The sequence below is a fragment of the Enhydra lutris genome, unplaced genomic scaffold (assembly GCF_002288905.1).
Source record: "Enhydra lutris kenyoni isolate GAN:26980312 unplaced genomic scaffold, ASM228890v2 scaffoldscaffold4, whole genome shotgun sequence".
NCBI lineage: Eukaryota > Metazoa > Chordata > Mammalia > Carnivora > Mustelidae > Enhydra > Enhydra lutris.
This window is the reverse complement of record NW_019154088.1, coordinates 40,316,500-40,388,588: the sequence shown is the minus strand read 5'-3', so window position 1 is coordinate 40,388,588 and position 72,089 is coordinate 40,316,500.

Below are 72,089 nucleotides of genomic sequence, written 5' to 3'. Positions count from 1 at the left end.
ATTATTTATCCCACTGTGAAATGTGTTCCTGGTCAAATAGTGAAACATGATGAAAATAATCCACAGTTATGCTGTGAATTTCAAGTACATTCAACTACAAGTGGGTATTTTTAATGAATAAGGAAAAATAAGGGCTCCTGTATATAGGTCTACATCATTTTCACTGAAAAATATGGGAAATAAAATCCTAATGTAAATGTAATTCTTAAAGCAAAGAATAAACAGTAAAATGAGAAAACGATGTTCCTAAGCTCTAGTCTTAGAGCTGGAATGTTTGTTTAAAGGAAAATAATGTTTTGCAGTTAAAATAATAAAGCTTACTGTATAAACATAAACTTAAGAATGACTCTGTGAATAAAGTCAAGGCTTGGATGAACAGTAGAAATGTTCAGGCTTTGAGATTAGTTGTTTTGCTCTCATATCGTTTTTTTTTTAAATTCAATACCAATTAAAATACTTCTCTACACTATGGCCATATTTAGAGTTTACAATGAAATGATTATACCTCTTTTTTTGTCTTTTTAAGGTATTTTACTAAACTTATTTTAAAAGTTGGGATGGGGAGCCTGGGTGTCTCAGTTGGTTAAGCATCTGCCTTTGGTTCAGGTCATATGATCCCTGGGTCCTGGGATCAAGCCCCACGTTGGGCTTTCTGCTCAGTGGGGAGCCTGCTTCTCTCTCTCTCTCTGCCTCTCTCTCTCTCCACCTCTCTCTCTCTCCCAAATAAACACATAAAATCTTAAAAAAAAATAAAAGTTAGGATAAGAAAGAGGGGTTTTCTCCCATTCATTGTAGGTAATGGGAAGGGTATGAGTACCTAGAGAGAATTAAAGAAGAAGAATGAATTGAGTGAATATTTGAATAAATCCCACAATGGGATTGGAATAAAGAAATCAATGAGTGAACCTTGAAATGTGTAGTAAGGAAACCAATGATAAGAATAATTAAGGAAAGTTTCTTTTATTGCAATAACTAGTCTTATGAATAAATGTTTAAACATATTGGAAATAGACACACGAGGGATATATTTGAATCAATATTGGAACATATATGGAATCTTACCTTAAAGGACTTCCTAACACACTACATTTTTTTGGTTTCTAATACTGTGCAAGTGGCTGAAGATTGGTGAAATTTATAATCAGACATAGGCAGTCATTTGTTCTAGCACTGGCATGGTCCCAACCTTAAAGGGACAGGTTATTTTTCTCTCCTTTTGCTATTATGTGTTTAGTCTGTAACATTTATCAAAACTTTATTGAGTATGATAGGGATGAAGTCAGTGGAAGATTTTGATCCATAGATGTTTTTGGCTCCTCCAGGAAAATTCCATTACAAATGCTACATAACTACCCCCTTAGCCAAAGTCTTCCTGGGTCAAAAAGAATCCTAAAATTAAAAGGGGTTAAAAAGTAAACAGTTTACTGTTCCCATAGTTACTATTCAATTGAGACCATAACCAGAGCGATGAGCTGACTGAGTTGGGAGTCATGTACTCTCCTATACCTGAAAGGGATCTAAAAAGAATGATATAACTCTGATCAGATGTAGGAATGGGATCAATCCTAGTACCATAGGACAGCAATTAAAATGTCACCTGTAATAAAGAGAAAGACTCCATTACTCATGTTTGAGTTCTTAGAGTTTTCAAGTTCCCACATCTGTGCAATCTGAAAAGAAGGCCCATTTTCCTTTCTCCCCTTGGTATCTCTCAAATTTTCAAATCACATGACACTCAGGTAACAATCATGCTCTACCCCTAAACATAATTAAAACTGCAAAACCATCCACCTCCCTCTAACTTCATTACCCTGTCTACACCTCATTCCTTCTCTTGTTTCACTCTTGACTGGATCTGAGCCCTTCTTGGGGAATCCTTTTGGTACTTACTATGTCAACAAGAAGTTTACTTTTACATCTGTTGGTACCTGGTGTTGTTCATAAACATTGATAAATTCTTAAACGAAGATGGGGAAAAAAATTGCCTAGAAGCTAACAGAGGAGGCTAGATGCCCAATAAGGCACTGCTTCACCAAATAAATGATGGATAGTCAGATGAGGTAGAAGGTCTATCTCTCTGTACACAAGAATAAAGGGAAAAGGACAGCAGAAATGAGAAACCTTTTATTTATATAAGTCTATTATAGCCTACTTAATTCATAATTGTTTTAGTGTTGCTTTGGCTCACCTTTCTCAAAACCCTACCACAAATAGCTCTTATGATAAACAATATTATTGTGAAGTTCATCTTTCAGAACATACCTTTAAAAGTCTGTTAATTAATTCAATTTTTTGCACACACACCATTTAGGCAATTGAGGTCTGTTGTCAGGGTGAAATTACTGTTTATAGGAAATCCATATTAACCCACAATAATAGATTTATGTTGAGTCTCTAGCAGGTCATTTGGAAGTCAAGGGTTGATAATAAAGAAATTACATGAAAAGGAAAGAATTGGTGGAATATCTAACATACCTATAAATATCACATACAAATGTGTAATATATATGTATACACACACACACACACATATATATACAATGTCAGATGTTTAATATAAATATAAATACATATATAAAAAGTTTGACATTATAACATGTGAGTCTAGTTTGCTCCTTCACAGAACAACCACAATGAAAACAGAAAGCAGAAAAATCATCATGTCAAAACTAATGGATAAAGTTAGATTTTAATATGGCTAGACTTCTTAAAGATTTATTTATTTTATTTTAGAGAGAGCATGAGCATGAGAGCAGGGGGAGGGGCAGAGGAAGAGAATCTTCAAGCAGACTCCTTGCTGAGCATGGGACCAGAGGCGGGTCCCTCTCATAACCCATGAGATTATCAACCTGAGCTGAAACCAAGAATCCGATGCTTAACCCACTGAGCCACCCAGGCCCCATGATTAGACTTTCTATTATTTTTAATTTGTGTATATTTTGCTTATCCATCTAGATCATTTCTAGAACTTTAAATGCTTTCTTCTTAAAATATTGTTTAAAGCAATAGTAAATCTGCAAAATGTTTTGGGAGGTCTGGGAGTTCATTTTTCTTTGTTTTGTACTGGGGAGGAAAAATGCTCAGCAAAACAATTGTTGACGGCATTATAAAAATCTTTGTTCTTTGTGTTTTGTTTTTTTTTTCCCATTACTGGCCCTAGATACTAGTAACCATACAGTGCAGAAAACCCAATGGTTTTAAAGTTCTCCCTTACCCTCCCCCACACAAAACTAGTATGACTCTGTTAGGGCATTATGTACTTCAGTATTTTAAAACTCTTAAAACCTAAGAAGAAAAAAAAAACCTGCAAAAACATGTTTCTCAAGCTTAGAAGTGTTTGGGTGTGATAGTACTTTTTTTCTTTGGACATCACAGTAACTATAATGACTGAATTCAGTATAACAGTTGATTTTCCCCAGGCATTCCACTTTTGAATTCATTATATAGTGTTGTGCAGCATAAATAAAACCCAGCATTTAGAAACAAGTAAACAGAAGAAGCTGGGCTTGTAATAAAAATTTAAACAGAAATTGTCAACAAATTATTTACAGATGTATTTTCTACCCCCAATTTGACATGGATTGAAGTATAAAAATAGTTGCCCACTAATTTTGACTTTTTGCCACAACTGCAATTGATTTTGATTTCTTTCTGCAACTTTAGTTGTATAAATGCAAATACAGATATGAATAATGAATATGGATTTAGTATAAAGGTGGAAGATTAGATATAAATAGATATAAAGAAATGATGGAAGTAGAGACAGAGAGACAGAAATATGTGTTCTTGCCCGTTTGCTAGAGGATCTTTGATCATGTACTCAGATCAATCAATGATTGATGGTACTCTGGCTCAGCATTTCAAGGATGTAGATAGTTCAGGAAAGAACAAACTTCTGGGACTGATTTTTTAATTCTACCTTTTTAAAAAAGATTTTTTTATTCACAGAGAGAGAGATGGTGAGAGAGAAAGAGAGAGAGCACAAGCAGGGGGAGTGGCAGGCAGGCAGGCAGGCAGAAGGAGGGAGAGAGAGAAGCAGGCTCCCTCCAGAGCAAGGAGCTTGATGCGGGACTGGATCCCTGGACCCCAGGATCATGACCCAAGCCAAAGGCAGCTGCTTTACCAACTGAGCCACCCAAGTGCCCCTCTACTTTTTTATTTTACTGTAAATAATAGGTTTTAGCAAAGTGTAAATAGGAAAATGTTATCATTACTTTAAATTATTTTTACTAGCACCATAGCTTTTCAAGGAGCTTATGCCAAATAGTACATAATATTTTGCACATTTAGCTAGCCATAAAAAAATGTAACCCCTAAAACCAAGTCAACCCATCATTACTCAATTATTAAATAGTAAAAACAAATGAGTTTATATAAAACATTATCCTTTCAGATTTTAAGCATATCTGATATTGACATCAAGGATATCTTAAAATGCTAAACATCTTAAACATTTAAAAATGGCCAAAAAATTTGGTTATATATTACCACGTAGATTTTTTAGATTAATTTTTTAAATATCAATTTTATGGAGTTAAAATACAGATAAATAGATGTTTGCCTATGTTTTGGATTTCTCCCTTTGGACTGTAATAAAGTTCCCTTACAACTACATTTTATAATTTTTTTCCTAAATACGTAAATTTTTAACAGTACCCAGAAAATGTGCAGATCTACTCACACTAAATGGGTTACAACATATTTTACTGGATATGTAAGGGAGAAAACACTAAATTTTCTAAGTAAATTCTAGAAAGGATAAAATGAAAAGGGTATATGGTTGGAAAGAGAAAGAGAAAGCAGCCAGTAAGAGGAAGGGAGTTAGAAATATAATGTGGAGTAGGGTATACAGTTAAATTATTTGCATCCTGAACTATAATCTTCTCACTGACTCCCTAGCTTCAGTGAATCATGGATTACTTGTTCTCAACTGTTCTGCAACCCTCCACAGAGGAAGATAATATTATCCAATTTTACTGAACTCAGGTATGGTCATGTGACCTGGTTTATTTTAGACAATGCAATATGAGCAAAATGGTGCATCATTTCTGACTAGACATTATACAAATCAGTATGTGCTTCATTCAGGTCTATTCTCTTCTGCCATTTGGAATATTCTTTAGGAACTATAGGTAGGAGTAATTCTGACAGCTCATGTCCAGGAAAAAAAAAAAAATAAGATCTGTAATAGAAGAACAGCTGACCTGAGATGGGCATTCAGCATGAATTATAAATGATTTTGTTATCAACCACTGACATTGTAGGGTCACTTGTTCCTGAACATAACCTATGGTATAGAACACAAAGATCTTATATATATTTTGTTTATTAGTGTGTATGCTTGCTTATTTCATTAGTTGAGATCAACTAAAGAGGCTGAGTACCAATTTTCTGGCAAAAATGATAGGCAAGATGTGTATAGCATAAGCAGGAAGAGGAAACGATCTATAAACCAAATTTGTAGAAGAGCTGAGAATCCAAAGTAATCCTTACAGCATAAGTTCCTCCATGACTGACAAAATTAGAAAGGAATGGGAAGTTTCACAACTCACGGAATAACAACTGGAATCATTCTTAGTAGTGAAGGCTCTGATATTACGGCTATGTATATTATTAATCTATTACTTTAGAAAATTATTTCAGCTCTATTCAGATGCAAATATTTCTGGCAAATCTCAAAAAAAACCTTCACAACTGCAATTTTATATCAGTCATTTTCCTCTGGTGTCTGATATGATTGTCTGATTATCTAAACATCCATTAGTAAACCAACTTTCCTTGTTTGTAAAATTATAGGTTTCTAACACTGAAAGCATTTGTTTATTCATTCTGGCAGAATATTTGTAACTGACTGAGCATCAATAAATATGTTAAGTTTAAGGTGTTCTTTCAGAATTACAGGTAAGCTTGCTAAAATCTTTTAGTATCAACGATGTTATAATCCTTAGAGAAGATGCAAAATGTAAAAAACAAAAATAAAAAACCTTTGTTCTCTTTAGGAAGAAATTGTATAATTTGTTTTCACTTTTTTAACCTTACAAAAAAGATTTTGTAAACATATAAAAATTATATAAATCCAGAGAATTTTAAATATTAGTAGAGAAGTTTCCAGTTATCATTATTTATATTTATTTTTTCATTGGTCTTGTGAATAAAATTAAATTACATCTTAAACATCAAATTAAAGTATATACATTCCCTATAGTGCTCTTTGAAGCATCAAGAAGGATATTAAAGAAAATTTTTAAAAAAATCTATAGCCAATCACAAAGTTTAACTAAAATTAGATATAGTTGGTGATAGGATGAGTTTTTCTACATATATTGTTTACAGCAAATTATAACTACTAAGCATACTCTGTACTATACCATGTTCTGGTAGCAGTTACATCAAAAATATGTAGCCCTAGAAGAGATCTCATAGATCAAGGAAGAAAGTGGACGAAGAGTAGTCTGCGATAACTTCATGAGTTTTGCTGCCCATTGTGGAGGAGTCCATTATGCAATGACCAATTTGTCTCAGGATTGAATGAAATTTAGAAATACTAGGAAAAGAACGCTTCATGGTGAAGTAGATATAAATCTTCCAGAAAACAGAAATGTTGTAAAACAAGATTCAGATTTACATGTAACCATATTCAAGTTGAGGTGAAGACAATATAAGCAGAGACTTTAGGAGACAAGTGAAAAGCCAGGCTTGAAATACAGGAAATCTTTGAAGGAATGGAATGTTCCATTTGATCACCATAAAATCATCTTTGGTGGGGATCCAGAGAGAGTCAATGTATATCTGTGGGGTAATGTGCCTGATAAGGAGTAAATTTTCAACTGGCTTTGTAAAATACATTTCTATTTAACTCTGAGCATCCTCCTCTTCCTTAGATTTCCAAACTTGTTTAAAAACCTCACCATCATCATTTCAATTGCTTCTCCAATTCTAAAAATTTGCCTTTCCAAATAGAATGCTACTGACAGTAGCATATAGTTTCCAAGTTTTGTTACAAAATGTGGCTCTGCCCAAATTTGACAGTGGCTGAAAATAGGACTTATATTTGGTAGTTCTATGTGCTGTCTAGAATAGTTTTGATTATAGAAAGGATCAATACCCATTCACCTGGAGAACATGTAAATTAAAATTAGCAAATATATTGACATATAATTAATAATATGAAAATGCCTTTAGCAATATTGCTTCCTAAAATAATCCTTATGCTATTTTAAAATTTAAATAATTGCTATAAGAAGTTGGGTGATTTCTTTTATATTGCTTATTCAATCTGTTAAATGATAAATGTTAAATTTCAATGAAATTTCATATTGGAGATTTAAATATAAATGTTAGCTAAAATTTCTTTTAAATCTCTTGTGCCATACAAGGTATATACTATAATTCTCAAATTAAAATTATTTCTATAGTAACATTTCACATGTTTTCTGCATAATGATAATATGTTTTAGAACTACCAAGCCAATAAAATTATGCTATAAATTCCTGATAAAATAGTCTATTTGTCCAAATACATACCTTTTATGTTTGACCATTTCTCTTTTGGAAAGTACAGTGTTTGAGGTGACAGGGAATTTATTGATGTTACTCAGGTTTTGTTATTGTTGGGCTATGCCAAGATTTTACTCTCCAATAAGCACCAAGCTCACAAATTTTCATACCTTCTCACATATCTGATCTCAACTTGGATTTCCTATGAATTTTCTTGTAGTCTAATCATTGATAAAAAAAAAAAAAACCTTATCAGCCAGAATATTTGCAAGTTTCCTAAAGTATAAATTTAAGTGCAACTTAAAAAGTTCCACAAAGATAATATTTCTTAAACTCATGAAGCATTTTGGAAATAAATTGGGGGAAAAGTTCTTTTTCCCTGAGCATTTCCCCCTCTATATTCATATATACATATATGAATATACATATACATATATATATCCTTGTATATTTAATTTTGTTGCGTTTCTTTGTTTTACTTCTTCTTTTTTCCTATCCTCCTCATTTTAAGTTTCCATTCATAATCTTAAAATTCTCTCTAAAGACTAGGAAAAAAAATCTGCCAAATCCTATAATTGTGTCATCTTATTGATTTCTTTATTTAGCGCTCCTTAACTAGGAACAGCTGAAAAGGAATGAAAGCAGCTATAGTGAGCACATGTTTTACTTCTGCTAAAAATCATATTATCCTAGGTGGATTTAACCTTATTCTGATTGTTTTTATTGTTGCAATGGATATTTTGGAATAAGAGTAAAAAAACTGTTTGTGTTTCCAATTGTTAAGCACAATATTGGTGCAATTAGCTTCTGGCAAAGTCTTCAGTTCTTCAATAATTGCTTTCTCTACTTTGTCCCAAATTCAAAACAGTTAATGGCAGGGCCATGTCTTTTGTGTATACATGGATAAAGTGAGTGCCAAAAGGCAGGTGACTCTCATAATGGACAAGCTTATATATCATTGAGTCCTGTTAAGAACACCAATTTTGTCTCCTTATACTATAGAAATACTTTAACAAGGACAAAGTTATCTACTAGAGCCTGAGTGGGGGGATTAGATGGGGCAGGGTGCTGGGTAATAATGACCAGAAATCTGTGGGACAAAATCTCTTGCTCAAGACCATTTATATTGGTCTCTGCCCATGCATTTCTATGTTTTCTTTACTTTGACAATATCCATAATTGATCATTCTTCTTGATCTCAGAGACAAGATGCTTGTTAAGATTCTAATCATCTCTTACATGAAATTATATACAATTGCATTAACTAATCCATCTTCTTGTCCTAAATATTTCCTCTTCAATATTTGTAAAGAATTCTCTCTTATTTATAGGTGAACTGGATTCAATATTTACTCCCAAGTTTAATGACAATGAGTATTTGTAAAACCATAATGGGTCATTTGTGCTAGTTAGAGAATGTGGATATTGCAAAATATAACGTAGTGTATTTGTCATATATTACAAATATATAAATATAAATTCACAGATCAATTAAAACATCATATTTATGTAACATTATATCCCTATATCCCTGAAGAGTTATATAAGTGTATATGTGTATGTGTGTGTGTATGCGTGTGTGTGTGTGTATACATATATATACATATAATAATATGAAGAAAAGTAAATTGTGTAACATTTTATTATAATTTTGGCATTTTGTCTTCACACATTTTAGCAATTCTGCTTTTTATCATAGGCAATGGTTGTATTTTTCCTAAACAGGAATATGTTATTTTATTTAAAACTAAATCCAACTTGACATTTCTATGCACAACCATTCATATGTTTATGAGATGTTCTGATCTCATTATGTCTGGGGCAGCTGTCACCAAACAGTATCAGCAGCAGAAGTATATGGATCCCTGACTGCTAAGCCCGGGACTCTGCCCGTCTAAATGTACTGTACCTGATGTCCAGAAGCCACCATCTGGGCAGCAAGGGCACGCCTCCAGATTCTTACTACTGCAGACATTAACAGCCTCTTGAACTATAAGGTGACCCGGCAGCAGGAAAATTAGCCCCTGGGAATAGAGGCAGGTGGCAACCATTTCCCCCAAGCCATGTTGATGGAAGAAGTGCCTACATTCAAGGAATTCCTGAACCTGAGCCAAGCAATGCCCGTTCCTTTTGCCAGCTAACCATTCACTATTCAGTCTCCTCACCTGCTTCATTCTCTTGAGAGCTATACAAGCAGTACTCGCCAGCTGCCCTGCTGGAGATGGCTCTGCTGTGACACCAGAGAAAAGCTAGGCTAAGAAAGCAGCGAGTGCTAACAACCAAGTAAATCAGTGTAAAAGTAAACAAAGGCCTTTTCCCTATTTTGTTTTTGTTTTTGTTTTGTTTTGTTTTGTTTAGGTTAGCCTTGTATTCTGATTAAAAGAAAGATATGTAGCGATGGGCATGAGCAAAAGTCCATTAGAACAGAACCTGTTTTTCAGGAGGTTTTTTTTTTTTTTTTTTAATTTTTAAATTTATTTTCAGCATAACAGTATTCATTGTTTTTGCACCACACCCAGTGCTCCATGCAATCTGTGCCCTCTCCAATACCCACCACCTGGTTCCCCCAACCTCCCACCCCCCGCCTCTTCAAAACCCTCAGATTGTTTTTCAGAGTCCATAGTCTCTCATGGTTCACCTCCCCTTCCAATTTCCCTCAACTCCCTTCTCCTCTCCAACTCCCCTTGTCCTCCATGCTATTTGTTATGCTCCACAAATAAGTGAAACCATATGATAATTGACTCTCTCTGCTTGACTTAAAATTTAGCGGAGGCTAACTAGAATAACAATTTCCACATACTGTAGATATTCATTAAATAAAGTCAGTAAATACAGAGACAGACGCTCATCAATTTTCTTTCAAGACTGTCCCTGTCTCTGCTAGCTTCTGTTTCCCTCAACTTGGTTCTTTCTGCCTTTTTCTTTGTTTTTGCCTGATTACATAAAGGTCAGGAGGTACCCTTTTCTTACCCAGCAACAATCTCTCTTCTATTTCCTTGCTACATAAAGTATTGTTCATGGACCAACCAACCCTAACCTACTGAACGAAAGTCTGCGTTTTTATCAAGACACCTATACTTCCCCAAAATAAGTTAATGTTTGATAATTATTCAGTGTCAGTAATTCTTAAGGCTGGGATCTCATTCTAATCACCTGAGGAATGTAAAAACTACTAATGCCTGAGACAACCCTCCAGATTTTGATTTAATTGGTTTGGGAAAGTGCCTCAGAATTAGTGTTTTCAAAAGCCCCTGAGGTGATCCTACCTCACATTTGAGAAACAAAGCTATTCTTGGATTCTTAAAATGTATTTTGAAAGCTTAAATCTAAGCATACATTAGGGAATCCAGTTCATACAGAATTGTAAAAATAATGTCCGAACCTAGAATAGTATTACAGGAAAGAGGAATTGATTTATGGTAAAGGAAAAATACCTTCCATAGATTGCAGAATAATTGTACAAGGGGGTTTTTTAACTGTGAATGATTATATATATTCAAAAACTATGCTGTAAGACTTTGATTTTTGAGAAGACACATCATTTGGGTTGATAAGAATTCTATACAACTCATTAAGAACTGTAAAAATAAACAGATTTTGAAGTTAAACTTCTGTAGTGGTGATAATTTCTTAATCTTTACTAAAAAATTGTAAGGAGAAGTACATCATCATTATGTTTTCTTACTTGCCAATTATTCTATGAGACCATGACATTGTGTTTATTAAAAACTGAGATCACTCAGTCTGCTAGGAAACAGGAAAAAAACCTATTAGAATAGTTTTCTAAGAATTTGTTGTATTTAATTCTAAACAAATAACAATGATGTAATTAAATTCTAAAAGAGGAATGGACACAAATTAAGAGATTATGAGACAAAATATAAAACAGTACCACCTTTTAATTATTTTATTTTACCTTGTGAAAACCTGGGTACTTTTATAGCAAATACAAAAGAATTACTAAAATACATTATTTTAAACTCACATAAAAGAGAAAGTATTTATCTAAGGTAGTCCTAAAGAGATCAAAACTGTCCTTTTGAGTTTCACTCATGAAGAAGGATAAAGACAATGTGAAAATGGCTATTAGCATATATGCTGTTAGGGCATTTTTCCTTCATATATAAAGAAATTTAAAAATAGTCTCTATCATTAGTCTCTATCATAAAGTTCACAGGTTTACAGTTACTACAGACAGAAAATTAAAATAAAATTACAAAATAAAACTTCATACACTGCTGTGGGTTTAACTAATGACGGATTATCCCAAGCAAATGATGAAATGTACACAATGGAATATTTCTCAGCCATTAGAAAGGATGAATACCCAACTTTTGCATCAACATGGATGGGACTGGAAGAGATTATGCTAAGTGAAATAAGTCAAACAGAGAAAGTCAATTATCATATGCTTTCACTTACTTGTGGAACATAAGGAATAGCATGGAGGACATTAGGAGAAAGGAAAAATGAAGGTGGAGTAATGGGGATGGGAGATAAGCCGTGAGAGACTATGAATTTTGGGAAATAAATGGAAAGTTTTAGGAGGGAGGGAGCTGGGAGGTTGGGTGAGCCTGGTGATGGGTATTAAGGAGGGCAAGGATTACATGGAGCACTGGGAGTTATACACAAACAATGAATCATGGAACACTACATCAAAAATTAATGATGGGGGCACCTGGGTGGCTCAGTGGGTTAAGCTGCTGCCTTCGGCTCAGGTCATGATCTCAGGGTCCTGGGATTGAGTCCCACATCGGGCTCTCTGCTCAGCAGGGAGCCTGCTTCCCTCTCTCTCTCTGCCTGCCTCTCTGTCTACTTGTGATCTCTGTCTGTCAAATAAATAAATAAAATCTTAAAAAAAAATTAATGATGTACTATATGGTGACCAATAAAACACAATAAAAAAAAAGATGAAATAGATCTATGATCTTATGCCTAGTGTTTAAATCTACACTATAACATCCTTCATATTTTCTTTGAACTCAAAATATTGTCAAATGAAATGATAAAAATAGTATCCAAAATTTCATGTAAAGATAGTCACAAAGTACATTTCTGTAACCCCCAATGTAAATATGATTATATTTACAAGTACCATGATTTTTATATAGTGCTCAAAAGCATGTTTAAGCTGTAACTACTTCTTGTCAAGAAACAGATGTGTTGCCATGGAATTTGTGAATTTTTTAATATTTTCTTCATTACATATTCAGTCTTTAACAGTACAGTGTTTACTTGAAAATCTCAGATTTTGGCAGTTACTAGTATAGTAATGAGTGAAAAATGAGAGAAAAATATTAATGAAGGTAATACTTAGAAGAGCCAACTTCAGCAAATCTAGTAATGAAGCTTTGTTAAGGCACTGAATTTACCCTAAGATTAACTCACTTGAAAATATGGTGCTACTTTTGAGAAAATATCCTTTCCAGGAAAGGTAGCTGCTTAGAAACACAATTCCACCCCATTATAAGAAAAATAAGAAACTAATCATCAAACAAAATTATAGCTGTAAAGCATTTGTACATGCACTCAAATATAATTTTTGCAAAACTGCTGTGTGCCAAGTACTGTTCAGAGTACTTAATAAAAATGCAACAAGCTACAAATTGGAAGAAGCGAATATTCCCTGAGGGAACTAAAAAAATGACAAAATAATAAAAAACATTACAAGATAAGTTAATTTCAGAGGATGATAAATGCCATGAAGAAAATAACATAGGTGATAACGCTAACATGATACCCATGGACCTCTATTGGTTTGATTTGTGGTGTATTGATTTCATTATTTGATGAGGATTTGGGGTTATTCCAGTGTTAGGCTATTACAAATAAAGATGCCAAAATTTGTGTGCATGTCTTTATATGGACATTTTTAAAAGATTATATTTATTTATTTGAGAAGGAGAGAGAGAGAGTGAGCACAAGCAGGAGGAGGGGAATAGGTAGAAGCAGACTTTCCACTGAGCAGGCTGTCCATCATGGGGCTCAATCCTAGGACCCTGGGATCATGACCTGAGCAGAGGTCAAACACTTAACCAACTGATCTACCCAGGCACTCCTGGACATAGGATTTAATTTCTTTTGGTTAAAACCTAACTTTGGACTTAAGGATGTACATACTCTCAAAAGATGTATAAACAAAGCCTGAAGACAGAACTTGAAACAAAGCTTGAATGATTTGGTATAAATACATATAAACACAGTGTTCATAATATATTCAGATCATATCCCATGTTCTTTTTAAAGGAAAGATAAAGTACTTGCAGAAAAGGAACATAGGTGTGGTCATTCAGACATGTGAGGGAACCAAGCCAACATTAGTACCCTACAGATTCATCTCAAGGTGACTAGTGGTAAATTACCTCTATAATTATAACATATATAGCAAAAAGTATGTACATTTTAGCTTTATTTTGCTTTGTATTTAAGTGATAGGTAAATTATTTATAAAAGATTTCAACATTTACTTAAATATTTAAACCCTCAACTGTGAATTTCCCTGCCAAGAAATTTAAACTATATATTATTACTCTAATTCTTAACATGGTTAGCATTTTCATGGATCAGATATTATTCTCTAAAGGAAAACATCAGACTTTCTAAGCATTGAACAGACGAGCACTATTGGAGAAAGAAGGTCATTTTAATAGGAATAGATACAGAATGCAATAGAAATTCCAATATTGAAAACTTTAATACTGTGTTTAGTGGAAAAGGTCTTTGCTATTTATATGCTATGTAGAAAATATAAAAACTATTTTGGGGGGCGCCTGGGTGGTTCAGTGGGTTAAAGACTCTGCCTTTGGCTCAGGTCATGGTCCCAGGGTCCTGGCATAGAGCCCCACATCGGGCTCTCTGCTTGGCGGGGAGCCTGCTTCCTCCTCTCTCTCCGCTTGACTCTCTACCTACTTGTGATCTCTGTCTGTCAAATAAATAAATAAAAGCTTAAAAAAAAAGAAAACTATTTTGATCTTGATAAAATCCCAATAGTTCATTTTTGCCCTTGCTTCCCTTGCCTTTGGCAATGTTCCTAGGAAGATGTTGCTGCGTTTGAGGTCAAAGAGGTTGCTGCCTGTGTTCTCTAGGATTTTGATGGATTCCTTTCTCACATTGAGGTCCTTCATCCATTTCGAGTCTATTTTTGTGTGTGGTGTAAGGAAATGATCCAATTTCATTTTTCTGCATGTGGCTGTCCAATTTTCCCAACACCATTTATTGAAGAGGCTGTCTTTTTTCCATTGGACATTCTTTACTGCTTTGTCGAAGATGAGTTGACCATAGAATTGAGGGTCTATTTCTGGGCTCTCTATTCTGTTCCATTGATCTAGATGTCTGTTTTTGTGCCAGTACCATGCTGTCTTGATGATGACAGCTTTGTAATAGAGCTTGAAGTCCAGAATTGTGATGCCACCAACTTTGGCTTTCTTTTTCAATATTCCTTTGGCTATTCGAGGTCTTTTCTGGTTCCATATAAATTTTAGGATTATTTGTTCCATTTCTTTGAAAAAAATGGATGGTACTTTGATAGGAATTGCATTAAATGTGTAGATTGCTTTAGGTAGCATAGACATTTTCACAGCAAAGGAAACAGTTAACAAAACCAAAAGACAACTGACAGAATGGGAGAAGATATTTGCAAACGACATATCAGATAAAGGGCTAGTGTCCAAAATCTATAAAGAACTTAGCAAACTCAACACCCAAAGAACAAATAATCCAATCAAGAAATGGGCAGAAGACATGAACAGACATTTCTGCAAAGAAGACATCCAGATGGCCAACAGACACATGAAAAAGTGCTCCACATCACTCGGCATCAGGGAAATACAAATCAAAACCACAATGAGATACCACCTCACACCAGTCAGAATGGCTAAAATGAACAAATCAGGAAATGACAGATGCTGGCGAGGATGCGGAGAAAGGGGAACCCTCCTACACTGTTGGTGGGAATGCAAGCTGGTGCAACCACTCTGGAAAACAGCATGGAGGTTCCTCAAAATGCTGAAAATAGAACTACCCTATGACCCAGCAATTGCACTGCTGGGTATTTACCCTAAAGATACAAATGTAGTGATCCGAAGGGGCACGTGCACCCGAATGTTTATAGCAGCAATGTCTACAATAGCCAAACTATGGAAAGAACCTAGATGTCCACCAACAGATGAATGGATAAAGAACATGTGGTATATATACACCATGGAATACTATGCAGCCATCAAAAGAAATGAAATCTTGCTATTTGCGACGACGTGGATGGAACTAGAGGGTATCACGCTTAGCGAAATAAGTCAATCGGAGAAAGACAACTATCATATGATCTCCCTGATATGAGGGAGAGGAGATGCAACATCTCACAAAACAAACTGAGGGTTGATGGGGGCGGGTTGGGAGAGGGGGGTGGGGTTATGGACACTGGGGAGGGTATGTGCTATGGTGAGTGCTGTGAAATGTGTAAACCTGACGATTCACAGACCTGTACCACTGGGGATAAAAATATATGTTTATAAAAAATAAAATTAAAAAAAAAAAACTATTTTGGAAGAAGTAGTAGTAAAGAGCCTGAAAACAGATTCCTGATGGAAGATTTGCTGTCAAGAATAGATTGGGGAGTCTGCTTTCTAGCAAAAGAAAAACGACTTTGGGCATGTAGAAAAGATTTTTTTTCCTTCTTTTTTTTTTTTTTTTTCTCTAACTGAACCAGTATTCAAGTGTTCTAAGAAGTTATCTCATTAGGGAGTCCAATATTTTCTTTTATTTTCTTCTTTTTTTTACAGACAGAGATCACAAGTAGGCAGAGAGGCAAGCAGAGAGAGAGGAGGGGAAGCCAGCTCCCTGCTGAGCAGAGAGCCCGATGCAATGAGGGGCTTTTTCCCAGGACCCTGGGATCATGACCTGAGCTGAAGACAGAGGCTTTAACCCACTGAACCACCCGAGCATCCCCAATATTTTCTTTTATATTCAACATGATATATTGAGTTTCATGCATTCTAAAGAGTGCATAGTTCTTGATTTAAAAAAAAAAAATAGACTTTCATCTTGATTTGTTTCAATTTCTATCTTTCTCTCCATGGGAAGACTACTTGAGCCAATTAGGCTTGAAAAGATTATTGAGAAAGACAACATAAGTGATTCTGCAATAGGCCTTGAGAATCAAATTAATGCTACAGTTTGATATGCATGTGAAATCATATCCACTTCGTATATTTAAAGTCTGAATCACTTTCCTACCTCATTGACATTTGCCCAAGATCATTCTGCAAAAACCATCAGGGAGTCTTAAAAGAAACAAAACAAAACAACAAAAAACTGTGCCTGAATTCCTTTTTTTTTAAAAGATTTATTTATTTGATGAGCAAGATCACAAGTAGGCAGAGAGAGAGAGAGGAGGAAGCAGCCTCCCCGCCAAGCAGAGAGCCCAATGAGGGACTCGATCCCAGGACCCTGAGATCATGACCCGAGCCGAAGGCAGAGGCCCAACCCACTGAGCCACCCAGGCGCCCTGTGCCTGAATTCTTTAACAGACTTTTATTCCAAACTGCTTATAACCAAGTATTATTTCAGATCATCCTTTTTAAATTAAGAAACAATAGTAAAAATATTTTAAAATATCTCATATTTTTGATATGTAAAGTTCAAAAGAAATTTCACCACTATTACATGCAGGGGAAATAAACAAATCTTGCTTATTCTATTGTAAAACATATATTAAAAGTCTATTTAAAAACTTAATTTTGATACAATACAAATCTTACAAACATAGCTTTCCCACAAATCAAACTGGGTAAAATTTAATAACAAATACGGTTATAAAGATCACATTAAAAATAGAGATGATTTTTTAGAATCATTTTAGAGTAAAAATTAACAGAAATTAATGAATAATGGATCACAATGGTTAAAAAGTACTTAATATTTAAGGCAAGGATGACTAAGATATCACTAAAGCTCCTGAAAAAAATTATGAATCTCAGAAGTAGCTTCAATTTGCAAGATGAAATTGAGAAATTCATTTTGTTGCAATAAATTATGAATAAGGCACTTGTGTCTTAAGGTGTGATTTTCTATTTCTATGTGTATGTTCACGTATAGAATTAGAAATCAGATAGTAGCTAAATACTACAAATATGGCATGTCTTATATTCATTTAAATTATTCAAAGAAAAAAGTATAGCTACATGATATAACTTTTTAAAAATTATGTTCAGTTGCCAAGCCAATAACTCACATAGCAAGAATGTATGGGCCTCAATATTCTTTTTGTAAATAAACCAAGGTCCAACACTCATATCTCAACATAATTTTGTTATTCTTTCCCTGTTATCACCGAATAGAGCTTCTTGTGAAGTGATAAAAATGGTGATTCTCTTTGGCAAATATTCCAAAAGATGAAGGAAAAAAAAAAAGAGGACTAAATGATGCTAAGAAAATATTAGTTCTTAGGCAGAAAATGGTATGATATACCTTGAAGATGGAGTACCCTTAACGTACCTAGAGCTATTTCACAATGATGGCTTCAATAAATATAGCATATGCTATTATTTTCAAATAATAAAAATTATGAAGGGACCTACCAAATATAAAAATTACTCCCAGATAACAGATGAAACTTTAGTAAAAGTTGAAAAAGCATTAATCATGTAATAATATACACATGGACAGTTGAATCAATATGACTATAATTTGGGGGAAAATACAAATATTAGACACCTTTATGAAGTTTTAGCTAGAGATGAGGTCACTGAAGTGAACATTACTCTGAGTAAATGTTGATTTGGATATATCGAAGGACATATTTCTTTAAATAAACTCAAAATATAAAGGGAATGGCATTAACTGAGCTATGTGTCACAAAATTATTTCCAACAGATCGAAGTATGCCCATAGGCAAAAAGGGTTATCACTGGAATAAATGTTCAAATCAATGAAAATAGCCTTATGGAATGTAATGATGCCTTGAAACATATATTAAAAGAAAGAAGGGAGGGGAATGTCAGGATTTAATTTGGCAAATGACATTTTCATCAGCTATAATCTATTAATTAAGTGAAACATGCATGAAATAATATTGGCCTTAGATTTCTATAGAGTAATTTGCAGAGAATATGATATTTGTAAAAGACAGCTACCACTCAATGTTCTTAAGGAAAGCCCCATGACATGCATAATTCATCCCTTACTGGTACTCTTGACCAGTCAGAAAGGAAGGAACACTTTACCACCTGGGTGAAATCATCTCTGTTCTATGGCTACTAAGTTTCATATGACATTCATTCAAATAATTGGCTATTTCACATTTTTATCTCTTTACTTTTAGATACTTAGATACAAAAATTTATAGTTAATAATACTAAAGTCACCCTACAATACCCACCATTAACTATATTGAGAATCATTCATTCCCTTAAAATTATGTCCTAATTTTTTATTTATAGGCTCATTAACTATGTGTTTTATTGTTTAATGGAAGGAATTATAAATACATGATTCAGGAAATTTGTTTTTGGAAACGTCTATAGAGTCAAATACATCCTAATAAAAAGACCTTTAACCAAGTACATTCAGTGAATTGGGGGTAAAGAGAAAGATAAGAAACCTGGGGAATATTCAAAATAAGGGAGATTAAGGTGTCACAGTTGGGTTAGCATCTGACTCGTGGTTTCAGCTCATGATCTGAGGGTCTTGAGATCAAGCCCTGTGTGGGGCTCTGAGGTTAGAGGGGAATCTGCTGAAGATTTTCTTTCTCTCTCCCTCTGCGCTTCCCCCCTTTTTATATGAAAAGTTCAACCTTAAAAATCAGGCTTTAATATCATCTCTGTATTTAAACGATCCATGCTGAACATTTACTATGATGATTTAAGTGTTTATTCTGAGAACTTCGGAGCAAAATAAAAATCATTAACTAAAGCTACAAAATATATGTGCATCTGAAAGAACAAAGAACAAGTCGTTGGTCTGAAAACGAAAAGCAGCATTACTGTCAGCAATTAGTGTTCATTTTGAAAACAGGTTTTCATTTGAGTTCACATTTTTTTTAATGGCATATTCTGCCAAGTCCGAAATTCTTGCCTACAGCTTTACAGCTTTATGTGTCACATATTGCCAAGTGCAAGCTAAGTTTTAAAAAAAAAAAAAAAAAAAAAAAAAGAGGGAGCTTGGGTGGCTCAGTTGGTTAAACATCTGCCTTTGTCTCAGGTCATGATCTCAGTGTCCTGGGATCAAGCCCTGTATCAGGCTCCCTGCTCAACAGGAGCCTGCTTCTCCCTCTCCCTCTGCCTGCTGCACACTCTGCTTGTGTTCTCTCTGTCAAATAAATAAATAAAATCTTAATAAAAAAGGAGGAAAGGAACTGTCCCCTGCCTCAAGATGCCACGAACATGGTTCTTGACATCACAGAGAGCTGACTCAAAGGATTTCAACTCAATGACCTATCACTCCATGTCACTTAGGGCTGGAGTTAAGCTACAGCTACTTCGTTTCTTTGATAATGAGGTGTGACTATTTGTGCATAAAATGTGTCACTTCAAATAAAGTTTTCAAAATAAAGTACTGGTAGCCTTCCAGAATAATGGCATTAAAAAAATCCTATGTCCTATTAAAAGCTGAAGTATACCAATTCAATCTGAAAAATCAGACCTCTACTTTTGCATAAGACCAGCAATTTTAAAATATGTGCTCCCTGAAATATCCTACTAGTTTTAAGCATAATTTTTCTAGAATTTCTAACATATACAATTATGAAGTAATTATTAGAGAACTATATGAAATCTACTTGTGATTACAATTGAGAGATGCATTCATTTAGGATACAAACAAAATAATGCAACCCAACCTTAAATAAGTAATGTATAAAAGTAAGGAAGTCAGGAAGAGATCAACCAAACTAATATGGACAGGTTTCTGTCAATGCTCATTCTCATAGATTATAGTGTACAGGACCTGATTAAAAAATATTGTCTCTTCAATTATCATATGATCTCCCTGATATGAGGAAGTTGAGAGGCAACGTAGGGAGCTTGGGGGGTAGGAAAAGAATAAATGAAACAAGATGGGATGGGGAGGGACACAAACCAAAAGAGACTCTTAATCTCACAAAACAAACTGAGGGTTGCGGGGTGGGAGGCTGGTTGTGGGGTTACAGACATTGGGGAAGGTATGTGCTATGGTGAGTGCTGTGAAGTGTGTAAACGGGGCGATTCACAGACTTGTACCCCTGGGGCTAATAATACATTATATGTTAATAAAAAATTAAAAATTAATAAAAAATTAAAAAGTTAAATATTGTCTCTTGCTTAACTATATAGACATTTGTGGAAATATCCTCAAATAAGCCAATTTTATTTGTTCGAAATATCTATACTGGAAAATATATGTACATTTCTATTATTATGTTGCTACCCATTTGGATAATAGATGATAGAGAGATGTATTCCCCCAGAGTATTATTTTTGCAATGCTAGCAAGCATTACATTATCTTTTTTCCTTAAGAATTCTAAGGTTTCAATACTGGCTACCTTAAGTTATAATTCTATTTTCCTTGTAGGCCTTTTGGGAAAATCTTTGTAAGGGGATTTGGGACTCACAGCACTCAGAGCAAAGAGAGTAAAACTCTGGAGGCATTAGGGTAAAAAATAATAATGGGTACTGAAGAAATTGCTCTAACAGATATATCAATACAGGTACATCTCAGTTACACTACATTTTATTCAAGTTTCTTATTCTCGAAATAAAATGGGGAGATTTTAAGATTTCTGGGAATAGGAGTGCCTGAGTGGCTCAGTTAATTAAGTGTCTGCCTTCAGCTCTGGTCATGGTCCCCGGGTCCTGGGATCCAGTCTCAAGTCAGGCTCCCTGCTCAGTGGGGAGCCTGCTTCTTCCTTTCCCTCTGCTGCTAACCCTAATTGTGTTTGTTCTCTATCAAATAAACAGAGAAAATATTTTAAAAAGAAAAAAAATATATATATAACTGGGAGTAGCCCAGACAATGAGAGTCTGTAAACTAGGGAAAATTAATGACAAGAACCTTGTGGTCTTAGTGGAAAAGGGGCTTATAGTTATGCTGATAAGTTTAGATGTGTGGTACGATTGCTAAAGAACCACAGTAAAAATTATTTCAAGGTAAATGACCACTGGGTTTATCTGTCTGTTGGGTTGTGTGTTTTAGGACCAGGCTAATATTTAGGTGTAAGGTATAGCCTGCACTAGTTCATGCTGTGACCTCTAAATATTTCCTCCAAATATAACCAACTGATGCTGAAAAGTACTGCCTTTGTTAGATTACTTTGGCTAAATAGAAAAAAAAAAAAAAAGTCTTCATTTCATGCTTGTAGCAACATGTATCAAAAAAAAAAAAAAATGACAACAAAACAACAAACAGAAGCAGAAAGAACCTGAAGTGAGATGAAATAAAAAACTCAGCAAAAATGGAGCAAAAGCACATAAGAAGAATGTAATCCTCCAAGATTCTGAAATCACTGAAATTTTCAGAGTTTTCCCCATCACATGAGATAGCAATTCATTATTGCATCCACTGGAGTAGTACACAATACTACTGAGGGAGAGAGGAAACTCAGAGGCCTGAAAATTTGAGAGATGTCCAGGAAGTGGTTACTTAGGTGGAAGTATTTGGAATGAATCCAAGAAATACTGAAGCCACTACCTCAGCATCTCTGCAAATGTGCTCTTCTATAACATATGCACCAGCTCTATTACTTTCCAGTACAATCTAACCTCAGCTTGTGCATAGTTTTAAATTGCTGCAGCTCCATTCATCACCTCAATGACACATGAATTTTGACTGGGCTCCTTGCTGCTACCTAACTTCTTTTTAAGTGAACCAAATTTGTGTTCTCAGAGAAGAGCATTTGATTAAGTCAATATGTTTGGTAATCATATCTGGCTGTATATAGAGTATAGGTAAAAAGGCAAGATCACCTGTTGAAATACCGTCATCCAGGACAACCTCCTAGGAGCAACTATGGGTGGGGAATGATCATTTATAAAAATATACAATGGAAGAAGCAATAGCTAGTATCTACAGCTGCAGTCCATAATAATTTTATATTTTGTTTTTTGTTTTGTTTATTTGTATTTTGGGGGGTTTTTTGTGGTAAAATTCCAGAAATTCTTCAAACAATGTTTGATTTGGAAGTGTTTTTGTTTTTGTTTTTCTGGAGAGACTAAGATGAAACTTTGAAGAAACTGCTCATGAATTTGGAGATTCAAAACCAAAAACAGGATAATACTAATTACCTATTTAGTTTTCAATCAGGCTTATGATTACTTCTAAGAGTGACTTAAGTAGAAAAAAACAAAAACTAATATTGTACAAGTTTATAATAAAGCACCCATATTACTTTCTACTCTACTGTGACTCCTTTAGATCGGTATTGAATCTAAAGTCATCAGGGAGTGGCACAAGGCCAGAAAGCAGACCTATCTGGATCATCAATCTTTACGCAAAATTAATCTTTTATGTGGAAAAATAAAAACTGTTACAAAAAGCTGTTTATAAGGAAAAATTTTAGCAAAACTTTGCTTTGTTAATCAAAGAAGGCCATTTAGGATATTTACTATTCATTATATTCTTAGATTGTATGAATAAAATACAATAGCACCCATACTGTCAAATTACATACACCACTGAAATCATGAAATAAACTTTTTATCTAGGTTTTTTTTTTTTTAACTGCAGTGTTTTGGTCTGAATATAACTGATATTATTACATATGGTTAGGGTGAATAAAGGAGAACTATTGTGATCACACGAGTCTAAGAATAAAATTTAAGACAACTTTAAGTATGTAGAAGAAATTAATTAACTACCTGGCAGTAGCTGTTCTATTGTCAGACTCTACAAGAATAACTGATGACCATGCCATCATCTTCTCTACAATCAGCCACCTACCCACTTGACCTTCCTCACCTCTGCTCATATGCCAGGCTGAAACGATAGGAAGAACATCTGGGCATGTTGCCTATCCAAAGTCTCCAGGGCTCTTGTTGCTGCTCTGAGCTTAATCTTTATTTAACCTTTGTGTTAATGATGAAGGATTGTCCCTCTGTCAGCAGTTCTCCACCTACAGCGCACTTTTGTCACTAGTTCCCAATTTCAACACCAAAGGATCAGGAAGCATGACTTTGCCATCCTATGTAATCTTTTCTTTTCTTTTTTTTTTCCTGTTTTCTTCCTCAAATTCCCTTATAGCTTCATCTACTGACCTTAAATATGAGATCAAGTCAGAGATTCCTTATGCATAAGATACTTCCTTGGCATCCGTTTGGCACTATTGGGAGCTGCCTTAACTTTTAGCACATCAGTATGTCTCTTATCAAATCATATTTCAAAAGTTATGAATGTTTCTACTTTCAGAAATGCTGATGGCTCATTTCAAGAGGCTCAGAGCACAGAAAACTCCTACTGTTTCAGTTGAACTACCAGCTTATTTAATAAAACGTTTTTCAAAACGAGAATGAGACAAACAAAGTCTCTCTGGTACATGTACCATAAAGTTTAGGTATTAGATACATTTCTATAAACAGAAACAATGTAAAAGCTAAGAAAAGTGCTAACAGGAAAAATAAGAAGGCATCTTAGTGAATCACTTTTGCAGATACTGGAATTTGTTAGGTATTCTTCAGTGAGATGTGAATGCATGCTGGGCATTGCAGCTCATATAGAGGAATAAAATTTCTATTAGTAAGCCTTTAATGAAACTAAAGATGGTTTAAAAATACTAAAAAGTGAAAAAATCGGTAACAAATTTATAAATAATCGTATATAGTCATTTTTTTTCTTATTATGTTAACAAACAACATCAGCTGGAAGAAATAAACAACACTAGGGTGTGTTTATCTTGGGTAGCATTCATACTTGATCAGCAGTAATAAGAGCCTCTGAGAAAATAATTGCTTCATGCCAGGTAACTCACAAGTGTCAGACTGCTTAGCACCCAAACATAAGAGCCATAACCTCTATTGACTAATGTCAGTTCACATTATCACCATCAGTTAAACAACAGCTATTTTTAGATTCATGCATATTAACAAAGTGAAATGAAAAATATTTCTAACCTGAATTTCCATAACAATAATATAAACACATGGGTAGTTATATTGAAGGGTTATGACAAGTTGGAAAAACACATGGGGAGGATGTGGTAGCATCATAGAAGTGTCAGCTGGGATAAAAACAATGAGAGATCAATCTACTACACTCATGTTAGGCTGTAAAGTTACCTCCAAATACTTCTCTGATACACCATATCTTCCCTTTGTCTAGATTACACAACTTCTCATTCTTCTAGAAAGAACTATTGACTCTCTACCTGTGGTTTGGTACTTATTTTAGTTCCTCAAAGATCTGCTACTTATCTTAACTTTTTCCCTTGAAATCTGGCTATTGGCTCTTAGACTATTTTTTCTGGAAGTCCACTCTATTAGACTCAGGAGTTCATTTTTTGTTAAATTATTTCTTCCGGATTCAGCTACTAAACCTTCAAGACCACCTAATCCAATCTCTTCATAAGGAAATGGGCACACCAATCCAGTCTCTCAAAAATGGTTAGTAATCCACATATAACAACCCTTGACAGGAAATTAGAAAAGGAATAGAGAATTCCGAGAACTGGTAGAGCTATGCCCTATTTGATCACTTACTGATAATGGATTTGCTGTGATAGTGAACTGATTTGTGTCCAGGGGGCTCTTATGCTTTTTGTCCTAATCTGTATCACAGGTTTTCATAATAAGCTGGGTAGGAACTTGCTTTGGTCTTTCTAAAGTGTCATATACATGAAGAAAATATTGAATTAATATTGGTGTACTAGAAACTGAACTCCAGATGCGTAATCCTATCCCCATCTTAGAAAATTTGCCACTGTACAACCCTTAGAATATAGATGTGACCTAAAAAAAAAAAAAAAAAAAAAAAAAAAAAAAGAGTGGTATTTGCATTTAGCTTCCAAATGTACTGAAATTTAATTTTAGCCAGTGAGGTGCCCTGAAAGGATTTACCAACTGAAAAGAAGTTTTATCACTGATATACTTATGTTTTCAAACTGAGATTTATATTCCCTCTTAATCAATAACAATTAGCAGATATAACTTTGTAATCATTATATTTTCCTTCCTTTTGAAATTGCATTGGATCTTTAATGTTATTTTTCACAAGAAAATCCATTTTGAAAATTAAGGCAGCTTTTCATTTATTGTTTTTTATTTACAAATATTATTTTTCTGCATATATACCAGAGAGTTTCTGGCTATATACCAGAGAGACTATAAACCTATTGGATTGATGTTTATGACTTCCAAGATCTGGTTCAAGGTAAATTTCCAGGAGCATACTTATTATAACCCTACACTAATTCCTCTTGGGCTAACCACTTTCTTGTTCAGTTTTTGCCCATCCTCTTTCTTTAATGGTGAATACTCTTCCTTCACTTCAAAAACATGGAATTCTTATCTTCAAGGCACAAAGGTAACGATGAATGGGGCGCCCAGGTGATCAGCTGGTTAAGCAATCATCTCAGGTCATGATCTCAGGGTTTTGAGATTGAGCCCCACATCAGATTCCATGTTAAGTGTGGAGTCTGCTTGAGATTCTCTCTTTCCCTCTTCCTCAGAGCCTCCCTCTGCTCTCCCTCCAACCATCTAAAGTTAATAAAAAAATCTTTTAAAAAAGGTAACGATGCTAGAGTTAAGAAATACATGCATTTACACATGCAAGTGCAGCTGTATCTATCTCTATGCAAATTTCTCTCTCCACAAGTTTAAACTGTATTTTAAATTAAAATCCAAATCTTCCTTATTTATTCTAGCCTTCTTGGGTACTTAGTAACCCCATTCTCTGAGGATGAAAAATGTTGCTCTCATTATGCTCAGTATGTTTACTTATTGGCTCAACCTTTGAAAGAACATAAAATAATTTTGGAATTTCCATCACATACCTCTATATAAACACAAATTTCAAACTAGAGTTCAGTATTTGTATACAGTATTTTGTATCCCTTAGCTTAGAGTATAGAATCAAAATACCATTTCTATCGTTACTTTTTTCCAAACTGTTAGTGATTTTATTCCTCATCCCTGCATTGTGATGAGGTGATTCATCTGTTACTGTTTATACTGCATGTGGGTTCTGTTATGGGCTGAATTGTGTGTTCTCCAAATTCTGTCCCCCTTCATATGTTGAAGCCCTAACCCTGGTTACCTCAGACTGTTTGGAGATAGGATTTTTAATAAAATCATTAAATTAGAAGGAGGCTGTTAGAATGAGCCTTAAATCCAACCAGTGTAAAGTCCTTATAAGCAGCAACAATGTGGACACACAGAGAGACAGCAAGGCAGCATGCATACAGAGAAAAGACCATGTGAGGACATGGTGAAAATGTACCTGTCTGCAAGCCAAAGAGAGAGGGCTCTGGAGAAACCAAACCTTCCTACACCTTGATCTTAGACTTTCAGCATTCAGAACGATGAGAAAATAAATTTCTGTTGTTTAAGCCACCAGTGGCATTTAGTTATGATACCCCTACCAGACTAAGATTGGTCTCCCCAAACTAATACTGGGACACTAAAGCAAATTAAGCTTGCTTAATTTTAATTGTGTATTTATTTTAAATATGTGACATAGTAATATAAAATTGGTTTATGAAATCGACTCTCTTTTAAACTGGAGTGACAGATTCATCATTAGTCTCTCTGTAAATATGGGGAGCAATTAGAAAATGCTGACAGGCTGAGCTGTCCCTTAGACGGTCTTTCAAACAGTGCCATGGATGCATTCCTGGAAACCTATAAACTTCCAAAACTGAATCAGGAAGAAATTGACAACCCGAATAGACCAGTATCTAGTAACGAGATTGAAGCAGTGATCAAAAAACAAGAGTCCAGGACCTGACAAATTCCCTGGAGAATTCTACCAAACATTCAAAGAAGAAATAATACCTATTTTCCCGAAGCTGTTTCAAAAAAATAGAAACAGAAGGAAAATTTCCAGACTCTTTTTATGAATCCAGCATTACCCTGATCCCCAAATGAAGCAAAGACCCCACCAAAAAGGAGAATTTCAGACGAATATCCCTGATGAATGCGGATGCCGAGATTGTCAACAAGATCCTAGCAAATAGGATCCAACAGTACATTAAAAAGATTATCCACCATGACCAGGTGGAATTTATCCTTGGGTTGCAAGGGTGGTTCGACATTCACAAATCTATCAATGTGATAGAACAAATCAATAAGAGAAGAGAGGAGAACGACATGGTCCTCTCCATTGATGCAGAAAAAGCATTTGACAAGACACAGTATCTGTTCCTGATTAAAACTCTTCAAAGCATAGGGATAGAGGGAACATTCCTCAATTTCATAAAATCTATCTATGAAAAACCCACAGCAAATATTATCCTCAATGGGAAAAAGCTCACAGCCTTCCCTTTGAGATCAGGAACATAACAAGGATGCCCACTCTCACCACTCTTTTTCTACATTGTACTAGAAGTGCTAGCAACAACAATCAGACAACAAAAAGAAATAAAAGGTATTCAAATTGGCAATGAAGAAGTCAAACTCTCTCTCTTCACAGACGACATGATACTTTATATGGAAAACTCCAAAGACTCCACCCCCAAACTACTAGAACTCACACAGCAATTCAGTAATGTGGCAGGACACAAAATCAATGTACATAAATCAGTTTTTTTTTAAGATTTTTTATTTATTTATTTGACAGACAGAGATCAGAAGTAGGCAGAGAGGCAGGCAGAGAGGGGAAGCAGGATCCCTGCTGAGCAGAGAGCCCAGTGTGGGGCTCAATCCCAGGACACTGGGATCATGACCTGAGCCGAAGGCAGAGGCTTTAACCCACCTAGGTGCCCCAATCAGTTGTTTTCTTACACACTATGAAAATATAGAAAGGGAAATTACAGAATCAATTCCATTCACTATAGCACCAAGAACCATAAGATAACTGGGAATAAACCTAACCAAAGAGGTAAAGGATCTATACTCGAGGAACTACAGAACATTCATGAAAGAAATTGAAGAAGAAACAAAAAGATGGAAGAGCATTCCATGCTCATGGATTGGAAGAATAAACATTGTCAAAATGTCTATACTGCTTAGAGCAATCTATACTTTCAATGCCATCCAGATCAATATTCCACTGACATTTTTCAAAAAGCTGGAACAAACAATCCTAAAATTTGCATGGAACCAGGAGACCCTGCATTGCTAAGGAAAGTTGAAAAAGAAAAACAAAACTGAGGGCATCACTTTGCCTGACTTCAAGCTTTATTACAAAGCTGTGATCACCAAGACAGCATGGTACTGGTATAAAAACATAGACCAGTGGAATGTAGTAGAGATCCCAGATATGGACCCTCAACTCTATGATCAAATAATCTTTGACAAAGCAGGAAAAAAATATACAGTGGAAAAAAGACAGTCTCTTCAATAAATGGTGCTAGGAAAATTGGACAGCTATATGTAGAAGAATGAAACTAGACCATTCTCCTACGCCATACACAAAGATAAACTCAAAATGGATAAAAGACCTCAATGTGAGGCAGGGATCTATCAAAATCCTAGAGGAGAACATAGGCAGTGACCTCTTGGACATCGGCCACAGCTTCTTTCAAGATATGTCTCCAAAGGTAAAGGGAACAAAAGTGAATATGAACTTTTGGAACTTCATCAAGATCAAAGGCTTCTGCACAGCAGAGGAAACAGTCAACAAAACAAAGAGGCAACCCATGAAATGGGAGAAGATACTCGCAAATGACACTACAGACAAAGGACTGATATCCAAGATATAAAAACTCCTCAAACTTAACACACAAAAAACAGATAATCACGTCCAAAAATGGGCAGAAGGCATGAACAGACAAATCTCCAAAGAAGACATACAAATGGCTAGCAGACACATGAAAAAATCTTCATCATCACTAGCCACCAGGGAGATTCAAATCAAAACCACACTGAGATGCCACCTTACACCAGTTAGAATGGCCAAAATTAGCAAGACAGGAAACAACGTGTGTCGGAGATGATGTGGAGAAAGGGGAACCCTCTTACACTGTTGGTGGGAATGCAAGTTGGTGCAGCCAATTTGGGGAACAGTGTGGAGATTCCTTAAGAAATTAAAAAATAGATGGGGCACCTGGGTGGCTCAGTAGGTTAAGCCTCTGCCTTCAGCTCAGGTCATGATCTCAGGGTCCTGGGATCAAGCCCTGCATCAGGCTTTCTGCTCAGCAGGGAGCCTGCTTCCCCTTCTCTCTCTGCCTGCTGCTCTGCCTACTTGTGACCTCTCTCTCTGTCAAATAAATAAATAAAGTCTTAAAAAAAATTTAAAAAATAGAGCTACCCTATGACCCTGCAATTGCACTACTGGGTGTTTTCCCCAAAGATACAGATGTAGTGCAAAGAAGGGCCATCTGTACCCCAGTGTTCATAGCAGCAGTGGCCACAGATGCCAAACTATAGAAAGCGCCAAGATGCCCTTCAACACACAAATGGATAAAGAGGAAATGGTCCATATATACAATGGAATATTATGCCTCCATCAGAAAGGATGAATACCCAACTTTTGTATCAACATGGATGGGACTGGAAGAAATTATGCTGAGTGAAATAAGTCAAGCAGAGAGAGTCAAGTATCATATGGTTTCACTTACTTGTGGAGCATAAGGAATAACTCAGAGGACATTAGGAGATGGAGAGAAGTGAGATGAGGGAAATCGGAGGGGGAGACAAACCATGAAGAGACTATGGACTCTGAGAAACAAACTGAGGGTTTTGGAGGGGTCTGGGGTGGGGGTTGGGTGAGCCTGGTGGTGGGTATTATGGAGGGCCTGTATTGCATGGAGCACTGCATGTGTTACATAAACAATGAATTTTGGAACACTGAAAAGAAATAAAATGAAATGGGAAAAAAAAAAAGCAGTGCCATGGATTCTTCCCTACAATAGACTTGAGTTCTCCTTGATGGCCAACCCAGAGTATACAGCTTCTTTAGAATTTCACCAGGACAGACAGGACCCCTTTTGTTTCATCCTGAAGTTTTCATGAGTACAAACCATAACAGTTGGATTTTGTTTAAATTATCTAGCATTGTTCAGATTGATAATAGTTGTCAACAAAAAAATTTATATAGATAATGCAGATAAGCAAATAATTCTAGGGACTTCATCAGAAAATGTTTTAATAATCTGATTTACAGAGCACAATCACAAAGGCCTTTAATTTTGGAAACATTTATATTTTTCCACTGTCCAATTTACCAATAATAGAAGTGATCATTCTTCTTAGTTAATCTCTAGGCAAAAACAGCTCAGGAAAAAGGATCAGAAAGCCCTGTGCAGGGTGGGTTCTCCAAGTTTAGAAGTCCAATCTGAAGGATATGATCTCCAAGTTCAGTGGGTTGAGTACTGATATCCATGTGTGATATTAATTAACAAGCAATTATAACCAAGGAAATTTGCCAAATATCTTCTATGTTTATTATCAATTTGAAGTGCCTATTTTTTTTTTTTCAATTTAGTATGAATCCATCATCAAGTTTTTAAGGAATGTACCAAGCAGAAGTATTTTGAGGATTTGGGCACTGATTTTAAGTTGGAACCTGACCTCATCATAACTCAGTTAACATCCAGCTATTTTAAACTCAACTTAGAGGTGATGAGTTTAAAAGATAATGTTTCATGTTTCTGACACACAGCAAGTACCCAACTATTACATTACTTTTTTAATGACAATATTTGCCACATATGATTTTTATACAAATTAGCAATGATGCATATAAAGTACTTAAAACAATCCTGCTGCATAGTAAACATTAAATACATAGTATTAAAAATACATTTTATAGATTACATAAATACTCTAGTTGCTTAAGTACATTGTGTATGCTCCATAAGAAAAGAGAGATTTTAAGAACTGCAAATTTCCCCTATGGAGTTGAAATTTTAGAAATGCAGTGATTAATCAGTTTTGTAGTCTATCTGTATTGCTTTTCAGAAAGCTAGTAAACAGAAAATGGGCATGCTTTTATGTGAAAGAATCATAGTTCTCTATACAAATTTGCCATCTAAACTACTGAAAACTAAGAGAACTCAAAGTTTATTTTGTGGTATAAAAAATAATATCCCAATTTTCTTACCTATTCAATAATCTTCAAACATTAGTGAGAATAATTTCATCTTTATAGACTATGGCCCTTACTATACTCTCTATGTATACAATAACATCTCTTTTTAAATTTCTTGAGCAGAATTAAATTTTCACTTGGGGTCAAAAATAAGAATGAAAATTTTTAAAAATGACTTTGTGAACCTTCAAAAACATACTATACATCCCAATATTATTTAGGCTTGATTACTATCTGAAGAAGATAAGCAGCTAAGGGACACCTATCTTCAAATACAAATTACAATAAATACAGCACTCTATTGCACTGTGGTGGAGAAATACTCTTTCCAACAATGTGAACCAAACGCTATGCACTTCTAAAATTCACATTTAGCAGCATTATCATGGTTGGTGTCAACTCAGCAGCAAAATCATTTGACAGGGTCATTTAAAAAATGGCTGAAAGTGGATGATATGACAGCAATTTGCTAAATTTCAAATAGTGACATGATTATTGTTCTGGCAAAAAGTGCTAATAAGGTGCCTGCTATCTGACTCTGTGCCTTATTTTCAGTGATCTGTGGTGGGTTGCATCATAAGCCGCATAGAATGATGAACATTGTGGTACATTTATGAATAAGATAACTAAAAAGTCAAAACCAGACCCATTAAGCAAAGTGACTTTAGAGGCTAAAGTGCTAAATCAAATGAAAAGATCTTATTTGGATTCAAAAAACAGCATTAAATGGGAGTGAAGCTGTCATAGGAAAGAATGAGACTAAGCACAAGAATATAATAGGCACTAATCCTTGCTTTTATAAAAATCAAGGACATCTTGCATCTGTGTAGATTTTGCTATGATGCTAACATAAAATACAAATTTAACCTGACTTTAAAAAAAATAAGTATAAGAAAGTAAAAAAAAAAGAACATTTCAATAATAGTTTAATTGACAATCACATTTATTATTCCAGTTGAATAAATACCATAACTTAGTGGAAATGCTAAAAGAAAGTTTTTTAAATGAATTTAAAGCAAAAATGCCAACATCAAACTTTATACCTGATATTTTATATATCTGTTGAACTTTGTATGAAGTAGTAATTTATCTTTCAGCTTTGACTTTAATTTTAAGTGATGTTAACTGAAAAGATACTTTTAACAATTAAATAGAATTTAAATGTTTATTGTAGAAAGGAACTTGCTTTTCTATAAATGTAAAGAGGAGGGGCGCCTGGGTGGCTCAGTGGGTTAAAGCCTCTGCCTTCAGCTCAGGTCATGGTACCAGTGTCCTGGGATAGAGCCCCACATCAGGCTCTCTGCTCAGCAGGGAACCTGCCTCCTCCTCTCTCTCTCTGCCTGCCTCTCTGCCTACATGTGATCTCTATCTGTCAAATAAATAAATAAAATCTTTTAAAAAAATGTAAAGAGGAAAAAAACAGATTTGAATACCAAAAGTTTTTTCTAAAGTATGTAAAGATATAATAAAATACTTTATTATTGGATTGAAATTAGTTTGTATAGGTATATAAGTCTTCCAATGGTAACCTATTATTTTTAAAGGAGAGTTGTTATGAGCAATTGAAATTCAACTCAATATCTTATTTTTAATTAGTACTTTTACTATTTTCTACTTTTCTATCCTTGTTTACTGCTTTGTAAAGTGTACATTTTTATCATTTTTACAAATGAGGAATGGAGACATTAATAAATGCATTAGAGTTAATCAAAACACCTATTTTATAGAGTTACATATACACAAATTTTTATACAGCAATGTTGGGATGGTTAATTTTATGTGTCAACTTGACTGGCCAATGGTTACCCAGATTAATATTATTCCTTGGTGTGTCAGTATAGGTGTTTTATGGTGAGATAGGTAAACTGGTGGATTCAGTAGATTATCCTCCCCAATGTGAATGGGCATCACCTAATCCATTAAGTGCTTAAATAAAACAAAAAGCAGACAAAGGAAGATCTCACCTCTTTATTCATCTTGCTTGGTTACTGAGCTGGGACATGGATCTTCTGTTGTCCCTGTGCTCTTCCTTCTGAGACATTCCCATCCAGACTTTTAATCTACACCATTGTGTTCCCTAGGTTTCCAGTTGGCAGAAGGCAGACTGGGGGACTTCTCAGCTTCCATAACCGCATAAACCAATCCCTTATAATAAATCTCTTCATATGTAATTAATGAAAATCACTAATAAGAATATTTAAATCTCTCTAGTTATTTTTTGTCCTAGTATATCCCTCTTTGTATAAGTATTCAGTTATGATATGTAAAGTTTCTGCTTTTCTTATAAGCCAAATACAGCAGGATCTGATGAATACATAACCTTTTTAAAAAGATTTACTTATTTATTTATTTGTGAGAGAGAAAGTGAGCTAGCAAGCAAGAATTTGTGTGAGTTGGGGGAGGGACAGATGGAGAGAATCTTTAAGCACACTCCCTGCTGAGTGCAAGGCCCAATTCAGGGCGGGGTTGGGGTGGGGAGTCTCTATCCCACAATTCATGAGATCATGACCTGAACTGAAATCAAGTCTGACACTTAACCACTGAGCTACCCAGGTGCCTCTAATAAGTGCATAGCTTCAAATATCACCCCCAAACTCCTCCACATATTTTAAAATATTAGTGTGAATTCAATTTATACTGAAGACTGAATTTCTGCTCATTAATATTTAAAATATTTTAGAATTTTTTATCTTAAGAAAAAAGAAATACAGTTTTTATACAATAGACAAATAATACTCTTGACTTGTTTAAATTGAAAGATGAGATTAAGAAGATGGTTTAAAACACAGATTTCAAATTAAAAATAATGTGCAGATAGAAGAAACACTTCCCATTTTCCTAGAAGAAGCTGGAAACCATAGGAATAGAGGGAAATTGATAAGAATAGGGATAAAATCACCACAGGCATATTGACTACACTTAAGCAGAATATGGGAGTACTCTCCCAATAGGAATTCTCATTATATTTCTTATTTGAAAGAAGTAATGACTAAGGACTAGATTTTAGTTGCAATGCACTGAAATTAAAAAAAAAAAAAGTTCTTTTTCAGTCTCAAGACTCAGTAAAGATATTCTCTGAAAAGGCAGTTAACAAAATACCAAGGTAAAGACTAAATTGATATTATAAAGTATAAAAATACAGATGTATTTTAATGAAAAGAATTACTTTTGTTTTTAAAGGGAAGTGCTAAAATCTCCAAAAGACAGAATAGCCGAAGGCCTTTTATCCTCATAGTTACTAAAAGCCCAAGGAATCGTTTAAAATTAGTACCTGGGACTAACAATAATATCGATTATGATGAGACTAGCAATACTTGCCTCACAGTCTAAAGTAGAGATTCTCAAAAGAGAGCATTCATTAGAACCTATGGAAGGCTCGTAAAACACAGATGAGGGGGTGAAACCACAGAGTTTCTGATTCAGTAGGTCTGGAATGGGGTATGCAATTCTGCATTTCTAACAAGTGTCTAGGTGAGGCCGATTCAGCTGCTCTAGAGAATACTCTTTGAAATACAGTACTTTAGACTGTGATCAGCTCATTTCAGGAAATATTGAATGGTAAGAAGAAACATACCTATTAGGTAGGGTACTCATACTTGTTAGAGTGGAAAAAGAAACAATAGACTTACCTACACCTATGCTGCAACATCCTGACACACATGCACAACTTTGAGACTGAAAGCTTGAGTCCACTCAACCATCAAATGTGAACCAATGACTGCTCTTCATTAGGAAGGAAGGAAATTTGAGAGCTAACTTGAGATCTAGCTATTTTCCAATTTTCTGGGCTGGGGTACAGCGACATTCCTTTAAAAAAGAAAAGAAGCAGGTGACCCAGTCTTATCACCTTGCAAACATGCTAGTAACACGCTGTCATAGAAAACAGACCAATGAAACTGGAATTAAAAGAAAGTCCACACAAAAGAAATTACCTTAGTGGATCTCTAATTCAGGATTGCTTACGATCTACGGATTTACAGAGCCGAATCCTTAGAAAATATAGCATAAAATAAGTGATCATTTAGAGTATAATATGAAAATGTTTCATTATCTAAATGTTCCTTTTTCTATGTGAGCAATGAAAGACCTCATTAGAGACCATATCTATTACCCTGAATGACTAACATGGGAAGGAAGGGCTTGGAAAGACATATGTATTGCCCATAGCTCTTTCTTCCCATATTACAGATACAAGCCACTAGGTAGCTTCGCTATTAATCTGAAAGATATGAAGAGGCACATGTGTTAGTGAACCTTTGTAGTAAGAGTTCAGCAACAAAATAACTCGCTCATCCTGTTGAGTAAAATAAGACATGAGAAAAGAAAATACAATTTAAAAATGAGAGATTGGTTTGAATACACATTTCTCCAAAGGAAAATGTCCAATTAGCACACAAAAAGACGTTCAACATCATATGATTAGAGAAATGAAAATCAAAACAATGAGATGCCATTTCACACCCACTGATGGCTATGATCAAAAAGATAATAACTAGTGTCCCTGAAGATGTGCAGAAATCAGAACCCTCATATGTTACTAGTGGAAATGTAAAAAAACAAAATTATAGTCACTTTGGAAAAGAGTTTGGAAATTGCTCAATAAAATAACATAGTTACCACACTACTATAACTATAGTTGACCCAAAAATTCTACTTCATAGATATATTAGGTATCTACCACATTAAAACATATGACCATGCAAAATTTTGGATGTGAATGTTCACAGCAGCATTATTTCTAATAGCCAAAGGGTTTAAACAACCTAAGTGTTCATCAGCTGAGGAACAGATTAACAAAATGAGGATATCTATATAAGTTAAACTGTGTTCCCATAAATGTATGTCAAATTCCCAATCCCAGTTACCTGTAAATGTGACCTTATTTTGTGAAAGGGTCTTTGCAGATTTGTCCAAGTAAATATGAGACCATTATGAGGTCTTGATGCAATATAATAGGTGTCCTTACAAGAACAGAAAAACACTGTAAAAACAGAGGCACGTAAGGAGAAGGCCATATGATGACAGAGGCCAAGACTGCAAGCTTTCTCTGCAAGCCAAAGGAAATCAAGGATCTAAGGAAAACAGAAGCTAGGGCAAAGGGCAAGGAAAAAGTCTACTCGGGGTCTCAGAAAGACCATGCCCTTGCTGATACCTTGAATTCAGATATCTAACCTCTAGAACTGTGAGGGAATACATCTCCTTTGCTTTAAATCCAGTCTGTAATACTTAATTATAGCAGTCTTAGAAAACTGATACAATGTATACTATATCACACAATAGAATATCCAGCCAGAGAAAAAAATGCTGTGCTGATACATACAACATGTATGAACCTTAGAACTAGCCAGATGCAAAGGGACAAATATTGAATGATTCCATGTAAATATCTGGAACAGACAAATCCATAGAGACAGGCAGTTCAGTGGTTGCCAGGAGCTGGAAGAAAGGAGGAAAGGAGAGTAACTTGCTATAGGATATAAGATTTATTTAGGGGTGATAAAAAAAATTCAGTAATTAAATATTGGCGATTACTGTATAATTCTGTGAATATGCTTAAAACTATAGTAATTTATATTTTAAAAGTGACTATTATTATATGTGAATTAAATCAATTACACACTAATAAGGGGTAAAGCAAAATGTCTCAAGTAGTCAGGATAACTCCCTCCTTACAGAAACCAAATAGCTTCATATGTTTATAATTTAAAGAATTTACTAAGACCTCTCACGTAGGCAAGACTTCTGTGCAATATTTGGATTCATCTTGGAGTACATTGAAATATTTGTTATTAAGCAATCTACTTGGAACATTGCTTCCAGATTTCTGTATTATCTATAACTTTCATCCCATAGTAATCCAGTTCCTTCTAGTGCTTATCCTTAACTGAGATTTGACTTTCTTCAAAAAAGAGTACTTCTGCAGCTGCCTAATGTGGAACATGAGCATGTTCCTACTCACATGCTGAAGTGCTTGGGTTAGAAAGCAACTATTTTCCTAATTACTGTAACAACATCCAAATTACCACTCTTACTATCTCATATATATAAAACCCTGTCTTCTTAGACAAAGTTCTTTCCTTCAGTTAATTCTCCCTGATACCACCTTGTTATGGTTGGTTACAAATTGTCTTTGCACTTTCCACTGTTCTTTGAATGGTCAACTGGCACAGACACCCTTATTAAACTAACTCAGTCTTTCCGGTCTGTACCTTAAGATTAATAGGAAGGAATGCGATTCTTTCTGGGTTTACCTATGAAATTTACTTCAAGAATCAGTTTTTTCCTGGTTAGGATTTTTACCATGTTTACTTTATATCTTTGCTCATATCACAAATATGATGAGAGTTCCCAAAATATGGCTCCAGTTTTAAGAGCTCTAGCAACAATTCTCAAAAAAAAAAAAAAGGAAGGGGAGGGTGCATGGATTTACAAATATCCCTAAGGGCACCTGAATTTTTTTTAATTAAATGTGAGACTTAGTACTGAGACTGAGATCTAAACAGAGGTTAAAGTGACTACAAACCCTGTGCTCCAATTGAATAAATGTTCCTTAAATAATTTATTCAGCCATATCTGAGTATAAGAAGTAGAGACTCCTAAAACTAATTGAAGTTTGGGCTTTTTTATTTTTCAGGATAAACATAAAATGTCACAGATATATGATCTTAATTTAATGAAAATTTAAGTGAAAATATGATTCATGCCATTGTAGCTGCAAGTTAATGCTGAATTCAAGCAACTCTCAGGCCTCATTAGAGGCCCTTCAGTCTAGAGATCTGTCAATGATAGATCACCTAGTTCAAAGTAGTTATTCCTATCATCTGAACCTATATAATTTCATTGGTAAATAGTACGTCATGGTCCCTAAATATATTGTATTTATACACCATTTTATTTGGCTAGTCCTTTATCTTTTTTTTTTTTTTTTTTTTTTTGAGAAAGAATGAGAGAGAGAGCATGAGAGGTGGGAGGGCCAGAGAGAGAAGCAGACTCCCCACCAAGCAGGGAGCCTGATGTGGGACTTGATCCCGGGACTCCAGGACCATGACCTGAGCCAAAGGCAGTCGCTTAACCAACTGAGCCACCCAGATTCCCTGGCTAGTCCTTTATCTACATGGTTCTTGTTACAAATCTGAGAGAGAACAATTTATTGAAGTCCTATAATAGAGTAACTTTACATATACATATGGTATATTTGCCCTTGGGTCAGTTTTAAACCTTTGAACCGTTACTAGTTTTCTCTGTTACCAAAAGGAGTCCTGTAAGGGTTGTGAGTGAAACAACAATCCTTAGAAGACGGTATAAGCAACAAAGTTACCTTGAGTGACATAATTAGTAACTTCACCTATTCTTGAATGCCATACCCAAATATTCTTTTCCCTACATTCACAGTTTCAAACCATACACAGCTAAAATATTCCAACTCTCAAATTAAGAACATCAAAGTCTCTCTTTTCTTCCTTACTGGGAAATCTTCAAAGCCATATCATAAATTTTATCTATCTTTTAAATTCCTTGATGGCAGTGGTTCTCAACCCTGGTTAGCATATTACCATAACCTGGGGAGACATCAAAAAACACTCATGTTTGGACCCCATCCAAAGCCTATTAAATTAAAATTTCTTTGGGTGGAACATAAATATTGATATATTTTAAAAGTCCTTTAAGGATACAGACCTATAATCATTAAACATTGTCAAAGTCCACAATCCCAATTGATAACCACTTTCTAATACGTCTATAATGACTTATTTCAGGGTTATATTTTTTCTTAACTGTGGCCAACCAAACTACCACAGAGTGGCATATACAGAGATGTGGGGCAAAAGACAGAATTATACTGGTTCAGTTTGAGTTCCAACATGCACAGTGTTTGATCTCATCACCCCCCCTTCTTAGAAAAATTAAAAGCTATACAAGCTAAAAATCAAGGTTTGTCTTGGACATTTCAGCAAACTGAGGTTGTAAGGGCACATGACTGATACAAAGCCAGGAAAGACAAGTGCAAGTGCATCCAGAGAGATAGAACAAGGTGGGTCCAATTATGGAGAATAGGAATGAGGTCTCCATCTTTCCTGTGCTAGCAAGAGAGGGTAAAAATGGCACTAGCCAGTGGCTCCATTCCCTAAAAAATTCCCTACTAGTCCCTGGCCCTCTAGCAGATGGTTTAAGATAAGCAAATAAATCTCCCTCACATATAGTCCAGTCATCTATCAAATTGCTGCCTTTGTTACAGTCTCAGAATAAGTGAGTCTGCATGTAAGCCCCTCAAAAAGAGTATCTTAGGTCCCCACAGCCCTCAGAGTCTTGGCCTTGATTTTGCTGATTTTTTTTTTTTAGATTCGATATTAAAAGCATAATCTATGAAAGGAAAAAATAAGTTGGACTTTTTTCAAATTACTTATTATTACTAATATTAAAAGGCATTGTTAAGAGAATGAAAAAAATTAATAGACTGGGGGAAAATATTTACCAAACACTTATCTGAAAAAGGACTTTAATCTTAAATATATAAAGAACTCCTAAAACTCAACAATTAGAAAGTAAACCACACAATTTAAAAATGAGCAATATGTTTAAATCCATCACAAAAATACATATTCAGATGTCAAAATAAGGATGTAAAGATGCTCCAAATAATCTAAGTAAAAGCAAATTTAAAATGCATCAGATACCACTATATTACTATCAGTACAATTAACAATTTTTAGCATGCAAGGATACTTTATGATTAATTTTTTTTAGATTTTATTTATTTATTTGAGAGGGAGAGAAAGAGAGAGCGAGTGAGCACAAGTAGGGGGAAGGGCAGAGGGAGAGACCGAGAAGCAGATGAGCCAGACATGGGGCTTAAGGTTTTATTTACTTACTTGAGAGACAGAGAAAGAGAGAGAGCGAGTGAGCATGAGTAGAGGGAGGGGCAGAGGGAGAGACAGAGAAGCAGATTCCCCACTTAGCAGCGAGCCAGACATGGGGCTTAGATCATGACCTGAGCCGAAGTTAGACACTTAACCAACTGAGCCACCCAGGTGCCATCTTTATGATTATTATTTTTTTTAAATGACAATACCAACTGATAGAATACTGAGCAATGGAATGATTCTCACAGCTGGGTGGGATTATAAGATGGTATAGTCATTATGTAGATACTTTTGTTCATGATTTTATCTATGATCCAGCACTTAAACCAAATTCTAGTTACTTGCCCAACTGATTTGCAAACAGGTCATACAAAAACTTTCACAGGAATGCTTATAGGGGTTTTATTCATAATTGCCAATAACTAGTAGCAACCATTATGTCCTTCATATGTGAACTATGGCACCTCCATTCAATAAAATACTACTCTGCAATTAAAGTATTAAGCCATTCAAAAACAGGGATTGATGTTAAATACATATTGCTATGTGAAGATAATGGTCTGAAAACACCGCATAATGCAAATTCAAATCTTAGTTTCTAATACAGTCACCTGGTTAAAAGAGTAACAGTAAAAGGTAAAAGAAACCACCTTTCCTTAGAGAACTGCCTCATTCTAGGGCTAGAACATGAAATATACATGAGCCTAGAATATCTTGCAGTGTCAGAGAACAAGATAGTTCAAGGGAAAAACAAAACAAAACAAAATGATGGAGGTTTGTCAAAGGAACACAAGAACCAAATGAAAGAGTTTTCAATGGCCAAGCTGCAACAATTTGAGAAGTACAATAAAGTAGTACTACATTATAAGCCAAAGCATAAAATCAATATCCATGAATCCTTACTTATATAAATAAATGCTTGAATATATATATACATAGGTAAGAGATAATAGATAAACCTTCTATACAGAATAATTCCAAATAATTTCTGTAGAAACCTTGCCCTAAAGGAAGTGCGGGCTGTGCGCTTCCTTCTAGGAGTACAGAATGGAAAGAAGGTTTGAATAGGGTAACTTTACAGTCCAAAAATCTGACAAAAGTAAAAAAAGAAAAAAATATATATCTGACAAAAGTTACTTCACCCAACCGTGGGATCATGGTTAATATCAACAGTAACAAGTCATTTTGACAGAAAGCATGTACCTTTAACATGTTGTAAGGAGATGGATACTTAACCTCCACAGTCTTCTCTTCCAGAACCATAATACTCATGTAATAAAAAGGCAAATATCAGACCAATTCCAAATAAGAAATATTCTATAAAATACCTCGTTACTTTGCCTCAAAATTATCAAGCTCATCAAAAACAGCAAAAGCCTGAGAAACTGTCACAGCCTAGAGGAGCCAAAAGAGACGTGAATACTAAACATAATGCAGCACCCTGAGAAAAGAATACAACAGTAACTATAAAATCTGAACAAAATATGGACTTTTTAAATAGCACTGGATCAATGTTATCCATTAGCTGTGACAAATGTGCTACTCTAATGTAAAAAATAGGCAAACTCTGAAGGTTATTTGAGAATTTTCTGTATTATCTTTGCAACATATCTGTAAATCTATAACTATTCTATTATTAAAAAATGTATTAGATTATGTGATTGGTGTGATCACGTGATCACACCAATGTGATCATGATGTGAGTTGATTGGGTGACCAACTATGACTGATAAAATACTGGCAACTAGGATGATTCAATCTGTTCAGTTTTTTGGTTTTTTATTTTAGGATTCTGTTTATTTCAGAGAGAAGGCATGGGGTGGAAGGGTCATAGGGAGGATTCAACCTTTTTTTGTAGGATTCTATTTATTTCAGAGAGAGAGAGCATGGGGCGGCGGAAGGGTCATAGGGAGAAGCAGACTCTCTGCTGAGCAGGGAGCCCAGTGTGGGACTCAATCCCAAGACCCTGAAATCATTACCTGAGCCAAAGTCAGATGCTTTACCGACTGAGCAACCCAGGCACCCGAGGATTCACTCTTGAATACTAAACTATTACAGATTGCCAGCTTCAATTAAAGACTGGGAAAAGCTCCTCAAAATGTGAGCCTCTAGGTTCTTTACCCACAAACATACGGAATTAAAAATAATCAAAACATAGTTTTGTATTTCTTCTGTTTAGGTAACAACAACTCCTAGAAACATACCTTACTGAACATTGTTTAAGAGGATATGATCTTGGGGCTGCCTGGGTGGCTCAGTGGGTTAGGCCTCTGCCTTCAGCTCGGGTCCTGATCTCAGGGTTCTGGGATCAAGTCCTGCATCAGGCTCTCTGCTAGGCAGGGAGCCTGCTTCCTCCTCTCTCTCTCTCTCTCTCTGCTTGTGATCTCTCTCTCTGTCAAATAAAATCTTTAAAAAAAAAAAAAGGATATGATCTTGAACTGAGAACAATTTGAGGATAATTGGGATTACATGATGGGACTGATGGACATGCTAAATAGCCAGTCACATGAAGAATAGTGAGGCCTGTTTTACAAGTCAATAGAATAATAGAGATGAGAATCATGAAAAATCAGTGGACAAACATATATTATATCTTTAATACAGTGACCTCCAGCCAGTGGTTAACTTGGCCTTATGGGGTTAACTTAGCCTATCAAGCTCTCCATATTTCTCTAGAAAACTCAATCCCTCATTGGGAAGTAATAAATAATGGGTAGAAAGGCACCTGGAATTATTTCCTCTGATACTGTACATTCCTGACCCTGAAGCAAATCCCTTCATTGAAAAAAATGAGGACAGGAGCTAAAGAGATTGGTGACCACTAGTGTATCTGCATGCCATACTTGAAATAGTCATCCTGTTTTTCTTTTCTATACTCTGCATTTCTTTTGGTGAAATGTTCAGTAAAATGATTTCTAAAATATTTGAGGAGGAGGTAACCATTGATATGTTGATCTCAGTGTGAACTAAACATAGGGTTTCGAATGTTACATTGATTTCCTGGAGATATATGCGCATGACCTTAATATTAACGGGAATATCATGGTTTCTGATAAACTAAAGCCAAAATACCAGAGGACTTCTGTGCCCAACAATATAAAAATATCTATATATATCAGTAATCATCACTCATCTTACAGGACTCCTAAGGAAGTACAGGGAGTGTCTACCAATAAGTGTATTTCCCTCTCCCATACACATTCCCCATTAATTCATCTTCTCAGAACTTTGTCACAATTGGCCTCCACCTGAGAATGATGAGGAAGTGTGAGAATGCTTATTATAACAATGTTGATGGACAGCTCTTAATTTATATTTCTTTACAATCTTTTTCAAAGGCTATTTTTATTATGGAAAGTGTTTTCAGGATTGGAGAGTAAAGCCCCTGCCAGAACTCAATCACATGGCCCCAACTGCAAGTTGGCTGAGAAATGTGGAAGTGCATATGAATATTCAGTGAGTGTTCTTTGTTTCCAACACAGACTTTAAGATGCACAGTCATTATAATACGGTGAGGTGTTTTGTAATTGAGGTTTGTTTTTTTTTTTCCATAATTGAGTTTTATCAAGGAAACTAAGATTAGCAACATCTTCTTATTCTCTCTTCACTCAAGTCCAAAAGATGCAACCAATCCAATATACAATTCTTAGATTTGTAATCACTTTTAAATTAACCTATGATTTTAACTATGCAGTTCAACAAAATCTACTCCCAGGGTTTGAACTGCCATGTACATGTAACACTGCAGAGGTCAACAAATCCCTAACCCTAGCTCATCCATTCCAAAGCTTGAAGTTCACCTACTGTGGTTCACTTACTGGATATCTCCACCTGGAAGTCCAAAATATGATTCAAAATCAGCATGTCCGACAATAATTAAATCATTCTTTTAGCCTTGCATCTATCCCTTCCCCTCTGTTTTCATCTTATCAAATGATATTAACAGTTTCCTAGTTGTTCAGCCAAGACCTGAATATTTTTGTTCTTTCTTCATTTTATTTTACTTTCTCTGTCCTTCCCCCGTTAAGTCAATGAGGAAGGCTGATGATTCTATCTTATTCTATCTTATTTCCATCTGTGTTTCTCTATCCCATGCCTCAACTCTAGTTCAGGATAATAGTGTCTCTTTCTTTGGTTTAATGATCTCCAATCAATTTCTTATACTACATTGTGACCTTAATAAAAGACTAATCTGATTATATCAGTTTCTATCCTTAAATGAATTTCAAAATACTCAATGTTTACAAATTATGGCAAGGACTGTCTCTTGTCTACTTCTCAAGCCTTGTCTCCTATATTTCAGTCATTACTGACGTTCCTCCCTTCTCTCTTTCCTCTTGCATTTGCTATTCACACATATGATTTCTACACTTAAATGATTCTGCTTCCCTCATCCCCTTTCACTCTCAACATTTGTCAGAATAATTTCTGTCATGCTTCAAGTCTCACCTTAACTATCTCTGTTCCCAGAAAACCTTATTTCATTCATTTACACCAGATAGGTATTTCTTTTCTTTTTTTTTTTTTTTTTAAAGATTTTGTTTATTTATTTGTCAGAGAAAGAGAGAGAGCAAGCACAGGCAGACAGAGTGGCAGGCAGAGGCAGAGGGAGAAGCAGGCTCCCTGCCGAGCAAGGAGCCCGATGCGGGACTCGATCCCAGGACGCTGGGATCATGACCTGAGCCGAAGGCAGCTGCTTAACCAACTGAGCCACCCAGGCGTCCCTACACCAGATAGGTATTTCACCTATACATTTCCGCAATACTTCTATTATATATCTTAAGTATATTTAATTATACTTGTCTACTCAAATGTTTTACCTTGTTCGCTATTCTTGACATTGAATATTGTTTAATTTTAATCTCAATTTTTATTTAATTGTATTATTTAATTTTAATTAATTTTGATGTTATATTTTCTCTAATGTCATAATATTCTCATTTGTCGAATAGCTGTAGTACATTGAACAACTCCTAAATATATACTGTTGGATAGCCTCTTTTATCTATATATATATATTCAGTATAAGTGACAATCATTACTGGAAAAAAAAATTACAAGAGTATTTATATTAATTGCTCTAAAAATCCTGTCCTAATTATTACCACTTTAAAAATTGCTGTATCAGGACAAGTAAAAATTAACATGTCCCATATGATCAATAATTCTGAAAAATGAACTTTACCTTATCAGTGTTTGTATACAAGTGGGAAAACAAAATGCAATATGAAATCCTGTCTTTGAAATTGCCTCTCAGAAAATACAATGGGAAATTATACCTACTATATTTTCTAGAATATAAATGGAGTTTTTATAAAATATGGTCCATGTTCTGCCTAGTTATTCAATGTAAATTTTATGAATATTTATAATGCTATACATCCATCCCAATAGTTTCTTTGATAAACTTTAAAAAATATTTTAACAAAGGGGTACCTGGGTGGCTCAGGCAGTTAAGCATCCAACTACAGATTTCAGCCTAGATCATGATCTCAGGGTTGTAGAATCCAGCCCTGCACTGGGGTCTGTGTTCAGCATGGAATCTGCTTGTCTCCTCACTCTGCTCCCTCCCTACCTTCTCTCTCTCTCTTTCTCTAAAATAAATAAATAAATAAAATCTTAAAAAATATATTTTAACATGAAAAACTGTCAGATACATTGTCTGTGATGTGTGATGTTCATGGTGCCATGTAGTTTTCAAATGAGATCCTGCTTTTAATATATCTTGAAGAGACTGAAGGGAAGGAAAATGGGAAGAATTGGGAGATAAAATCAGTTCTAGAGGAAGAATGATAGGTATTTGTCATGTGACTTTATAAAGTGTTTGCTGCAGATGGGATTAAAAAAGACATATTAAGGGGCACCTGGGTGGCTCAGTGGGTTAAGCCTCTGCCTTCAGCTCAGGTCATGATATCAGGATCCTGGGATCAAGCCCCACATTTGGCTCTCTGCTCAGCAGGGAGCCTACTTCCCCCTCTCTCTCTGTTTGCCTGTGATCTCTCTCTCTGTCAAATAAATAAATAAAACCTTAAAAAAAAAAAAAAAGACATATTGATGTTAATTGCAGACTAATTGGCAGAAGTGCCTGAATTTCCAGGTAAGACAGGTTTGGATCCTGCCACGAGTCCTCTGTGAAACTGTCCTCTCATTATTTGTCAATAATTCCCTTTTGATTGCTAGTTTCTGTTTATGTCTTGCCATGGATTTTAGCCTTTTCTGGACTCTCATAGCCCCTCTGTGTGCAGTCATCTAGTGCCAACCCAATTTGGTGGCATTATATTATCTTTGTTTTCTCCACTGTACACCATAAATAATAGTGCTGAAAAGAGATATCATTGTACGGAGATTCAAATATGACTATAGGAGATACTATATGACAGCACTCTACAGAAGATAGTTTTTAAATGGCACTCAGTTCCCAGTTCTTAAGAAAGGTCCTCAGCTTCATCAGTCAACACAGGCACCAGCTTTCTTCTCTTTTCTTCCCATTTATCACTTTATTTTTTTTCATTGTTTATCTATTACATCCCTAAATGCCCATTTACTTTTTACTAGACAACCTAACTGAACATTTTACAATCTCCTCACATCTCATGCCCATGCACTCTTAGCCTATATCCCTAAAGAACTTAAAAATAGTTCTCTAACCAAAGGGAGTTACTTAACAAAAACAAACTTTGATGTGAACTAGTTTGAGTGATTACTCCCAGTAAACTAACTTTTTCCAGTGGGTACACTTTTTTTTTTTTTAAGATTTATTTATTTATTTGAGAGAGAGAGATAGAGAGACCATGGGTGGGGGGAGGGGAGACGGAGGGGGTATGGAGGAGCAGAGAGAGAAGCATACTCCCTGATGAGCAGGGAACCAGCCAGGGGCACATTTCTTAACTGTGCTTTCCACCCATAAGTAAATTAATTACAAGAAATCCTTCTTATCCTGTTCATTTTTGTTCTACCAGTATTTATCATAATGCTTGGCAGCGTGTTGATGATTTAAAAATGTTGGGAAGATGGAAGAATAATTAATTAATTAATTAATTAGAAAGTTATTAATAAAATGTCCCTGGGGATATCACAGACATTTATTCAGTATAAAAAATATGGTACATTCTAGCTGCAGTCCTAGGAATCAGAGAAAATGAGAATGGCAATCATGCTTATAATGTTATATATGTTGCTGCAGCATAGGTTGTATCTTTGTAATGTATACTATTGTAATAGCAATAGTACTTTCACTGCTTATCTAAATCCAGTTCAGTTTTTATGCTGATTATTTAATACTCCTTGTAGAGTGCCTCCATTAAAATATAAAAGAAATGCAGGATTTTATTTTGGAAGTTTAGGTAATGCTGGCATTTGGTTAGTTAACTGCAGGTTGCTGAAGTCCTTTTTGTTAGCATTATAGTTAACTGCTGATGGCCCCTAGAGGACAATTTTAAACACATTAGTAACCAACTGCCTTTCTAAAATCAGTTCTTCCAAATATAAATGTTGTTCTTGTTGTTCTTGATGATTGTTTGCATAAGTCTCACAAGACTTACTCTCCCATACCTAACTTTGATTTCCTATGCCTGCAGTTATTTCACATCTTTGTGCTTAAGCTGAACATGAGTGTGGTTCCTCTTGGTCAATCTTGCCCCACTGTTTTCCTCACCCCTCAAAACCTACTTTCTAATACACACCTTCTCTTCATCTGTCTTCTACCTCTAACCACAGTTCTTTTTTTTTTTTTTAAGATTTTATTTATTTATTTGACAGACAGAGATCACAAGTAGGCAGAGAGGCAGGCAGAGAGAGAGGAAGGGAAGCAGGCTCCCTGCTGAGCAGAGAGCCCGATGCAGGACTCGATTCCAGGACCCTGAGATCATGACCTGAGCCGAAGGCAGCAGCTTAACCCACTGAGCCACCCAGGTGCCCCTCTAACCACAGTTCTTATGCAATAAACTCCCTACTTTCCATTCCCCTTTATCTGTAATCTATTTTCTTGTTACTTCTATTATTTTTCTAAATTCATTTATATTTATTCTTATCTAAATTTTTAACTTTTTCCAACTTGACTGTTTTTGGTTGATTTTTCTCCTCCACAAGTAAATGACCATCTAATAATAGTGGCAGAAGTAGTTCTACAAATCCTATCACATTAGAAATAAAATTACTTTATGTTACACACAGATTATTTGAGAAATTAAAAGGAAAAAGGAATCGTCTAATAGATGTAATATAATACATACTAAAACCTATTTTTAATAATCTTTGGTGCACAATTCTTGCCAATTCATTGATTACAAAGTAACATGTGATAAAAAAATTGAAAAATTTATACATTTATGTTTACAATATAAAACTTTTAGCAAATGATGACATCATCTATTAAATTATGAAAATAATTAAATGATTATAATAAGGGGCAACCAACTGTCGATTTCAGCTCAAGTCATGATCTCATGGGTCTTGGCATCCAGCCCTGCATGGGGCTCCATGAGCAGTGGGGAGTCCACTTAAAGACTCTCTCCCTCTACCCCATCCTCCACAGCACACATACTTTCATGGTCATTCTAAAATAAATCTTTAAAAATAAATAAATAAAAATAAATGGTTATAATGAAGCATTTTATTATATCTTTTCTAATAGTTTGATAAAGTTGGGAAAATAGAGTTTGATGCTTGTATTATTGATAATAAAATACAATATTACTATTCTACTTAAGGAATTCTTGGAGTTCTCAGAATTTTATAAATAGTAGGTGGGAATGTTCTGTGTTTCATTATGAAAGCAGACAGACACAACTACTTTAGAACCATCAAGGTAAGGTATTTATCTTGTTATAAAAATACCAAATACTGAATAAACTAGTTCTAGATAATATTAGATAGGAGAAAAATATTAAAACATCTATGTACTCTTAGAGAAAGTTTTGGTTTATGAGAGGTTCTATGAAATTGCCCTCCTCATATCAAGAACACAAATGACCAGGCCCATTTCAGAAGGATATTCTCAAAGGAAGTGTAATTCATTGTTGTAGTTTACTACAACATTACTACATAATGCATACTTTAAGCTTAAATATTATATATACTAAACAAAACTGCAATCCACTTAACTGATTATTCTTCTTAAATATATTTATCAAAAACATTTTTATTTCTACATATGTAGACAAAGATGTCACTATAAACTTTAACCTCACTACTACTTAAGACACAGACTTATGGACAGCAACATTGGAAAGAAACTATTTTAACATTATAGAGCCAGTTTATTCTGAACAGAAAGATCATTCTAGAAGGTCTTTGACACAATTATGTAGCTATTTACTTAGGACATGTTATTTATAAGTCCTAATATCACAAATATAAGGAAGTCATGAACTTGGAAGATTTTCTTTAATAGTGTATGAATATTACTTATAGCAACAGAAAAGAGTTTATAATAATAAATTGCATAGAATCTGATTTTTAAGATAATGGATAATGTACTAGCAGCAGAGGGACATTTACCCAGAAGAGAAATTTAGCACAATATATCTTTCCTCACCTGTCTTTCATGACATTGAACGTGCTCAGAAAATGATTCTAGCTGAAAAGTGTCTAGCAAAGCCAAAGGCTTACCATATTTGGTTTCCTAACCTAAGAGTATCTTTGTACAAAGAGGTAAAACAAGAAACACTTAATAGCTTTCACCATGAAGTCCTCTAATTTGCTCCCTACTGCCTTATGCAACTCGGTTATTTTATTTTCTTTCTTTAAATTTTTCTTTTCTTTTTTTACTTTCCTTAGAGTGAGAGAGAGAGCACCTGAGGGCAGGGGGGGAAGGGGCAGAGGGAGAGGGACTGAGAGAATCTTAAGCAGACTCCACGCCCAACACAGAGCCCAATGTAGGGCTCTCATGACCTTGAGATTATGACCTAAGCCATTCTCAAGTCAGTCACTTAAACCACTGAGCCACTGAGGTGTCCCTCATTTTCTTGATTCAAGTAAATCAAGCTTTACTAATTAAAACTAATGTTTATTAAAATAAATGCAGAATAGCATGGATTTATTTTGTCATTTAACAGTAACTCAAAAAATTAAATGTTAAAATCCATATTAAAACCTGTTTTTGTTTTAGTTTACTACAAATTTTACTTCATTCTCACAATTGCTTCCTAACAACTGTAGGCATATAGTTTAAAGGAAAAACACCAATGAAAAACAGAGAAATCATTTGATATTCATAAAGCTGATAGAGCTAAAAAGCAAATCAGCCTATTTGAGGCAAAGTGAATGTCATTCAGAATCTTATACAGGAAACTGTGTATATCAGCTTTTTTAGTAAAGGTCACACAGTATTTTTATTAGCGCTACATATTTTTCTACCATCATACTCCTACCTTACAAAAAAATCGAAACCTATTTTAGCATCCTTTTAATAAATGTGTTAAGTGGTGATAATACATATTTAGTGAGGGTGATTTAAGTTTCCACCAAAAATTTTTAAAAGGAGGAATCATATTGTTTTCACTAAAAAATACAATGAGGTTAGAAGCCAGCAATTGATATTATCCTCTATTTTAACTTAATTAATTCAGTTATCTCCACAGAAACTACTGTATCTAATCTCTGGAGCATAACAACTATTGGTTACAGCAAAACTGAATCTTTTATCTTTTGTAGGAAAATTTTGGTGCACTATATATTTTAAAATAAAATTAAACTGTATCAAATCCTTTGTTTCTAGTTGCCATATTCAATTCATTTAGTGACTTAAAAAGTTATTAAAAAAAAAAAGCCAGGAAACAACTTCAGTATACGATCACTATTGCAGATAAATTAAGAAAGTAAATGGACATGTTCCATTTGACTATGGTATCATGTATATGTGTTTAACTAGCAAAAAGCATCAATTTAAAACTCTGTATCAATGATGACTTTTAGGAGGAAGAATTTGGCAGAAACCCAAAAGAAAAACTGAAACTATAATGGCTTTTATCTGAGTTATAACCATTGCTGTTCAACTGCCATGTATTTAGCTAAGTGATACTGAGAATAAAATCCAACATCAAATAATTTTAATTAGAAACTAGTTTTTACAAATATCTCCATAGTGAATATATCAGGTCATTCCCAATAGAAATGGGTTTATTCAACTGCCTCAACAAAATTATGTTGTTTGCTCAAAGTTTTAATTCCATAAAATATTCTAACTTAAAAGTCTGAGTTGATATATTTTAGTGTATATAAACCTTTTCTTTGGTACTTAATTTTCCATAAAGTGTACATGACTATTTGCATGTTCCTTTGGCAGTAGGCACCCTTTAAATGATGAGATAATATCTCAACTTTATGACAAATACATGCCACATATTTCATAAGCCTATTTTTGTGATCATTCTTTGATGCCTGTAGTGATTATCACTTTCAGCATTATTTGGATTCTCTCTGTCCTTGGTTTTAACTAGCCAAGTATATAAATTAGCTAACCTACCAAAACAATTGAAAATATTTACTCCTCTATACTTTATGTAAAATATATCCATATCAGGGTATCTTGCTAAGTATATTGTACAAAATACATAATTTGTAATTATGTATGCATATGTTTTATCTTCATATTCAAACACCAAACCCCAATTGTGATAGGGACTAGCATTTTTCATATTGGCTTGAAAAAATTATTTTCTGATAACTGTTTTTCCATATTTTATTTTTATAAACTTTGGTAAATGAAAGCTAAACTACTACTGCTCTTAAGCTTTTATATTTTACTGAGCTTTCCCCTAAATGTTATAATTCTCATCATTGCTGCCACAATTATTCAATTAAGAATTTCAAGAATTCATATCAGATCAACAACCTGGTTAGATGGAAACAATGGTAGAAATTTGTAGACGAGAATTGCACTGATTCCTTTTGGTCCAAGCTTACAACTGATTCTATTGGCATGAAATTTTATGTATTAGGTTATATATTTCCTTCATTAAAGTATGGGGGTTAATTTTATATAATAAATAGGTCTGTTTATTTTTAATAATACAAAGGTAAAAACCTTGGATTCTCAACCTTGGGTCTGAACTATATTAGTCCATGAAACCATTAAGTGTTCACTTCATAAGGATGAGGATCTCTTCTCTGCCAAAATTAAGTAGATAGTAAAAAGATCCGTGACTGCCAGAGGTTATATAAGTGGGGGGTGGGGGGAATGGGTAGGGTATGAATAGGTGGAGTACAAAGGATTTTTTACAGTAGTGAAAATACTCTGTTAGATATCATAGTGGTGGACACAAGTCATTACTTATTTATCCAAGCCCACAGAATATACAACACCAAGAGTGAACCCTGATGTAAACTATGTGTGATTATGATGTGTCAATAGACTCATCAGCCATAACAGATATACTATTCTCGGGGGATACTGATAATGGGGAAAGTTGAGCAAGTGCAGAGATAGGAAGTGTATAGGGTATCTCTGTAACTTTCCCTCAATTTTGCTGCGAAATTTAAATTCCTCTCAAAAAAAGTCATGTTTTCTTTTTTAAGGCAAAAAACAGTATCAGATAAAAAAGAAACAAGATAGACTGAGTAGAATAGACTGTTTCATAATCAAGTAAATCTATAACTGTTCTGACTTATATTAATATATAAATCCTCCAAACTATGCACTCAGAGGCACTGCTCTGTTTAATTAATGCTATAAACAGATTTTTGTTTTCAGGAAGAAGTTTGTGATCCAAATGTTCATTACCATTATCCCAAAAGATTAATATTTCAGAATATATCCTTTATCATGGCCCCAAAAAAGCATGTCTATAATAGGTACTGATTAAAATTATTTTGCATTAAAGAGAAAAAATCTTCAATTTATCTTCATAATGGTAAACTTATTTCATTAAAACAAGTATTGCTGAACCTCCTATATATGCCAAACCCTTTTCTACTAAATAAATGTTTTGAATTAATGAAATCTTGCCTTTGATATTTATTAGTATAGTTAACTATTCATGTCTTTATTAGCATCATATTAATCACTAGGCCTCAAATCAAAAGCCAGTTAACTTTTCTGCTATAAAGAATTTCTTAACAGTAGAACTTTCCTCTTTTCCCACATTTGCCTTCTATACTATAAGGCAGCAGAATCTAAGGCTGAAAATTCTGTAGAGAAGCTTATGAAATGCTCCCTGGAGAGAGAATAGTTTCTTAAATTTAGCAACATCTATGTTGTTTTAATTTGTAATAGGTCATTCACAGAAACTTTGTAATTATTTGCTTAAAATTCAAATAATTTATAGTTTTATATATATTTTAATTCCATATAATTCATGGAGGATGGAGTAGGAAGGGAACTAATTACTTTATGCAGTTTACACTAACAAAAATTATGGACTTTTATTTCCTTTACTATTCCTAGAGAGTATATTTAAAGCACACACTTAAGACAAGAAAAAACAGTCCATCAAATATCTCTACAGACTGATACCATTCATTATTTAAATTATTCCATTATCTTAGTCTTTAAAATTGAAAAAAGCAAATAAATGGGCACAAAAACCACTTGCAAAAACTGAGGGTTTTGGAGGGGAGGGGTGTTGGGAGGTTGGGTGAGCCTGGTGGTGGGTATTATGGAGGGCAGGTATTGCATGGAGCACTGGGTGTGGTGCATAAACAATGAATTCTGGGACACTGAAAAGAAATAAAAAATAAATAAATAAAAATTAAAAATTAAAAAAAAAAAATCAGAAGCCTAACTGAGTTTGCCACCCAGGTGTCCCTCTCTCCATTTATATTGTACATTTTCTATTCTGAGAATGAAATTGACATCATCCAATGGACCAAAGCCAAAAGATGAGGTATCATGTCCATCTTTCTAACTACTATTCCCTATAGTCTTGTAAGTGATGCCTCAGTTATAATGCCAAATTTCCCACTTCTTCACAATTGTAGGATGCTTCTGCAATGCAGAACCATCAAAGTAATGAATGATGAACTCATTCCGTAGAGTCCAGAGAGCCTGCTATACAACAGAGTAATCTAATGCCATTTATTAGCTTTAGCTGTGCATGGGCTGTGAGTACTGGGGCAAGGTCTTTTCTTTAAAATGGTCAAACAAAATTCTAGGATATTGAATAAAACTGCAACCAAACACAGAGATGATATAAGTAAATGGAGATTGAAAAATGGGACCAAACAAAAAGAATCCAAAAAACAGAAAAATACAGGGAAAAAAGAGAATATTAGAATGAGTAAGAGGTAATGAGTCTAAAGAGGAAGTCATGTGGAACAGTTTTTCTTATGTAAGGAAACTAAAATTTTATATCATAGAAATAAATTATTTTAAAAGGACAAGTATGGCCACCTAGGAACAGGGTGTTAATCTGTATCTCTTTAACTTCCTCCTTGGATTTTTGCAACAGGTTTCTGAGGGATACCTTTTTTCCTAGTATGCTTTTATATTGCTTCAGGAGTAATAGATGTAAGAGAAAACATTTTTAATCTTCTAATTTTGTTTCAAAATCCACTGTATATTGCCCTTTTTCATTCAAATTAAATATGAATAACCCCTTCATACTTTAGAGTAGTTCTTCATGATCTGGAAGCTATCGACCACTGAAATACATCACCTGTCAAATTTTCTACTTGGAACCAAACCCTAATTATATTAAAATAATTCTCTCTCTCCAAAATGCCATCCTCTTTCAAGTCACCTTTCTTAGTATGTGTTTTATACTTCAATCATAGAGGTTTTAATGCACAATTCCTTCAAATAATACCTTATTTCTTTGAGAGCAAGATTAACCAATCCAATATTTATTTGTAATACTTACCTGCCTATATTTTAGTTGTGACTCTTTGTTTTACTTATAAATTATAAGCTTTTGGTTATTTATCTCTACTTTGCAATTTCAAAAACTACTCTTCCCTACACAGTACCTAGAAAATGGTACTCAGTATTATTTATATCATTTCAACTATAAGTGGAATTATAAACAGGTTATAGGAGATATAATATCTATATTGTAAATAAAGACATAAGAGAATAACTGAAAAATTATAACTTATCCTGCTATTTATACAGGCAACAGTGTAAAGAGCCAGGGCTATATATTTTCTCCATTTCTCAAATTCCTTATTCTCTAGAAAGAACTAAAATTTAATTGTATCCTAAAGTTCCATAAATCAGTAAGTCACATTACATAAGAATAAAAATTAGCTTTAAATGATCTTTTACAACTTTTTTTTTTAAGTCTCCATCTTATAGGTCTATAGGTATTGCTAAGGGAAAGAAATAAGTAATGTAAAGGTTGAATCACTTTCAATTAGCAATTTGGTCATACATGGAAGGTGCATGGAAGAGAGTTTCTTATATTATGTACCCTGTGATTATCTTCTTGTTAATGAGATCAGAGTTGCTCATAACCTAATGATATGTCAGTTGTTAATGAGATGTCAGTTGCTACCCTATCTTTCACTTACACTTTATGTTTTGTTTTGGTTTTGACTTTCTTTTTCTGGCAGCACTTAGGTTTTATTTTCAGTATTTTTCAATTTTCTATCATAGATGTAAATATGAATTGCTTTGAAATTACTCGTTGGTGTTAATCACTGATTTTTTTTTAAATTAACATATAAAGTATTATTTGTTTCAGGGGTACAGGTCTGTGATTCATCAGTCTTACACAATTCACAGCACTCACCATTGCACATACTTTCCCCAATGTTGATCACCAGCCACCCCATCCCTTCCAGCCCGCTCCCCTCCAGCAACCCTCAGGTTGTTTCCTGAGATTAAGAATCTCTTATGGTTTAGCTCCCTCTCTGGTTTCATCTTATTTCATTTTTTCCTTTCTTCCCCTATGGTCCTCTAACGTGTTTCTCAAATTCCACATATCAGTGAGATCAATTGATAATTATCTTTCTCTGCTGGACTTATTTTGCTTAGCATAATGTCTTCTAGTTCCACCCACATTGCTGCAAATGGCAAAGTTTCTTTTTTGATGGCTGCATAATAGTCCATATTCCATTGTGTGTGTCTGTGTGTGTGTGTATACATATCACATCTTTATCCATTCATCTGTTGATGGACATCTAGGCTCTTTCAATAGTTTGGCTATTATGGATATTGCTGCTATCAACATTGGGGTGTGTGTGCCCCTTCAGATCACATTATATTTGTATCTTTGGGGTAGACACCCAGTAGTGCAACTGCTGGGCTGTAGGGTAGCTCTATTTTCAACTTTTTGAGAAACCTCCATACTGTTTTCTAGAGTGGGTGCACCAGCTTGCATTCCCACCAACAGTGTAGGAGGGTTCCCCTTTCTCTACAACCTCGTCAACATCTGTCATTTCCTGACTTGTTAATTTTGACCATTCTGACTGGTGTGAGGTGGTGTCTTACTGAGAATTTGATTTGTATTTCCCTGATGCTGAGTGATATTAAGCACTTTTTCATGTGCCTTTTGGCCATTTGGATGTCTTCTTTGGAGAGATGTCTCTTCAAGTCTTCTGCCCATTTCTTGATTGGATTATTTGTTCTGTGGGTGTTGAGTTTGATAAGCTCTTTACAGATTTTGGCTACTAGCCCTTTATCTGATATGCCATTTGCAAATATCTATCTCCCATTTTGGTTTTGTTGACTGTTTACTTTGCTGTGTGCAAAAACTTTTGATCTTGATGAAGTCCCAATAGTTCATTTTTGCCCTTGTTTTTCTTGCCTCTGGCAATATGTCTAGAAAGAAGTTGCTGTGGCTAAAGTCAAAGAGGTTGCTGCCTGTGTTTTCCTCAGGGATTTTGATGGATTCCTGTCTCACATTGCAGTCTTTTATCCACTTTGATAGGGAATGCATTAAATATATAGGTGGTTCTTTGTAATATAGACATTTTAACAATATTAACTCTTCCAATTTATAAATATAGGATACCTTACCATTTATTTGTATCTTCAATTTATTGCAACAATATCTTATAGTTCTTTTTGTTTGTTTTATTTTTTACTGTCCTATAGTTTTTCATTTATAGATCTTTCAGTCCCTTGGTTAAATTGTTTCCTGTCTCTTTGTTGGTCTTCTTTTGTTCTTCTATTTTCTCTCCTTGTTTTGTTGAATTATCTCTTTTCTCATGTAGCTCTCTGAGCATCTTTAGAGCAATCACTTTGAATTATTTTTTGTGCAATTCTTTTTTTTTTTAAGATTTATTTATTTATTTGACAGAGATCACAAGCAGGCAGAGAGGCAAGCAGAGAGAAAGGAGGAAGCAGGCTCCCCGCTGAGCAGAGAGCCCATGTGGGGCTCGATCCCAGGACCCTGGGACCACGACCTGAGCTGAAGGCAGAGGCTTTAACCCACTGAGCCACTCAGGTGCCCCTGTTGTGCAATTCTTATATCTGCATTTCCTTTGTGTTAGTTACTGTAAGTTTACTGTGTTCTTTTGGTGGAGTTAAGTTTCCTTGATTCTTTCTGATCCCTGTAGTCCTGCATAAGCATCTGCACATTTGGAGAAACACTCTCCTATTCCAGACTTTAGGGACTGACTTCAGTAAGGAAAGACCTTCACCAACAGATGGGAGAATGCTAGAGTGTGTTGTGACCCCGGGTCTAATGATACCTGACACCAAGTGCAGGAGTATATAGCAGGTTTGCATCCGGGGGGGTTGTGAAGTCTTATTGGCTCAGGCTACTGGAGTCTACAACATTAACAACATGTGGTCCTTGCAAGTGCAGTAGAGGGTCCACACTGGTTGCAACTCTGTTGGATTCCTTAGCTGAACCCCAAAGTTCAGCAGCTAGGGACCAGGGCAGATAGTGGTGGTGGTCAGAGCAAGATCGTGTGTACACCTTTGGCTGTGAGGACCAGTAGTAGGTGCCTGTGTAGCAGCAAGTTCAGTTTCAGACATACATCTGGTGGTAGGGGTCAGGGACAGAGAGAGTGTCTGAGTCAACTGTGTGTGCAGTGACAACTACCAAGGCCTTAGCTGCATAATGACACCACAAGTGTGCATATGGCAGAAGATGGTAAAGAGACTCTGCCCAGTGGTATGTAAGTGCATAGCCAGATGGGTTAGCCCAAAGTACACTCTCAGTGGTGGGGGTCACTTGCAATGGTCTAGGCTGATTCCTTCCACTCACACAGTCACAGAGACCTGAGATGGCTGCTGATACAAATCCTAGCTAGCAGGGGGCAGCGGAGTGGTTGAGAGAGAGGACAGGGACTCAGATGGTTGGTATCAGCAAACATGAATACCTATGGGGTAGAATCCCCCAAATCTTAAAAGGGTCAACAACATTGCTGGCCATTGGTTTTTAAGTAGTGAAAGATACTAGACTCTCTGAAGAGCTCAGTGGGAATCAAGGTTTATTTGATGCTACATAGCTGGCATTGATAGTTATTGTTCTTTCTTGTGACCATGCACTTCCATTATGTCTCAGATTTGCTGGGCTTTGGGCAGGGTGAAACTGAAGCAGTTTCTTTGAACTATGCCCTGAAAGACCAGTTAAGCTGGTCATTCACCCCATTCTACCTTTTCTAGTAACAGGACTCTTTCTAGCTGGAGAGCTCCTTCTTGGTGCAGAGCAGTCTTGCCTAGAAGATGGGATGATGCAGGGAAAATGAAACTGTTCTTCCTTTGTTTATCGAGTGGTTATTCTGTTTTTTATTCCACTGTGTGACCACAGTTTCTTAAGTGGATTCCTAAGCTCTCTCAGTGCCATTTGCTTTTTGTGAAAAGCTATTTAATTGTTGATCTTTGTTGGGGGACAGAGGTTGGGGTCTCCTACTTCATCTGGGTGATATCATTCCTCTAAAATAAATTGTTTGTTTGAAGGTTTTTGACAGTAAAATTTAATTTCCTTCCATGTTAAACCTACACTCTTAGAGGTTAAAGTTTATTTTTCAGCATATTTAGTACGGGGATGAAGCTCTTTGGCATCCCAAGTTTATCCTGGATGTCCTTTGACCTTTGCTATACCAGGTAATCCTTCATCTTTATTTCTAGCTCCAGTGTCCTTTGAAATACTTAAAGCAAAACTCCATCAGGATTCAAAATGTAATGTTTAGATCACGAACCGGCTTTACTATTTACCTGTCTTCATGTCTTTCAGCTTCTACTTTATTTTTGGCCTCTGAGGATTTGCTACTTTCTACCAGTTCTGCATTAAATTTGAAATACTATTTAAAATATTTCATTCTAGAAGCACCTGGGTGGCTCAGTCAGTTAAATGTCTGCCTTTGGCTCAGGTCATGATCCTAAAGAGTCCCACATTGGGCTCTTTGCTCAGCAGGGAGTCTCCCTCTCCCCCTCCATCTGCCTCTCCCCCTGCCTCTCACACTCTCTCTCAAATAAAAAAGTCTTTAAAAAATAAAATAATTTTATTCTATGTATTTTAGTTCGTTTCAATGGGAGGTTTTTCAGTGTCTTTATTCTATTATACTACTAGAAAGAGACATTTTATATCACCATTCATCCTCTTAATCACTTAAAAGTTTCTAGCTCTGAAACTACAACACTGATTTCCTAAATTTGTTTTTCAGAATCCTTTAACCAAGTTCCTTTTTCACAATGTCTCTAATTAGAATAATTTGAATAGATTATCTGTCCTTAAGTATTTCCACAGATAAAACATATACAATTTCCCCCTAAATCAGCTATCAGTCTGTGGTTATATATTAAAAATATAAATACTTCACTGTGTAATGGTACCAATTTCCTTCTCTAGTTTATTATGACAATTATGACATATGCTTATACATTTGACTGGGAATCTGTTTCTCGTAGAACATCTCTTCCCAATTTCTTGAGGTGTAGTCCTTTCCTTTGGCACTGCTGTATTTTAAACCACATGGGAGGAGATGGCTAAATCCCAAACCAGGTGACCTCCACATCAAGCAATAGGACCCAGGTATCACAAAGTTATTAAAATCCTCTTTTGAAAATTTGTATTTTAAATGGTTACACATAGAGTCAAAAGACTTCTGAAGTAGAGGCACTGAGGTCTGTGCCCTAAAATGAGACCCCAGATGTACTATAGTCACATTATTGAGCTGCTTTTAGTTATGTTAGCAAAACAGTAATCTTTACTTAATTTTTTAAGTCACGTAATTCATTCATAAGAACTCTGTGATATTGACAGATGCTTCCTAGGTCTGCATCCTAGAATGGCTTAAATTTGATATTAAAAAAAAAAAAAAAAAGAGGAAGAGAGAAAGCAAGGAAGAAAAGGCAACAAGCAGGCATTTATTGACTAATATCCATGAAAAGTTGCAGACACGGATAGAGTCAGGGCCTCAAACTATGGTAGCATAACACACAATTTCTCTTTCTCTTGGTAGTAACCTTGTCGAAGTTGACTTCATTGTCTAGGCATCTCTATAAGCAGTCATCAAGAAATATGTCTATAGCTCCATTGTTCTGCCATGACCTAAATTTCAGATAGATGGAATGTATCTCTGCAGTTAATTACAAAACAGATCCTGGAAAGATGTCATTAAAGAAAATAATTTGTGTCCTAGAGCAAGGAAGAGGAGAGGCTCTGCCAAAGTCTAGGTTACGAGACCACATGAGGAATATAGTAGGTGAAATAAACTTCACTCAAAATCACATGGACCAGGGGTGCCTCGGTGGCTCAGGCATTAAGCATCTGCCTGCAGCTCAGGTCATGATCTTGGGGTCCTGGGATCAAGCCCCGCATTGGGCTCCCTGCTCAACGGAAGCCTGTTCCTCCCTCTCCCACTCTCCTCCCTGGCTCTTTCTCTGTTAAATAAATAAATAAATTAATTAATTAATTAATTAAAATCTTTTTAAAAAAAATCACATGGACTCTGGCTCTTTCTCTGTTAAATAAATTAATAAATTAATTAATTAATTAAAATCTTTAAAAAAAAATCACATGGACCAATATAGTATAAGTAGTGGTTTTTCAAAAAAAAAATAAGCTAAGATAATAACAAAAAGGGAGGCAAACAATAAGAGACTCTTTAACTACAGTAAACAAACTGAGGGTTGCTGAAGGAGAGGTGGGGTAGGGCTGAGGTAACTGGGTGATGGGCATTAAGGAAGGCACTTGATATAATGAGTGCTAGGTATTATATGCACCTGATGAGTCACTATATTCTATCCCTGTAACTAATAATACATTATATGTTAACTAAATTGAATTTAAATGAAAACTATTTAAAAATCAAATTCAAATGGAAAGAGATGCAATACAGTATCAGCCAAACACTACAATAGCCATTATTGTAAACAAACAAAAGCAAAACAAAACAAAAACTTCATATTCATTTGCATTCTTCTGAAATGCATCCTTTTGAATATATACACAATACTTTATCTCTAATGATATTTAACCAGTAGTTATTAAGTCCTTAATAATAAGGACTTAAAGTCCAAAATATGTACATTCCAATTTACCTCATATGCTTTTTCCCAAGAGATTATCTGCCAATGAACAAGCATCATGAAATTTTATGTCATTAGTTAAAAAGAAGACATAAGATAGTAACCAGTTGAATAGATCAACTGGAACATATAATTTAAGTACATAAGGCAATTCAATTCAGGAGAGTGTTTTTACCCTAGTATCTAGAGGATAGTATGTTTTAATCATCAAACCTGTCATTGACTATCATGAATTTATGTTTGAAAAGAATGTTGCTATACGCAGCTCATGCTACTGATAATTTACTAATAATTTTTTTTCAATGATTTGTTTAAAGTTATTTGTTGTGTTCAATTTTCTGAATGAAAAATCCAAATCGATTTATTTTCATGTCTTAATTACTAACAGAAAAAATTTTGTCTTGAATCATATTCGGCCATATCTACACCTATATCTCTATCTCTCTATATATATCTACACCTATATCTCTATATCTACACCTGTATCTCTCTCTCTATCTACCTATCTACCTACCTATCATCTGTATCATTACCTACCTAACTTGCCCTGTATAATCAGAGTAGGAATTAATATGTAGATGAAAGTATGTATGTTTTGGAAACAGGTGGGCTTATGTATCATGTTGGGCAGGAAATGTAACCATTGCTCAGTTTCTTCTTCTGTAAAATGAAAATCATGGGCGCCTGGTTGGCTCAGAGGGTTAAGCCTCTGCTTTCGGCTCAGGTCATCATCTCAGAGTCCTTGGATAGAGGCCCGAGTCGGGCTCTCTGCTTGGCAGGGAGCCTGCTTCTCCTTCTCTCTCTCTGCCTGCCTCTCTGCCTAATTGTGACCTACCTCTCTCTCTGTCAAATAAATAAATAAAATCTTAAAAAAAATGAAAATCATAACATCTATCTCAGAGTTTTCAGAAAAAATTGGATAGAATATTTAAAATACCTAACAAGTTTGTCTGACTGAAATCATTAAAATGTGTTTCTTTTCTCTAACTCATTATTAAATCTTTGCCCCTTATTTTCACACATAAATGATCAACAGTACAAAGTTCAACTGCAAAAGATTGCTCACCATTACCTGTAATTTTTGGTCTCTATGACTTAGATCAAGATAGTACCTCACAGAGAATACAGAGACAATTCTTGTTCCACCTTCAAAGGACAGCTTAAAAGTGTTTATGTAGCATTTCCATTACTACATTTCAAAAATTGAATTAATCACTTTCCCCTTTGTCCTCCATAACCATCTCTGAGCATTTATCACATTCTTGTGTGTACTATAATTATGTTTATAAATTTCTGCCTTCTTCAGCATATCAAGCCGCCAGAAGAAAAAGAGTTATAAGAAATAACTGGGGAACACACATTCTTATTTATGAACATTAACTATAATTTTGTTTCTGTGTCCTCCCATAAAAAGAGTAATTTTTTTTTTAATCATTCTCAACATGTGACAGAAAAGCATTTAGTACTGTGCTGAGTATACAGATAATGCTCAATAAAGTGAGTTACTATTTACTGGTCAGTAGAGCCTTTGGGAAGTAACATAGCTTAGTATTTAGAAGATGAGACTCTGGAATCTAGATTTGAATCACAGTTCCTCCATTTTCTGAAAGCGTGGAATTTCCACATTTGTAAAATGAAATATTAATACCATCTACCTCATAGGGTTATCATGAAAATTTGATGAGTGATTCATTCAGTAATTGCAATGACATTAGAAGAATATAGTAAGCCCATATTAAATAAAGAATACCTGAGAGTTAAGCTTCTAGAATCAAAATGCTCATTTGAAGTGCTGGTCTACATTCTCTATCTGGGTAAAATTGTGGCATTTAGCCTCTCAAAACCAATTTTTTTTTTTCCATCTACAATATGTGAATGCTATGCCATATTTACCTGGTAGTATTAATTGAGATGATGCTTATATAGGGTCCAGAGAAAAGTGAACTATAGGAGTATAGGAGTTACTACCATCATTTACCATTTGAAATATTTCTTAACTACTCCACACTATTTTTGCCACTGAACCCTTGGAGAAGACTCTTTATATCATTGTGCTCTATCTTCCACCTAACAGAATATGACATAAATTCTAAGAAATAAGATTTCTTTTGGAATATCTAGCTATTAACATCTGAAACTTAGCTATTCAAAGGCATATTTTCATAATTACCTCTTTTCAATGTCATTAAGTAAGGCACCTTAGGCTAAACAAATTCCTAGAAGAGACACTATTTTCTCACCATTAGTCACCTGAAAACAGGCAATGTATAATCCTTAAAGACAATCAACACTTTAACACCTTAAGGATAAGTGTATGGAAGCAAGTTCCCCTTTCAGTTACAGCTGATTAATTTCTTTAACTCATTAAAGAAATCAGAAATAAAAATAATTTTGACATATCAAAATTAAATTCTTACATTATTCTGTACTAATGCCGGCAGTTAAACAGAGTTCAGTTGCCAATCAAGATTTATAGAACCCTAGATAACATTGTTTACAAACACAGTTTATTGCAGAAAAAAAAGATGAAATAGCAGCAGTATTAATGGAAGGGCATGAATCACACCCAAAGTTTCACTCACAACGAGAAGTTTGAACTGACCTGGTGTGATTCCAAATTGCCTTATCTCTGTAAAGGTTGGGCAGATGTTTTTCTCTCTCAAATCAAGAACCACTGACACAGGCATGTAACATTCTAGAACCAGGACAGGACTGTCTGTACCCTGCTGGTCACCTGGCATATTGTTTTTATGTAACCAGTGGCAAAAGCAAAGCCCTCTGGGAATCTTACAAAGACCAGGTGCAACTCATGAAACTCACTCTATCAATAAACAATGCCAACAAATGGTTCAAATTACCCCAAAATTCTTTGGCAACTTGGCTAAAAAGCAGTACTATTAACCAGTCTATTTGGGGGAAAATGTTTTAGTATAATAAAGTTCAAGGGAAGAATAGTATAATAAAAGTTCATGGAAATCAATCGGAAGATAATCAAAACTCAAAAGACAAATGGGATGTGTAGTACATACATATTCAGAAAAGAATAAACACATAGCAAAATAATATTTAAATTCACAAAAGTCAAATAAATCAACAGAACATCAATTTTACTCTCTTCATATTAATTTTTATTACTTTTCAAAATATAAATTTTACAAATATTAATGTAATTAGCAAGAATTAAATGAGACAGGCTCTCTCATACACTGCTGATGGGTATAAGAATTGATGAGAGTCTGTTAGCCTGAATTTGGTAACCGGATATCCCTCCATTAGCTATAGGACTCAAACAACTGTCTAGAATGGAAATTAGGACTTTAAGTAATGCTGTTCTATAACTTTAAAAGTCTCTACTAACTCTTTGAATGTGTCAAATATAAGTTTAAAAAATCTTCTAGATAGTTAAATAGATTTATCTTCTTTCATTTGGTAAAGCAAATATGGAGGATACATATATTTTAGGGTTTCCTTTTATGTAAGACATCTCTCGTATAAAATGTTTACCCCTTTAAGGCCGCATCATGTATATTAACAAGAGGCATATCGATATCTTCTAAGACATTCACTTATGTTTACTTTACATTTAAATTTAGTATCTATTTAAGGGAAACTCTAGTATTATTTGTGTTTCAAATCAGGAGACTCATAATCTAATATTGGTTCTGTCCCAAGTTTGTTAACATATTATAACTGACTCTTCCAGTCACTTCACCAGTGAATTCATAATTCTTTTGCAATTCCCAGACTCTGATACTTCTTCCTTCCTCTTTCTCTCCTCCTCCCCTGCTTCCCCAAGAAAACAGAATCCTCACAACAGAAAGTACCTCAGCTTTCTCAGTCCACACCCACGTGCACCTGCACAGTTCTCTACTTCTTGGTGGCTGGCTCCTGGGCAGGTCCTTTGACCTTCTGGGGAATTTATAGCTATTGAATCCCCCTGATCTCTCATACATATTCCTAATTTCCCACTTAAATCTTCTCTTTACTATTTGCATAACTAAAAATCAAACATAAGTTTCCTACCTCTTTACTTTTTTCTCTGAATAGTCCTACCACCCTACCATTTCATAGCAAAACTTTTTGAAAAATAATCCTATTTATTACCTATTACTACAGAATAAAAATAGTGAATGACACTTGTTAAAACATGGCAAGGAAGACTTTATTCAAGGAAAACTATTCATCATGGTAGGCATGATGGAATAGGTATAGGGAACACTGCCATGAAGTTTTGCAGCAAGGGAGAGATTGGGCTCAACTCTGAGGACAGCAAGGGCAAGCGTAAATTTGTAGCCAAAGAACAGTGTGGGAATTCAGTAGACGGAAAATTACTAAGAGGGTTGGGGCCACTTTGGCTAAAAGGACCTAACAGGATTCTTGCTAAGGACAGGCCAAGGTAGTCAGATAATTCCTGGAGGATAATAGAACCTGATCAGATATCAAGGGTGAGCTTCTGGCTAAACTGATTTAGCAAGAATTCTTGCTAAACCTGAATTTTAAAAGGTCAAGATGTCAAGAAGATTCAGGAGCCTGAGTAAAGGTAGGTCAAGCAAAGAATTTTGTCACTATCTCCTTATGGTCACCTCACAAGAACTCCCCTAATAACTTCCAGTTACAGTTTGTTCCATCGATCTACAGAAATCACTCTTTATAATGACAAAAATGACCTATATGTATGCAAATCTAACATAAACATAATGGGCATTTTTCACTTCTTATTCATTTTATTTTCTTTGTTGAAAGACTTTCCTCCCTTTATCCTTTCTGGATTTTCTGTCTGGAAACTCTACCTCACAGTAAAATTTTTATTTTTATCCTTTCTATTATTAGAGTTATTCAAAGCTCAACTATACGCCAATTTCCTTAATATATTTCATTCTCTCTGGCTACAATTACATTCTATGTGCAAATGTGTATCATACACTTGTATTTCTAGATTACTTCTCTCCTTTAACTCTCCCTGGTACATAATAATTGCTATATTAGAATTTTCTAGTATTGTTGATATCTGATTACTTTTAAGAGGCTCTCCTGAGTGCCAGGCCAAAAGAAGCAGTGAGATACATTGGAAAAAGCTCTACAAGAACAGATCACAGAGGTTTTTTTTTTTTTTTTTTTTTTCCTACTTCAGAATAATTATGTTACCTTACACAAGTAATTCAGCTTCTACTGACCTTATCTGTTCCCTTATCTATATGCAAATGCAGGATCTGCATTATTAAATAATCTTTAAGGTCCCTCCAACTCTGAAGTTTTATTATTCAATTTCAACTTGGCTGGCTCAATGATCTTGATATTGATATTGGTAAGTCACACGTCACCTTTATTATAAAATATTGTAAGGCATGGTGTTTATATGACTAAAAGGAAATGCATTTACAGCTCATGAGGTAGTTTATAATAGCATTTATGCTCCTAAAGGTATACTTTAGACATGGACCTGTAATATGACATTATAAAAAGAAAGAAAGTTAGAAAGATAAAAGATAAAAGAAAAAGCCAATGAATTAGGATAAAGAAATTAAACAAACAAAAATAAATATACACAAAGCTAAGGTCCAGTATAATAGAAAACAAAATATAGAACTAGGGGCCATAAATCAGAGAGAAGATGAAAATACTGGGAACAAGGTAGGAAGATGAAGATGATGAAAATACTAGGAACAAGGTAGGAAGATGTTCACTCACAAAAGTGAAGAAGGGATGCAGAGGAAGATCCTTCTGTGTGCGCCTACGCCAGAAGGGCTGAGCATCCTAAAAACACTATTGATGAAAGATCTCACTTCACAATATACTCTAAAATAGTTGTGAAACATTGCAAAATGGAATCTACAAGTTGATACCAATAGGGGAAAAGAACACTCTTTAACTACTCTTTAACACTAGTACCTTCCTAGTCATTGTTCCATGCCCTGAATTTTTTTCTCTAGGCCCTTTTATCAAGATTTTCTATGCCAAACTCCAACTAAAAATAAGACCTTCAACTGCTTCCATGCGTATATAACTATCCATTAAATTTACAACCTAAACAACTAACCTAAAAGATCACTGAATTTAATAAATGAGGTACCATCATGTTTATAATATTGAATAATGAAGAAGAAATATACTAAATTGAGAGACATAAGTAGACAAATTTGGAACTAAAAATCTAGTTCAAAATACTCATTTCTGGGACGCCTGGGTGGCTCAGTTGGTTAAGCAGCTGCCTTCGGCTCAGGTCATGATCCCAGCGTCCTGGGATCGAGTCCCACATCGGGCTCCTTGCTCGGCAGGGAGCCTGCTTCTCCCTCTGCCTTTGCCTGCCACTCTGTCTGCCTGTGCTCGCTCTCTCTCCCTCTCTCTCTCTGACAAATAAATAAATAAAATCTTAAAAAAAAAATACTCATTTCTTTCATTAATTCATTAATAGTTGTGTTGGGTAAACAAATGTGCTAGTTACTAAGATTACAAATATGGGAATTATACAGTTTTGCTCTTAAAAAGGTAGGGTTTAGTACAGAACATCAACGTGAAACAACCGATTACATTGTGATGGATGTACACCAGAAAAATAGTGAAAATGAGTAGGGAAAGGCAGGGAGAGGTAGGAGGTCTGAAGGCATTTCAAGTATGCAGACACTGAGACAAAACAAAGACCGAGATCAGGAAAATATAGACCACCCTATCTCAATTATTAGGATTGAAATGTTTTTTTCTAATAATTAACACTGTAACCACAGAAAATAAAATAACCTGATCAGGCCTCAGAGGAAGAGTTCACTGTATAGACTAACCAGATCTAGCAATATATATCCGTCGGTTATAGATGTCACAGAAACAAAAACTCTCACACAATTTATAGGTGTTATGTTTAGGTCCAGGCCACTGACCTAACCACCGAACCACTAGCAAGTTTCCTAGTAAAGTCCTAATAAAAGGCCAGACATGAAAAGCTTTCAATGGCAACCTGGTCAGGACCCTCTCACTCCTGAGAGCTCATCTGTATCCTTGCTTAATAAAACTCTATTGCTTTGCTCACGCTCCTTTTTCCTCCCTCTCCTGCTTCAAGAACACAATGTTTCAAGAGACTGAACAAAGGAAATGTGACCTTAAGAATCATTCTTCCAAATGAGGTGGATGATGAGAAGTGAAAGAGATTGAGAGATGGAGTGAACATTTTAGGAAAAGGGAATAGTGGTTGCTGAGAAACAGAGCTATGACACTGAACAGGATAGTCTCGAAATAGTAAGGTAAGTTTGGATACAAGTTTCCCAGTGCTACAAAATAAATTACTACAAATTTAGTACTTAAAACAATTACTTATTGTCTTTCTGATTTTTTGCACCAGGAATTTGGCACATGTTAGCTGTGTTTTACACTTAGGGTTTCGCAAGGCTGAAATCAGGTTATCATTCAGTTGTGTTCTCATCTAGAGGCTCAAGTAGGGAAAGATTGGCTTCTGACCTTCCTTACTTTCCTAGTAGAATTCAGCTGCTTCCTGTTTTAATACTCAAAGTCCCATTTTCTTGCTGGCTATTGGTCAGGAATAATTGGTCAGGAATGCAAGGTATATTTTGCAAAGATAGCTTTGGGTGGATTAGAGGAGACTGAACTGAATTTAGGCAGAAGTAGAAATAGAGAACCCGTAATTAATGATGGTTATAATAATCTAGGTTAGGGCTTCTCACCAGGTGAAATATTTCCCAAGAAAGGATATTCTGGCTATCAGTAGTAATATATTTCATTGTCAAATGGTTGGGGTGGTGCTAGTGGGAAACTTCTGAACATAAAAAATGATCATCCTAGAGCACAGATTATGATCCTGAGTCCCAGAAAACTTTGAATGTGCCAGAAGGAATTCATTTGATCAAAAAGTTGTTTGAGAGATGCGTGGGTGGCTCAGTTGGTTAAACGTCCAACTCTTGATTTTGGCTCAGATCATGATGTCAGGGTCTTGAGATAAAGCCTTATGTTAGGCTGCACACTTAGTAGAGAGTCTGCTTTAGGATTTTCTGTCTTCATCTGCCCCCTCCCTGCTATCTCTCTATAATAAATAAATAAATCTTTAAAAAAAAAGTTATTTGAAATTGAGTCTACATGATACTTTTCTTTATGAAGACTATAAAATATAATTTCAATTATTTTAATATACACTAACATTTTCAGAAGAGCAGGCAGTTTGTATAGAATGAGAAACTTGCATTTTATGTGTTTGCAACTGTATAATAAGTGGTACATAATTTTGGAAATTATGTCAGCAATGGCAACACTGCTCATGATATTTCAGCTGCCAGTTCCACATCTTTGTAATAGTCTGTCACTGATTATTATTCATCACTGTGCTGTTCCTCAGCACTTAGGTACTAAAAATGCATCATTTTAAGTTCATTTCCTTTTGTTTTTCCTTTATGTTAGGGTTAGTATATTACATTAGTATTTTTAGATTGTTTTATAGGTTACAATAAATTTTGTTCAGAGGAATAAAATGAGTATCAAAAACTTGTTATAAAAATGGGCTTTCGGTCTGCCAGAGCCAAGAATCACTAATTTAGCTTACAGGAAATACCTGAAATGGGGCAATAGTGGTATGAATGCCAAAGAAAGAATTTGAGTTAAGCAGAGACAGTTCAACTTACTGATTTTTAGGTTGAGCAGTGAAAGCCTATAGAGCATGCTGTGAAAGCCACCCATAAACCCATGGCCTGTATCTAATAAGTCACATTCAGCTAATATAAGTATTTCCTATACATTCAGTTAAGTCCTGTCCCTTAGCTTCTCTGTCTGGGAATTTCTCTAGTCTGTATGAAAGTCAGTCCAAATTAATTAAGATTTGATGGAAAAATAGTTAAGTTTTCTCATCCCTCCGTGGGACACTTCTGAGACACATTCTGTGTAATTGTAGAGGGTCCTCAGTTGTCCACAGTATAAACTGCTCCATAGTTCATGCTTTATTAGATTTTCTCCCACCCCTGTATAATTGCCATACTCCTCACTCCTCCTCTCTAGGATTATTTCCAAATAAAATTCCTCCACCAGACTTTTTTCCCCTCTTCATGTCTATTTGGGATAGGAGTGGGAGTGGAGACCCAGGCTAAGTCAAAGAAAAAATAATTTATTAAAGAACTTTAAAACTTTTTAATTGCTGTTCTTCTGCCTCAACAAATTTTCCTCAGTAATTTGCACAGCTTGCTCCCTCTCCTGTTTAAGCTTTTGCTAAAATATCACTCTACTGATGAGTATTTCTTAACTATCTTATTTAAATGCTATCTTACTAAGTATTGCTAAATGGGACAAATTATTTTGCCTTAAAATATATACATGGATGAAATTTGCTATAAGGAATTGATTAATACAAATATAAGGCTAAGAAGTCCCAAGATCTTAGCAGGCTGGAGAGCTGAGAGAGCCAGCAATATAATTCCAGTGCAATTCTGAAGCCTTGAGAAACAGGAAAACTAATGGTATCAGTTCTAGTACAAATCTGAGTCCAAAAGAAGGAAAAGATGTTCTAGCTTAAAGACAATGGGAGAGAATTCTCCCTCAGGATTTTTGCTGTATTCAGGTCTTCAGAATATTGGACAAGGCCCACTCACTCACTTTGGGAAGACAACTTTCTATATTCAGTCTACACATTCAGATGAAACATCCTCAGGGACACACCCAGAATAATGTTTAATCAATTTGGGCACTGATGGCCCAGTCAAGTTGATGTATAAAATTAACCACTGTAAGTCCATCTCTTGTCAACTTTACACCCATATGTACTTCGTTAAACCATATATTATTTCCAAATAAATACAATAACAAGGTCTTAATTTTGACTAATGTAAAGTTCTAGAGTGATGGTTATACTTTTTCTTGATATCCAATAACTTAAATACTATTAATTAAAATAATAATATGAAATATTATGACATAAAGTCAATACATGTTATGTTATAGGATAAGTGATAAGAGAGAAAAGAAAATGAAAACATTATGATAAACATCTGTACACACATAAACATACTCATAATAAAATAAGAAGAAAGAAGTGTTCTTGACAATTAATCTTTGCTTCTATAACTGGCGACTTGGTATTTTTAACTACTTTCTTGCCATTCAGTATTTCCTTTGCCATCAGTAAACATCTCAGCTATTTGTCTTTCCTTACCTGATGATGTGACCCAACTGTCATTCTTGAAGAATCGGAGCCGTTAGTAGTCCTGACTGTATTGGGCCATTAGAATACTACAT